The sequence below is a fragment of the Conger conger genome, chromosome 8, assembly GCF_963514075.1.
Source record: "Conger conger chromosome 8, fConCon1.1, whole genome shotgun sequence".
Lineage (NCBI taxonomy): Eukaryota > Metazoa > Chordata > Actinopteri > Anguilliformes > Congridae > Conger > Conger conger.
This window is the reverse complement of record NC_083767.1, coordinates 17,102,406-17,171,593: the sequence shown is the minus strand read 5'-3', so window position 1 is coordinate 17,171,593 and position 69,188 is coordinate 17,102,406. Positions and strand designations below refer to the sequence as shown.

At 40.5% G+C, this 69,188-nt stretch overlaps 5 protein-coding genes across 5 annotated transcripts; 3 read left to right on the top strand and 2 right to left on the bottom strand.

Moving 5' to 3' along the window:
• Positions 1 to 20,103: 20,103 nt before the first annotated feature.
• Positions 20,104 to 23,678, top strand: fgb (fibrinogen beta chain). Its single transcript, XM_061252197.1, has 8 exons — positions 20,104 to 20,245; positions 20,350 to 20,367; positions 20,591 to 20,800; positions 21,192 to 21,375; positions 21,635 to 21,976; positions 22,103 to 22,225; positions 22,543 to 22,828; positions 22,936 to 23,678. Exons 1-8 carry the CDS (start codon positions 20,162 to 20,164, stop codon positions 23,162 to 23,164), a joined length of 1,476 nt encoding a protein of 491 aa, XP_061108181.1. The 5' UTR covers positions 20,104 to 20,161; the 3' UTR covers positions 23,165 to 23,678.
• A 1,917-nt stretch (positions 23,679 to 25,595) lies between these two features.
• LOC133135791 (fibrinogen alpha chain) lies at positions 25,596 to 30,092 on the bottom strand. The gene is made up of 5 exons (XM_061253070.1): positions 30,013 to 30,092; positions 28,348 to 28,469; positions 27,293 to 27,476; positions 26,816 to 26,961; positions 25,596 to 26,587 (listed from the first exon to the last, which is right to left on the bottom strand). Exons 1-5 carry the CDS (start codon positions 30,020 to 30,022, stop codon positions 26,264 to 26,266), a joined length of 786 nt encoding a protein of 261 aa, XP_061109054.1. The 5' UTR covers positions 30,023 to 30,092; the 3' UTR covers positions 25,596 to 26,263.
• Positions 30,093 to 30,161: 69 nt separating this feature from the next.
• On the bottom strand, positions 30,162 to 34,644 carry fga (fibrinogen alpha chain). The gene is made up of 6 exons (XM_061253069.1): positions 34,491 to 34,644; positions 33,954 to 34,064; positions 33,327 to 33,510; positions 32,743 to 32,888; positions 31,314 to 32,097; positions 30,162 to 30,978 (listed from the first exon to the last, which is right to left on the bottom strand). Exons 1-6 carry the CDS (start codon positions 34,641 to 34,643, stop codon positions 30,272 to 30,274), a joined length of 2,085 nt encoding a protein of 694 aa, XP_061109053.1. The 5' UTR covers position 34,644; the 3' UTR covers positions 30,162 to 30,271.
• A 2,526-nt stretch (positions 34,645 to 37,170) lies between these two features.
• LOC133135358 (uncharacterized) lies at positions 37,171 to 58,471 on the top strand. Its single transcript, XM_061252290.1, has 20 exons — positions 37,171 to 37,578; positions 39,328 to 39,428; positions 39,667 to 39,736; positions 40,103 to 40,233; positions 40,377 to 40,465; positions 41,122 to 41,221; positions 41,538 to 41,581; positions 42,489 to 42,566; positions 43,253 to 43,449; positions 44,615 to 44,679; positions 44,761 to 44,867; positions 45,833 to 45,938; positions 47,350 to 47,449; positions 51,538 to 51,577; positions 52,066 to 52,117; positions 52,405 to 52,519; positions 55,210 to 55,293; positions 56,858 to 56,981; positions 57,384 to 57,474; positions 57,830 to 58,471. Exons 1-20 carry the CDS (start codon positions 37,299 to 37,301, stop codon positions 57,902 to 57,904), a joined length of 2,049 nt encoding a protein of 682 aa, XP_061108274.1. The 5' UTR covers positions 37,171 to 37,298; the 3' UTR covers positions 57,905 to 58,471.
• Positions 58,472 to 62,222: 3,751 nt separating this feature from the next.
• LOC133135759 (lecithin retinol acyltransferase-like) lies at positions 62,223 to 65,677 on the top strand. The gene is made up of 2 exons (XM_061253022.1): positions 62,223 to 62,753; positions 64,991 to 65,677. Exons 1-2 carry the CDS (start codon positions 62,229 to 62,231, stop codon positions 65,141 to 65,143), a joined length of 678 nt encoding a protein of 225 aa, XP_061109006.1. The 5' UTR covers positions 62,223 to 62,228; the 3' UTR covers positions 65,144 to 65,677.
• The last annotated feature ends 3,511 nt before the right edge of the window (positions 65,678 to 69,188 follow it).

The window sequence follows — 69,188 nt, the reverse complement described above, 5'->3', positions numbered from 1 at the left end:
CTACCACCGTAATATACGCTCACAAGCACTTTATTACTAGCATAGTTATTTACATAGTTTTACACCTGCTTATTCACGCAATTATCTAATCAGCCGATTGTGTAGCAGCAGTGCAATGCATACAACCATGTAGATACAGGTCAGGAGATTCAATTAATGTTCACATCAACCATCAGAATGGGGGAAAAAATGTGTTCGGAGTGACTTTGACCGTGGAATGATTGTTGGTGGCAGACTGGGTGGTTTGAGTATCTCAGATTTTCACTGACACTAGTCTCTAGAGTTTGCAAAGAATGGTGCAAAAAAACAAAAAAAAATCCAGTGAGCAGAAGTTCTGCAGACAGAAATGCCTTGTTAATGAGAGACGTCAGAGGTGAATGGCCAGACTGGTCAAAGCTGACAGGAAGGTGACAGTAATGTAAATAACCACACATTATAACAGTGGTAAGCAGAAGAGCATCTCTGAACACACAACACATCATGCAGTCAGGTCCATAAATATTGGGACATCAACACAATTCTCATACTGTTGGCTCTATACAGCACCACAATGGATTTCAAATGAAATGAACAAGATATGCTTTAACTCCAGATTTTCAGCTTTAATTTGAGGGTATTTACATCCAAATCAGGTGAACGGTGTAGGAATTACAACAGTTTGTATATGTGCCTCCCACTTTTTAAGGGACCAAAAGTAATGGGACAAACTAACAATCATAAATCAAATTTTCACTTTTTAATACTTGGTCGCAAATCCTTTGCAGTCAATTACAGCCTGAAGTCTGGAACGCATAGACAACACCAGACGTTGGGTTTCATCCCTGGTGATGCTCTGCCAGGCCTCTACTGCAACTGTCTTCAGTTCCTGCTTGTTCTTGTATGGGGGCTTGTATGGGGGCAGTAAGAGCAGTCGTCTGGCAGTCGGAGGGTTGCCGGTTCGATTCCCCGCCCGGGCTGTGTCGAAGTGTCCCTGAGCAAGACACCTAACCCCCAAATGCTCCTGACGAGCTGGTCGGGGCCTTGCATGGCAGCCAATCGCCGTGAGTGTGTGTAGGAATGGGTGAATGGAGAAGCATCAATTGTACGCTTTGGATAAAGGCGCTATATAAATGCCTGCCATTTACCATTTGTTATTGGGGCATTTTCGCTTCAGTTTTGTCTTCAGCAAGTGAAATGCATGTTCAATCGGATTCAGGTCAGATGATTGACTTGGCCATTACATAACATTCCACTTCTTTGCCTTAAAAAACTCTTTGGTTGCTTTCGCAGTATGCTTCGGGTCATTGTCCATGTGCACTGTGAAGCGCCGTCCAATGAGTTCTGAAGCATTTGGTTGAATATGAGCAGATAATATTGCCCAAAACACTTCAGAATTCATCCTGCTGCTTTTGTCAGCAGTCACATCATCAATAAATACAAGGGAACCAGTTCCATTGGCAGCCATACATGCTCACGCCATGACACTACCACCACCATGCTTCACTGATGAGGTGGTATGTTTTGGATCATGAGCAGTTCCTTTCCTTCTCCATACTCTTCTCTTCCCATAATTCTAGTACAAGTTGATCTTTGTCTCATCTGTCCATAGGATGTTGTTTTTTAGATGTTGTTTGGCAAACTCTAATCTGGTCTTCCTGTTTTTGAGGCTCCCCAATGGTTTACATCTTGTGGTGAACCCTCTGTATTCACTCTGGTGAAGTCTTCTCTTGATTGTTGACTTTGACACACATACACCTACCTCCTGGAGAGTGTTCTTGATCTGGCCAACTGTTGTGAAGGGGTTTTTCTTCACCAGGGAAATAATTCTTCTGTCATCCACCACAGTTGTTTTCCGTGGTCTTCCGGGTCTTTTGGTGTTGCTGAGCTCACAGGTGCGTTCTTTCTTTTTAAGAATGTTCCAAACAGTTGATTTGGCCACACCTAATGTTTTTGCTATCTCTCTGATGGGTTTGTTTTGATTTTTCAGCCTAATGATGGCTTGCTTCTGTCACGTTTCAGGTCTGTCTCGCCATGTTTTATGTTTATTCATGTGGTCTTAGTCACGTAGTGTCTTATCATGTTTTATGTTAGTCTAGGTTCGTCATGTTGTTTAGTTTATTTCTTGTTACGATTTATTTTCTCGTCATGTCTAGTTATGTTTCGTTACGATTATATTACCTTGTTATGTTGAATGGTTATCGTCTTAGTTTCGTTTTGTATTATGTTTTGATTTATGTTTATTGTTACGTTAACTGGTCGTTGTTTATGCATACACTTTTACATGTCTTTCCGCAAACCTTGCGTTCCGCCTTTTCTCTCTCGTTCCTTCGGTCATTCACTCCCTAATTATTTCCATTTGTCTATTTACTAAAACGACTAACGCTAGATCAGGATTGGGTAGAAACAAGACTAATCATGTGTTCATGTTACCTTACGTTTCTCGTGCATGTCATTTACTAATTTACTAATGCTAGGGCAGGATAGGTTTATTACTAACGATTACTAATCTCCTTGTTAAACTTGTCATCCATCGCACCTGTTTTCCATTTCCTTGCTACGCTCTAACTAATTGTCTACACCTGTCTACACCCGCATTTATAGCCCAGTCGCGCAACTGTTCTTCGCGAAATTGTCTGCCTCTGTTTACCACGCAACTCTTGAGCATTTACTACCATTGATTACACGTTACGATCCACGCCTGTTTACCGACCATTGTTTATTGATTTCTGTTTTGTGACCATCGTTTGTTTTTTGACTTCGTCCTCGCCTACCGTTTTTGTACTTTTGCTTCGCTGATTGTTTCATGGTTTCGACTCCCGCTTCGTCCACGACTACGCCTCTGCCTGCCGTCTGTTCATCTGCCCCGCTGACAGCTCTCCTGCTACCGGACCTCCCTGCACGTCTACCGACTACGAGTTTGCCTCTTCCCTCGGCACCGTGCTTTTTGTTTGTTTACCTTTTGTTTGGCTGGATCTACGTGTATGGACTTTGCTTGTGTTGACTACTCTCCTGGGATTCGTCCCGAATAAAGCCCTGAGGGGTCTTTATATTACTATTGTTTCTGAGTCGTGCATTTTGGGTCCAACCCCCACGCACCCGTCTCAGCTTCACTGATAGTGACAGCTCTTTGGATCTCATATTGAGAGTTGACAGCAACAGATTCCAAATGCAAATAGCACACTTGAAATGAACTCTAGACCTTTTATCTGCTCCTTGTAAATGAGAATGAGGGAATAACACACACCTGGCCATGGAACAGCTGAGCAGCCAATTGTCCCATTACTTTTGGTCCCATAAAAAGTGGGAGGCACATATAGAAACTGTTGTAATCGAGTCTGCAGTTAAAGTATATCTTGTTCATTTCAAATCCATTGTGGTGGTGTATAGAGCCAAAAATGAGAATTGTGTCTGTCCCAATAAAAAATAACACCTAAAAGTGCTCGGTGAGTGTATATAAATATATATAAACCTTTATTTGCCTAGGAAGTCACGTTGAGATTTAAACCTCTTTTGTTAGGGCAGGGCGGACAGAGGAAGCAGAAGCAGACACAGGGGTGTGGAAAATGGCAAGTTTACTCACAGGTGATGGGGCAGACAGAGCGTAGTCACAAAACAAGCCAAGGTCAAAATCCAGGGGGTCAGTCCAAACAGGCAGAGGTACAGAATTCCACAAAACACAAAGAATAGTCCAGGGAAGCAGGCAGGGGTCAAAACAGGAAAACCAGATAAGCAGATGGGCAAGGGCACAAGGAGGCTAGTACCTGGGGAAGGAATCAAGGGCTCGGGAACAGAAACAGGACAAGACGAACTAGCCGCGTGCAACTGAAAAGGACAGGTATAAATACACAGGGGAATGAGACAAACTAGGTGGGGCATGGGAGTGAGGGCGGTCTAACAAATAAACATCAGCTGAGACGCATGAAAGGGTAATGGGACAATAACGAGGGGGAAAACAAAAACGCGGACTGGATTCACAAAGACCCACATGTAAAACAAACGGCTCTGGACTAGAGAGTAGACAATGCATAGATTGAAGACGTAGTGATAGTTAAGAGACAGGTGCGAACACTTCGCTGAAACAAACGAGTAATAAGGGATAGCATAGGAAGGCGGAGTTATAGAACAGCGCAGAAATGCTAAGAGATGCGTTAGTGAGTTAGTAACGTGAATATTTCTAAACTACCCAATAAAAGTGATTGTTAGTTAGACAGACAGTAAGTGTATTAATCGGATTAGTACTGTACAAAACCTAGATTAGTAGTAGTTAGTAAGAATCGTGCTTTACAACATTTAACTATCAAGAAAAAGCAGGAAGAAAGAATCGTGAGTTTGGAAAAAATGTTGAACCCCGAAAACTACCGTAACCACCCGAATAGTGGGGCACGCAGACAGGGGAGTGACTAGACTGATAAACATTCAGACGTAGACATAACAGGGGAGGACGAGTGCAAAGACTAATGAAAATAAACAGAACCAGACATGAAATATGAAAAATAATAAATTACAAGAATAAATAATACTAAACAATGATACACTAACACACAGAACACAGGAACATAACATGTTTTGCAAATGAGACCTAGCCATGACGGGGTCAAATGGCAGCATAAAATTGCAAAATCACAATCACGGGACCATTACAATACAGTACCATACATAAGTATGTAAGTATATACAATTCAAAGTGCATTACAATACAGACAATATGACATAACATAACACATGACAACAGAGCAATAAACACATCAGTGTTACTTAAAACTGTAGCAGTGAGAACATCCATTATTCTCAATTTAAGAAGGCATTCATGCTTTAACTTTAATATATCTGGGTCACAATTGGTTTGTTTGCTGTTGAAGAAACGGGATCTATTCTTTCACACCAGTTCAGCAAATAAAAATATTGAACTGCTTAGCTAGGTCGGGCCATTCAAACTGCTGGCTGTCTAAATCATATGTATGGTTGTGCTGTCTGTCTGGTTGTGTTGTCTTGTCACATGTTGACAGAGAGCAACATATTTAAAGTTTAATGTCAGAATGTGTGAGTCTCAGCTACCCTATGTTATGAACTAACACTGACCCACAATCAGTATGTCGAAGAGTATTGGTTTGTTGGAAAGATTCAAAATTCAAAGTCAGAAGAGTTCCGGAACTCTGCTTTCAATTACCAGTATTGATCATAACAGCAACATTAGAAGGTTCAGTTAAGAGCATTCTAATTACTGTATCTGAGAGAAGTCTCCCTGCAGCGTATCCATTCTACTTCTTGATGGTCCAACATTTGGAAAGTTGGTTGTTGCTCCACTGGCTGCATGGATCATATTAAACCAATTCAATCCTTTGTCTTCCATCATTCATCCTTCTACCATGCAAATGAGGGGAAACCACCATCCATCCTGTTTGAGGAGGTCATGTGGGAAATAAGTTTATGGAAAAAATGTTTGATAAAACCACAGTTTTGAGAGTGAAATATTTTCACAATTCGCTGTTCAATCTGACATAGTTTTCTCTGGTTTGTGTCCAGTCCAGCCCCCTGCAGGGGAAAAAACACTTTATGAAAATGGTTACAAACTGCTTTCTTACTGTGAAGCTTGACGTGCATTTGGTATTAATATCAAGCATCAATAATCAGGTCATTTTATAAAGACATCAGGCCCCCATTAAAAGAAAACAACCCAGAACTTCTGTTACTCATATATAAGCTATAATAAAAGTAAAAAGTATTGTTTCTAAGTATGCACACAGCTCCACAATCGGTTATGAGTGGTGTATATATATTTTTTTTTACAAATTATGAAATAATTACTCTAAAATTACTCTATGTGGATTTCAACAGCAAAAAGGTATAAAATGTATAAAATACAACAGCTGTTGGAGCAGAATTCTGCATAATGTTGTTTTCCTGTCTTCAAATGATCTGCAAAAAGCGTACATTGTAACTACATACCCATAACTTTACACTGTCGCAAACTCCCATGCCAATCTTATCATTCAAGCACTGTCTTAGCATTCCGATAAGTAATATATACTTTTTGAATGGTTGCATAATACTAAAATGTAGTATGGTATAAAGACTTTCCTTTCATTACTTTTATTCCATTTTTATTTTAGGATAAAACAAAATCAAATATTGAAGATAATTACCCAATTTAATTAATTACAGCACTAATTTTATGTGTTAAAAGTGAATCTAACCACCCAACATGCTGTAAGAACCAATGAGAACTATTTTTAATACATGGAAACTATTTCTAAAATGTGACTGATGCAAATTCAAGTTTGCCCCATATTTGCCTCATGTCGCAAAATAAATAAATTCAGAAATTCTGCTGTTTGTTCTATACGGCTTTCATCAAATACATAATCTGTCATTTTACAGTACTCTACACTGTACACCTTCTTAAAATATGTTATCAATGGGGTCTTATCATCTCCTCGGTAGAAGATCAAATTTACCTACATACTAAAATGTGCAATTAAAAGTTATGGTAGAAATATTCTGAGATAATTTATACCACAATTCTAAACCAGCTAGTTGAATGCTCCAGGAATGCTGAACAACATTTCTTGAAAGTTAACATTAAACCCAGGTCTGTGCTATTGGACTTTGGATAGCATCAGGGCTCAGTTCTACCTGCTCAGATCTCTCATCGTCCATCCCAGAGATCCTATGAGAGAACTGCCTTGGCAGAGAGCAATGGTCTCTACTGACCATAAACAAACGGTTTCAATCAGGCTGAAAACAAAGGCATCCAAGTGGCCCCACTACGTAAATTACAAGTGAAAGAAAAAAAATATATATTGAAAAATGATCTGAGGAATGCAATAATTATGTGAATTTACATTGCCCCTGATAGCCGTTTGGAATGTTGGAGTGGACACGTACAGCTTGTGTCCTTGACTTTTGGAAAAGTCTTCACAGTTCCTGGGGAATGGCACCAATCATTAATGAAAGAATGTAGTGCAGCCATTGCCAGCTTGCACACTTCTAACAGGCTCTGTATCGGGCCAGTTTGAAGAGGTTTTATAATGTAAACAAAATGGCCTTTTGTTAAAAAATTTGGCTACTTGATACCCATGTCAATAGGCTTCATGGAGTGTGAATTTGTGATGCAACATGACCAAGGGGGTAACATCGCTCAGTTCTCAGTTTTACAGAATATTTAAAAAACTGAGTCAGAAGATTTTGGTCAAAAATGAGATAAACAGAGATTTGGAATCTTCAAATTCTCTATCATTCTGCTATAAATCCATTATGCTTCACAATGAGAAAATATGCCGAACACCAAGTTTTCATTGAAGGTGCTTTACTTGAGCGATCATGTTCATGAGCTATGACCCTGAAACAAAAAGTACAACATTTCCTGTTAAAGATGAAAGCGCCTTGACAGATCAAGACAGCATATTGATGAGTGACAATTGCCTTGTGTTTTAGAGATGTATGCATGCATGCTTTTGATTTCAGAATGTTAAATTTGTGTATAATGTTTTATAATTTTCTACATTACATTAGATTAATGGCATTTGGCAGACGCTCTTATCTAGAGTGACGTACAACAATAATTTTTTTTTAATTGTGATATTCTTTGGGGTAGTAACCTAGGAACTACCAATGACTCGATGAGTCACAGTTCAGCCTCTGGTTGGGTTGCAGACAGCCTCCACTTGCACTAAAGCAGTCACAGACTCCTTAATGAAGAAGAGTGAGCGTAGTTGATGACATCTTCATCACAACTCCAAATGTGTACCGTGTCTGGATCACTTCATCTCGAAGGCTAATGATCCTCAGCAGTTCAGGGGAGTCACCAACTATGGTGAATGCATCCAGTGAAGATTGGATTTTCATCCTGGAGTGGTCAACAGTGCCTCTGAACCCAGCTGGAGTTTGAGGCCTTACAAACCCCAACATACAGTGGGTAGCACTGGCACCTCACAGCAAGGAGGTTCTGGGTTTGAATCCCAGTAGGTCAGGGCCTCTCTGAGTTTGCATGTTCTCCCCGTGCTCACGTGGGTTTCCTCTGGGTACTCTGGTTTCCTCCCACAGTCCAAAGACATGCAGGTCAGGCTGACTGGAGAGTCTAAATTGCCCATGGGTATGAGTGTTTGAGTGAATGGTGTGTGTGCCCTGCGATGGACTGGTGAGCTGTCCACGGTGTATTCCTGCCTTTCGCCCAATGTATGCTGGGATAATGCTCCAGCCCCCCTGCGACCCTGTTCAGGATAAGCAGATTAAGACAATGGATGGATGGATGGATGTTTCTTCAGTTCTTCACCAGATTATTATGTGTCCCGACCCTCCAGTGGTTTTCTGCCCACGGTGTGTTCTGACCCAGTTGGTGTACTCCTACTTCTCTTTGTAGATTTGCCCTTTCACTTGTGTTTGGATTACCTGTTATCGGACTTCGCTCGACTTCTTGGATTACAGATTTTGGACTGTGTTTGGTACTGTTGTTGCTGTTGATTGCCTACCTGTGTATGATCCACTGCCTCCCTCTTTGATTACGAACTTGATTATCTTCATTGACTTTGTTCTCTGATATGCGACCGTTGCCTGTATCAACCCTGAACTGTTTATTAAAAACACCTCCTCTGGAAAGAACTGGGTTGCGATTGGTTCCTCTGTCCCTGTGCCTGACAGTTGGAAATGTAAACGTTGCCTTCACACTCGGTGCAGAGAGAGGTCTTACTTTCAGGTATCAGAAAAGAGACAATTCCATGTATTTGTGCTTTATAGTGATTAATTATTAAATTAGATAATATTACAGCAGTGAAGTGAGCAGAGAAATGTTCTCCTTATAATGACCAGGCATGACCAGGTATATCCAGGTATATGTAGATTTTTTTTCTGCAGAAAGAGTTCAATACCTACACACACAACGTGGTCAAGCATGACCTGAAGAAACGGAGGCAGTCTCTGCCATTTTATAATCAAAAAAATATTGGCTATGTCTTATCATATAAAATGCATAATGGATGAGCACACAGTGATCTCTAAATGTCAACATCACACAAACAGTTCTAAATCAGATATAATCTGGCTGAGCGAGAGATTGATAGGGAGGCCCTGTATTCCTGGCCTGGAAAGCCTGGGATCTATTGCCACACCTGCTTGTTGAGAAGCCTCACAACAGACTTGAGAATTTAGGGAATTTAGTGCGTTTATATAACTTTCCATGGAGAGTGCCCATTAATGTGATTGTGATACACTCAGTGACCACGTAATTAGGTGGACCTGTACACCAACTTGTTAATGCAAATATTTAATCATACAATCATGGGGCAGCAACTAAATTCAGAAAAGTATGCAGACGTGGTCAAGAGGTTCATCGGTTTTTCAGACAAAATGTCAGAATAGGGAAGAAATATGATGTAAGTGACTTTGACCGTGGGACGATTGTTGGTGCTAGACAGGGATTTTCACACATACTAGTCTCTAGAGTTTGCCGAGCAAAAAACAAAAAACATCCAGTGAGCAGCAGTTAAGCGGGCAAAAACGAGTTGTTAATGAGAGAGGTCAGAGGAGAAAGGCCAGACTGGTCGAAGGTGACAGTAACGCAAATAACCACGCATTACAACAGTGGTATGCAGAAGAGCATCTCTGAACACAGTGTGTCAAACCTCTAAGTGGATTGGCTACAGCAGCAGAAGACCAATAAATCTAAGAAATAAGTCTTATAAATACCCAATAAAGTGCTCACTGAGTGAATAATGAGTATACAATAAGAAAAAACACTTTTTTATACAATGAGAATACACGCTTCCCTTCAGTGACATAAGGCTAGTGTTGGAAAGGTTTACTGTGTGGGGTAAAAATGAAGCTGGAGTGGCTGTATGAATGCTGTGCAGTGCAGTGCAGAAGTGCCAGTTCAGTCAGGCAGATTGCCAGTACCATGTGAGAATCATTACAGCACAGGTCTAGTCAGCTTTGGCACACAGCAGCCCACACCACCGTCAGTAACTCATTCTAGAGAGTGTAACTGATGTTAACCAGTGCCTGCTTTTAGAGGGCTTTCCTTTCTGATGGTGCAATGGCAGCACCATGAAGCCATCCTAATGGAAACATTTCTTCACTGGGTATGCTGTTAATGTATACATATGTGTGTATAAACACAGCGACCCCCCCCCCCCCCCCCCTCACACACACACACACACACACATCCAGCTTGATGACCCTTCTTTCATACTGCAGCCCTCCTCACCAAGGTCACACATATTTTAAACCAGGCCTTTCAGAGAAATACCCTCCCTCCCCCATAGGCCTCCCCATGTGTTTTATATCATCTCATGCTTTCAGGTCCACCACGAAACAGAAGGCTTTCATTTTTCACTGTCAGGTACAAACAGAACTCAACTCCAACGCCAACTGAGAGCGTTTGCCCGGTTTAATTTGGCTGCTCAGTACTTGCAGCTGTGTTTGGGACGTGGTGTGTCATGGTGCCGGGACAAGAGACACAATGCGTGTCCACTGTGACAACTATGGAGGTGAAGGCCAGTCTCACCGGTGTCATTACTGGGAAAATGAAAACCAAATGTACAGTTCCATCCAACAAAGTCGCTCAATACAAGTCATTGGCTGCCAAGAGATGTGCTGAATCAGTTGTTAAAATGGAGAAAATCTATTCCTCTTCTCCAGTTTGAGATAATTCATTGTAATCAACAGAGGTGGGTATTGCATTACATTTACTCTGTTACATTTACTTTTTACACTTACTCAAGTATATTTGTAAAAGAAAGAGTATACTTGTAGTCATTCTGCTACATTTCTTGCACTACTTTTTTATGCAAGTTCTGTTTGATTTGATCTCACAGAATTTCCCTCAAATACAGACACAGACACTGGCATACATTCGCTTGCATGCAGGTACAAAGCTCTCCAGAAATCATTCCTGCTCACATCTTCTCAATGTCTTTGTGCATCTCTATTTGAGTTTCAAGCCTGAACTATAGAATAAAAAAAATAAACCTCCAAGCTTTAAACCAATTTCTGGAAGGATGGGTAAAGGAAGTGAAGGACAACATAGTTGCTGCTAGGGTATGCAGTTATTGCTATTAACGTTAGTTAACATGACTTAGCTATCACCATGAGAAGTTTTACCCCATATTTAGGAAACAGCTACACTGATGGTGATTTCATTTAAGCAATTTAAGCATTTAATTCAAATAATCTCAACTGAAAAAAGTGTGACAATGCTCCTTTAACCGCATTTTACCACTTAACCGTGACCATCCACCAGTCTTAGTAATGATTTCACGTCCAAACCAGCAGTTAGGATATAAACTACGTAATCATGGTGCCGCAACATTTAATAGCTAATGTTGGAAGTAACTAGTAGCTAACTAAGCCTTTAGTTTGGGCATTGGGCCATGGCATTCTTTAGCTCACTGGCACATGCTTGCTTGAATATGAGGAAGTAATATGAACGCTTTAAAAGCATAGGATTTTAAAAGGAGCCTAAACTTACCAGTGCCAAAGTGATCCAAACACTTGCCTGGCCCTTCTCCCTGATTGCTAATTATCTTTCATAAGACATAAAAATGACTTGTTTATACTTTTTTGTCAGATCAATTTGGGCAACTATGAACTACACAGAAATTAGCCATTATAAATCTGGATTATCACTGTATTTATAATCAGCATAGCTGACCTGAGATATAAATACAATATGTATTGAAGAAAAACATGGAGTTATATGGACAGGTTGTCCTCCCACTTGGCGGATGAGTAATGGTCACATGATTTGTGACATGTATTGAGAATGAAGAATATGCTGTCGTTGCATTTATCAAACCTTTGTGCTGCAGGCACTTCAATTTTGTAGCTTCAGACATTTTTACTACAGAGACCACTAGGAATTTGTTACAAAAGCTTAATATTAGGATAAAGAGTGATAAGCTATATTTTTTTTATTTAGTGTGTATGTATATCCAAAGTGATCAGGCTTTGATACTACAAAGTTGTCTGTTGAAGAACAATTTTGGGGATCTACGATAGTGTTTGCGGCTTATATTGCATAAAGATTTTATGTATTGTTGTCTATTATTTTAAAATAATGGTATTTGATTTAGGATCCCTTTTAATTTGTACAATTATATTTTGTTTATTACTACTTTATTGGAGGTGCATTTTTACATTTTATATTTTGGACATTTGAATGATGTTGATCTTGTTGTATGTACGCTATATCAGGCTGTGATTCTGCAGTTCTGTAGCCATTGCACAATGTTCTATTGAATATCAAATCAGATCCTATTAGCCTAAAGTATCTACTAGTAGATTTTTTCAGTCAGTACTTTCTTACTCTTACTTAAGTAGTTTTTTGGATGACTACTTATACTCTTACTTGAGTAATTATTATTTAGTAAGTAACAGGGGTTACTTGGGTACTCTTTTTGGCTACTCTACCCACCCAAGTATTCTGCTGGCAGATGGCTATCCTTGAACTGAAACTTGGAATGGGAATCAGTCCCTGGTAGCAAGCTCTGAAAACACTGGCTAGCAGCACTGCACTGTAACACTTTAAATGCTTCTTCATGTATCTTCCACAGGTTTTGTTGGCATTGTACTGACAAAATTAATATCCCTGTGGGGCCTGTAAAGTAAATATTGAAACATGTACCATTTACTGGAACCAAACATATATTTCATAAACTGCTTGTCCAGCTATTCATTACAGCTACTATCTTTGACGTAACAACTCTTAATGAGATCATGCAAAATATGATTTCCATGTTTTCATACTGTATATGTTACCGTGCCAATGACTGCTGCCTTCCCCCACTAACACAGGATGAATGTTCAAATATTTGCAAGTGAAAACCATAGTGCTGTCCACATCCAATAGAGTGGCAGAATTCTCCACCTGACAATAAGCAGGTATGTGTGTAAAGCAGTGTTGGGGATTGGGATCATGCCGTAGAGGCGAAAAGTGGATTTACGATGACAGATTAGTACAGGGGATTGTGGGCCAGGATGGTCTGGATGACTGAACAGATCATTCATCAGGTTCCACTGCTACTTTTGGAGAATTCATAGCTGAAGAATAGCAGGAGGCACTGTCAAATTTTAGTGATATACTGTAAGTTATTTAACAGGAATATACATGGGGATGGGTCGTCACAATTGTTGAGGTTTTAGAGATTGATATGGGGTCAGAGTTATGGCTAGGAGGAATTATGCTAAAACTATTGCCTTCAAACAGAAGGAAAAACATAAACAACAAATGTCAATGCTAATTCAGAGCTCTCATCAAGATGCTTTTATAACAAGGCAAATAAAGTATTTCTGACTGCAAAATATTGTGTAAATACATTTTTAATTCAGCCAACTTGTTTCTTACAATTTATAGCTATGGATTCCAAAATAAACTGAATATAAAAAATGACCTAACAGCACTGAACGATGCTTAGTCCGGCAGCTTAGTGTTGCCATCTTGAGGTCACACTGTGCTAAAGCACAATTTACAGTTCACTGTTTACAGCTCATGACTCATTTACAATTCATGAACACTCCAAGGATTATTCAAATTTAATAACAAAAGAGCGCACACACTCATGAGCAATTTTCAATTCATAAACACTCCAAGAATTATTCAAATTTAACAACAAAAGAGCACACAAACACAGCCTGCCAACTCAGCAACTTTTCCAATCAACAACACTAAATTATTAAAATACTATCCTTGCTTCTTATTTTAGAACACTGCTTTGGAAATATGGCCAAGATACACTCTTGAAGTATACATTTACTCACAACTCAATAGTATCACCCATGATCCCACCCCAGGATGCTTGCTGTGACTAATAGCACACTTTGAGGGGTTTAGGGAGCATGTGTTTGTAGTCGGGCTGCTAAGAATCCAAGCATTCAAAGGGAGGGGAAAAAAGTGATTGACTGGTTCTTACCCCAACAGCTTTGGTCCATAGTAAAAAGGCGGGATAAAAGGATGTTGTCCTGTGCTCTGGAGACTAATCTCCTTTAGCTTATTGGATCAAGGTTGGCAACAGAAATCAAAGCCATAGGTCAATGTTGTTTAAGGATCAAAGACACTCCAAAACCAAAATTCCTTGTATGCTAACCATTTCCATAAGGTTAATCACGTTTGAGGAATATAGTACACATCAGAAAATGTTTGCCATTACCAAGAAGAAAGGCTATCATAAAACCAGGAAAAAACATTGTGGAGTCAGCATGTCATCAAACATGACAACAGATATGTAGAAGGAAAAATATATCTTTGATGCTGTATATATTTGATTCAAAGCAGTCTTTATTGCAATCACTTGCAAATTCTTTGAAGATTCGAAATTGTTCACATTTTATGACATATAACCACTTCAGGTAAAAGCTAAAGACTCTTTATTGCATGCATAAATACATTTCATTAAAAAATTTAAATAAAACAATGAATAAATGATAAATCAATAAATAATTATAAATGCATTATTAATTCTAATCCTTTAAAGTACAGATGTTTCCTGGCCGCTGGGTGGCCCATCCTGTTAAGCCGCTGTTCTAGTGCATGGATGGGCTCCACGGTGAGGTATCCAATCTGGACGGAGCCAGCAGCAACTGTGGCTAGCAGCCCTGCAGAAAAACATGTGGTTCCAACAAGTGGCTCCAGCATTGCCCAATGATGGGAGGGTTTCAGCTGGGCAGTACAATTGAATAAAATAAGCATTCAAAATAAATGAATGGGAAAGAAATGAAACCTGGGCCCTGTACAGCAGAAGCATCCAGAATTTTTAGTCAAACAAAAACGAGGACAATTTCCAAAAAAATAAAAGCAAAGATACCAATAACAAACGTAAAAAGTAAAAAGCCACTTTATCTTTAGAGTCTCTTCCTCTTCACAATCTCAGGTTTCCAATTAACAGAATGGGTTTCTTCAGTCTGAAAGCAGTCAGTCAAAACATTAGTATTATGAATAAGAGCAATCAACAAAGGTCTTCATTGACGCATTTCACCATATAATGCATCTAGAGTCTGTGGCTTGTCAAGTGTTTCAATGGCTTACATTCCTCTCTTTTTTGCTAGGGCAAAACTTTCTTCTGAGTCATTTGTTCATCAGTAAATGTACCCTGAGTAGGCCTTGATGATACCAAATGCTAAATTCAGTACCAAAATATATTCAGCACTAATGTACACTCATTATTTGGAACACATACCCACCTAAAATGAGGGTGTGACCTAGCAAATGTCCAACTACCTCTCATTCAGAGGATTTTATGGTCTGCATTTATATAGCACCTTAATCCAAAATGCTGTGATGCTTCTCATTCACCAATTCATACACGCTCAAACGGCGATTGACAGCCATGCAAGGCATCAACCGGCTTGTCAGGAGCAATTGTGGGTTAGGTGTCTTGTTCAGGGACACTTTGACACGCCCAGGGTGGGATCGAACCAGCTCCCACTGCCTGAAACTGCTCTTACTGGCTGAGCCAATGTCGCTTTAAATGTCATTTTAAAACTATTGAAAAACTAAAAGTGGTTGAAAACATGCTTTGCCATCAATACGTTTAGGACTAAAATGCAGGACATTAACGGGGCAGGACTTTACCGCAGTGTCGTCTTCTCTGTACACTTTGACTGCATCTGCGGTGATCAGTTGGCTCCGATTGGTCGAAGGTGCAGGCGAAGATTTCCGATTCACTGCCCGGGGAGCCAGGCTGTGGTGTGCAATATTATGGTTCTAGTATTGGCCCCCAAAGTGCAGAACTACAGATACATGACATCCATGACTTACCAGAAATTTGCACAAAAGTGATACTAAATGGCTATAGCACTTGGGGTGACATTGGCTCAGGTGGTAAGAGCAGTTGTCTGGCAGTCGGAGGGTTGTCAGTTCAATTCCGCCCTGGATGTGTCGAAGTGACCCTGAGCAAGGCACCTAACTCCCAAATGACAAGCTGGTTGGTGCCTTGCATGGCAGCCAATCGATGTTGGTTTGTGAGTGTGTGTATGAATGGGTGAATGAGAAGCATCAATGCCTTGGACAGTGCTTTGGATAAAGACATTATATAAATTGCAACCATTTACTATCGAAAAATATGCACAGAAATATTACAAAATAATACAAATAAAATATAATTACATTATTACATTATTGGCATTTGGCAGACGCTCTTATCCAGAGCGACGTACAACAAATTGCATACCCATAACCAGGGATAAGTTCGCTGAAAGACCCTAGAGGGAAGTACAATTTCAACTGCTACCTGTACAACAAAGATAAGGACGAGGGCCAATTATTATTATTATTTATTTTTTTTATTTTTTTTGAGAACAAAGAAACAAACAAACAGAGCAAAAGTGACCAAGGTTAACTATCCAAACACTGCCTACCTAGCCAACTAAAAATACCGATACACAAAGCAAGTCACAGTGACAACAATTAAGGTTCACAGGGAGGTAGGGAGGGATGGGGAGAGGTGCTGCTTGAAGAGGTGTGTCTTCAGCTTGCGCTTGAAGGTGGGGAGAGATTCTACAGTTCTGACCTCAACGGGGAGTTCGTTCCATCACCGTGGAGCCAGAACAGACAGTAATCGTGAGCGTGAGGTGGAGGTTCGGAGAGGGGGAGGTGCCAAGCGGCCTGTGGAGGCTGAACGAAGAGGTCTGGCAGGGGTGTAGGGTCTGATGATTTTTTGTAGATAAGCTGGAGAAGACCCTTTAACTGCTTGGAAGGCTAGCACCAATGTTTTGAATTTGATGCGAGCCATGACAGGCAGCCAGACAGAACCATCGCTTGGACCAGGAGCTGGGTCGAGTAGGGGGTGAGAAAGGGGCGGATTCTCCGTATGTTGTATAAGAAGAACCTGCAAGACCGGGTCACCGCCGCAATGTTCTCGGAGAGGGACAGTCTGCTGTCCATCACCACGCCGAGGTTCCTTGCACTGGGTGACGGCGTGAGTGTGGTATCCCCGAGGGAAATGGAGAGATCCAGATGGGGAGAGGTTTTAGCAGGGATGAATATCATTTCAGTCTTGCCTGGGTTGAGCTTTAGATGGTGGTTGTCCATCCAGCTCTGGATGTCCCTCAGGCATGCAGAGATACGGGCTGAAACCTGCGTATCAGACGGCGGGAACGAGACAAAGAGTTGGGTATCGTCCACGTAGCAGTGGTAGGATAGCCCATGTGCAGTGATCACAGGGCCAAGGGAGCGAGTGTAAAGAGAAAAAAGAAGCGGGCCTAGGACTGAGCCTTGGGGAACTCCTTTGGCGAGGGGCCGAGGTGTCGATACCGAACCAGCCCAGGCAACCTGGAAGGAGCGACCAGAGAGGTAGGACTCAATCCAGTCCAGGGCTGTGCCACAGATGCCCGTTGCTGACAGGGCAGACAGGAGGATGGAGTGATCCACAGTGTCGAAGGCAGCAGAGAGATCTAGAAGAATGAGGACAGAGGAGAGGGAGGCTGCTCGTGCGGCATGGAGTGACTCACTGACAGAGAGGAGCGTGGTCTCTGTCGAGTGGCCCGATCTGAAGCCAGACTGATGGGGGTCTAGCAGGTTATTGTTAGAAAAGAAAGAAGAAAGTTGAGTAGAAGCGGCTCGTTCTATAGTTTTAGAAAGGAAAGGAAGAAGAGATACCGGGCGGTAGTTCTGGATGATGGAGGGATCCAGAGTAGGCTTTTTTAGCAGCGGAGTGATGTGGGCCCTCTTGGAGGATGCCGGAAAACAGCCGGAAGACAGGGAGGAGTTGACAAGGGAGGTGACAAATGGGAGAATGTCAGGTGTGATAGTTTGGAGAAGAGAAGAGGGGATAGGGTCAAGGGCACAGGTTGTAGGATGGTGGCAGAGCAGGAGTTGAGAGAGAGAATGCCGCCAGGAGAGACTGGTAAGTCGTGAGGTCTGAAGCGTCTCTGGATTTCCCCCACTTCCTCTCCGCTGCGCGGAGGCTGGCCCTGGAGGTATGGAGGGTGTCAGATATCCAAGGACTGGGAGGGGATGTGCAAGGTGGCTTTGAGACAGGCGGACAGAGAGAGTCAAAGGCGGAGGAGAGAGATGAAAGGAGGGTGGCAGATGCAGAGTTAGTTCGGAGTTTGAAAAAGGATTCAAGAGGGGGGAGTGAGGCGATGACGGTGCTGGCAAAGGAAGAGGGTGAGAGGGAGTGGAGGTTACGGCGGGCTGAGGAAGTATGGGTAGGAAGAGGGGGAGGAGGATGGGGAGGAAGAGGGAGGGAGAATGAGATGAAGTGGTGATCAGATGTATGCAGAGGGGTAACCGTGAAATCGAAGCAAAGCAAAGACAAGGTCTAGGACATTGCCCGCCTTGTGGGTTGGAGGAGAGTGTTGCAGGGAGAGGCCGAAGGAGTGGATTAGTGGTAGGAAGGCTGCAGCCTGGGAGGCTTCTAGGTGGATGTTGAAGTCTCCAAGGAGAATCAGTGGGGTGCCATCCTCAGGGAAGGAGCTGAGAAGGGTGTCTAGCTCATCAAGGAAGTTTCCCAGGGGCCCTGGAGGACGGTAGATAATTGCAATGAAAAGGTTAGTAGGGTAGGATACTGCAACAGAATGGAATTCAAAAGTGGATTTGGACAGGTCAGAGAGGGGGAGAACAGAGAATTTCCACAAGGGGGAAATTAAAAGACCAGTACCACCGCCACGGCCGGAAGGCCGGGGAGTGCGCGAGAAGGAGAAGGAGGATGAGAGGGCAGCGGGAGTGGCGGTGTTGTCAGGTGTGATCCAGGTCTCTGTGAGGGCAAGGAATTGTAGGGACTGGAGGGATATGAATATGAAATATGAAATGTGTAGTCAGCCACTGTTACATATTTCATTGGGATGATTGTACTGTTGGTGGCCCTAATGAAAGAAATAAAAACCATGTTTTGTAAATGTAAGAACATAACAAATCAGTGATTGATTGTATGCTCAAACATACCATGTGCAGGAGGATTGGTAAATATCCAGTTGTCATGCTGCCCTGAGATTCTGGTAACAATATTGCACAACATAAATGTCATGAGTCATATAACAAACATGTCTCGTTAAATCTAAGATTATCATTTAGACATAAAGGGAAATTAAATGAACAGTCTAATTTATCATATTATTATAGATTCTATGCTACTGGTTATTTTTAAATGACTGTCAACTCGCATTTTTAGCCCAAAAAATATATGTGAACTTTTCTTGGTTCAGCAAAGGAGTACAAAGTGTCTGTTTAAGGTTCATCCTGATATCTAGTCATGCAGCAAACAATCATGAGGGATGGAGGACAGTCAAGCAAGGTTGTCAAACAAAGTCACTTATTGCAGAATTCTGTAGTTCAAACAAATTCTCTTGCAAAAAAATGCTATTTTTCCTTTTACCTTTTCGGGTAGAGGAAGAAGTGTAGAAAGATAGGCTAAGTTTGAATGTGAATGCATCTTCTCTTAAAACAATGCATAATAATAATAATAATAATAATAATAATAATACATTATTATTATTATTATTATTATTATTATTATTATTATTATTATTATTATTATGCTTTTTTAATTATTATATCTTCCTGCATTGCAGTGGATCTGTATTGCATAAGGATTGTTAGGTATGCATCCTATTTGGTAATGTGGAAATCCACAGATGCACTGTAACAACAGACATTTTCTTATATTCATTGACATTAATAACAGCTGGTCTTCTGCAACAACCCCGCACCTGACAGTCTGTTGGCCCCAATTCTCATTATCTGAAACAGATGATTTTGCTGGTTGAACAAATACAGATTGTTAAACAAATCTGCACACCCATAGGGGCTGTATGTACTTTTTCATACTTAATACATATACTTAATTTTAACCATGGTGTACAAAGTGAATTGCAAGGCCATACACATTTTTAATTCTCATTTTTAGCAACTTCAGAGGAAGACCATTTTTATATGTCGATTATCAATTAAATACATTGAAACAATTGTAATTACAAGTTTGCACAACATATGATTTGAATTTGTATTTAACTGTCAGGTAACACCGCACTGTCATTTGATTGACAAATTCCAACTCAATTCCCAACAGTGTTAGTCAGTGTTGACAGAACATTTTGGGTTGAATATTGGTCAACATGTCGTACACTCCTACTTACTAAAAAAGCAGTAGCTTGAAGGGGGAGGAGTCCGCATGAATATATAAAAATTGTGCTTTGCCCCAAGGCACATGCATTGCGAAGAAACCATCATTGCAGAAACCAAGACACATTCACCAGCATGAAGCGACTTCTGCTTCTTTGTCTCTTTGTATATGGCACCCAGTGTACTGTCACAGACACATTCTATGACTATTCTTTCCAGGTAAGTTCTTTTAAAAAAATGTTTTGGTCATGATAATTATGTCAGCTATACTAAACAAAATATTATACTATTTTAACATTGGCTGTAATAATTATCTTTTGCAGGAAGAAACCTTGGGAACGGTATGTTTTTTATTTTTTTTCTCATGTTATACCAGAAATAATAACTACAATAGTAATAAAAATTGGATAGCTACTACTAAGAAAGATTTAACCAGTGTAGTGTAGTATGAGTTTTTGGAACTGTTTGACAGGCGATGCCTGCAGGCGGATCCATGCCTTGGTCACATGACAGTTCCGGTGTTCAAGAGAAGAAAAACCAACCTTCGCTACTGTTTTTATTCAGGCCCAACCTGTAGTTGACCCAAGGGGACACAGGCCTTTGTCGAAAGGCAGTGACCACTACTCTTCCTCCAATGCCGCCCCTCCACCTGTCAGCGGGCCCAATCGGTACCGAGGGCGGCCCTCTACGACCTCCACCGATGAAAGTACCCGGGAACAGCAGAAGGTGGTCCAGCCAGATGCAGGGGGCTGCACCCACCTCTCAGAGAAAATGGTGAGTCATCAGTTTAGTCTGACACTTAGGCCTCAGGCCCATAAGACTGCTGATCTTGGATCAGTTTTGTCTTTTAATTCCTATTGAAAAAGGTGAAGTTATGTGCCAATGGAAACTGATCCTAGATCACCATTCTTACAGGTGTGGTAGTAATACAATTAATTAATCTTATTATCTATTGTCATATACTATGTTATACTGTATGTCTGAATCAATTTTTAGAAGAAAATGATAAGCCACAAATGATGTTCCATGTAAAATTTTGGAAAAGTATTTCCTTTTCTGTTATGTCAGTTTTTCTCAGAAACCGTGTTGTATGGAATGATGGTTCAATATTATATGCATATGTGGGGGGTTGTTGCAGAAGACCAGCTGTTACTCTTTTTAACAGGGTGTCATGTGTCCAACTGGATGTGAACTGAAAACTAACATCTTGAAACAAGAGAGAACAGTGACAGCAGCAGTCAATAAGCTGAAGACAGATGTTAATGAACTGTCTAAATCCTCAAACACCATCTCCCACTACGTGGATGGCCTTTCCAATGCGCTCAGAGAGAGGCAGCGCATCAATCAGGGTAGGCTCTGCAGCTTCATTCCACTGCATGCGCAAGAATTCATACTGTACTCCAGCGACCATTTCACAAGATGGTTGGACCAGTTCGCTGGGACCTGTATTCCTTAATAGTACTATTCATGATAGTTTGCCGCCTACTGATAGTTCCATAATTAGGCAGTTGATAATTCAACACTTACAATGATAGGTTTAGCCAAATTCTGTTCAACCATCACTTTTGGTTTCCCCTTTGACTCACTTCCTCTTTCCTTGTGTTTCAGACAACGACAATGTGGTCGGGCAGTACACCAATGACCTGGAGGGCCAGCACGCCTTCGTGAAGACCACCGTCGACACCACGTTCCCGTCCAACATCAGGATCCTCCAGAAGGTCCTGGAGACTCTGCGGGACAAAATACAAAAGGTGGAGATGGCCATCATGAGCCAGAGGACAAGGTGCGAGAAGCCTTGCACCGTCTCTTGCCCCATCCCGGTGGTTTCTGGGAAAGAGTGCGAGGACATCTTCCGGAAGGGAGGGGACAGCTCGGAGATGTACATGATCCAGCCCGACTCCTTCTTCAATCCATACAAAGTGTACTGTGACATGACCACTCAGAAGGGAGGTAAGTGGCTCTGGTTCTAAAAGTCATTCTGTCCCTGCTCTCCTCATGTTGTGGTGAGTGTTCTAGCACAAACTGGCTGCCGTGCATCCCTCAGGTGAGAAAGTCTATATGGGTTCTTGTTTTCAGGCTGGACTCTGATTCAGAACAGGCAGGATGGCAGCGTGGACTTTGGCAGAAGGTGGGACGATTACCGGGCCGGATTCGGCAACATTGCATCCGACTCCGGAAAAGGTTTCTGCAACAATCCAGGTGAGGCAGTGGGAAAGAAAGGGGTGACTATAAAGTCCAGGGGTCAGAAAGTAAAAGTCCTTCCAGGGGTTTCTTCTACCCATTATCTGAGTTGACTTCACAAATGAGTTCTACCCCCTGGTTGTAATTAGCAAATCCAGGCGATTGGAACAAAATACTGGAGAGGACTGCAGAGTTGCAAAATGACCTGTTGCTCGTTCACGGCCACGTGATCCGTGTTTGCGGTCACATTTTATTCTCTGTTGTGTTGTGTTGCATAGTGAAATAACATAATAGCAGTGACGCAATGTGCTAAATTTGCACGTCTTGTGTGTTAGGGGAGTACTGGCTTGGGAATGAAAAAATCAGCACGCTGACCAAAATGGGCCCGACCGAGGTTCTGATCGAAATGGAGGACTGGAAAGGTGACACAGTGCAGGCCCAGTATGAGCAATTTACCATCGAGGGCCACTTGTCGGGTTACGTGCTGGCAACAGGCAAGTACTCGGGCACTGCGGGTGACTCCTTCCTGGAGGGGGCCAGTGAGCTGGTGGGAGAGAACCGGACCATGACCATCCACAACGGCATGATGTTCAGCACTTACGACAGAGACAACGACAAATGGTGAGTGTGGTCGCGTCGGGGGGCTGGGGCGGCCTTGTTCGACCGGGTCTGGGTCCTGTGGTGTTCTGCGCTGCGGTGTCTCACGGTTTCTTCGCTGCATTCATCAGGATTCCGGGAGACCCAACCAAACAGTGCGCCCGGGAGGATGGCGGAGGCTGGTGGTACAACCGCTGTCACTCGTCCAACCCCAACGGCAGGTACTACTGGGGCGGGGAGTACACCAAAGACATGGCCAAGCACGGCACAGACGATGGCATTGTGTGGATGAACTGGAAGGGATCCTGGTATTCCCTGAAGGCCATCAGTATGAAGATCAGGCCGTTCTTCGCCTCGTGATAGTGTTCGTCCGTGATGGTCAGACACTCCCCTTCAAGATCACCCAATAACCTTGCATCATCTCACGTAATCCCAGAGCTCCCAAAGTGTTAGAAACAGCACTCAGCAGCAATGCTGGTAACATTTAAAAGACTGTAAAATACCGTTGGCAGTGTTAACTTGGAAGATATTTAAAATGTTTAAAAACTATTTGTTTGCATGTATTAGAGAATGAGAAACAACTATAGATACATGGATCACAGAATGTGTACTGTATGAAGGCAACTCTTGATCTGAACAATGGAAGCAGAAAAAAAACTGACTGCATTATACGGTCCAAAGCTTCAAAACATACCTGTGATATTAGATAATCACTATTTCGCAAACTGGACATAAAGGAAGAGACAACGGGCACTAAAACTGTTATCTGGTCATTTGATTTGTTTCATGCAAAGACAAAGACATGGGAAGGTCTGAGTTGATGTGGCTTCTTGGTTTCTGTCCATCAATAAAATATGTTGACGAGCATCTTCAAGACTTGATTCATGATTTATTTTGTACAAACATGGAATAAACCACTATAGTGTGTTTGTGTTATATATGGCATGTGAGGAGGAGGGGTAGGACAACTTCATGGTCTCTGACAGACAAGGGCCTGCAAAAAAATATTAGAACAGCATTGGTAAATTGCTAATGAAATGTAAATGGATCATTTACTGAAATTGACGGTAATAGAATATTTTATATAAAATGTGTTAATAAAATGTTGGGGTCTGGGGTGTTTGGGAATTTGACCCCATTCAGCGTTTCACATCTCTTAAAAAGCAGTTAAAAACTTTTTTTTCATCTTGATACTGTATGATTTTTTAAATGTTCTATTTTGGTGGGATTAAATAGTAAACATGCAAAAAACATAATACTGTTTTCAGAAGTCCTATACCAACTTTGCATGCGTTGTATGGGCTTATTTTGACACTCTGTAACTATATACAACCATTTTTATTTTTATCTCGCATTTCTTTGTGGATGATTCTGGTAGCACTTTCCCATACAGGTTCCAAACTTTCACTTCCTGTACCTCAGGCTTTAAGATGAGTTTCTCATAGATTCTTCATATTTATGGCTAGTCATTTGGGACGGCACACAAAGTGTCAAATTTAATTTGGCGTTTATTTAAACTGTTGCCGTCAATCTGACATACAAAACATAAAAGCAGTCATAAACTCTTAGTAGGGTTAATTCGCGATCATCTGGCAATTCGCAGCAGAATAATGCGCATTACTAAACTTCACTTCTGCTTACCCTGCCGATTGGCAGGAGACGTCTACCCACTCTCCAGGGTAGGCAGACGACCCTTTTGGGTGCCCCCCACCCCACCCCTTTGAATCTAATAGCATCCTTTGAACTCTTTGGTTACTCTTTAATGATCGTTCATTTGCATTCTTAGCCCAGTAATATTTTTTCAGTTCTGTGAAACAGTACAAAGTGTCTGTTTAAGGTTCATCCCAGATATCCAGCCATGTTATTGCAGCAAACATACCTGGAGGAAGGAGGGAAATCAAACAGTGTTGTCAAACAAAGTACATTGATTACAGCAGGATAAGAAAATCTGCTTAACTACTCAAAAATGGCCAATTTATATGGTAGATACAAGCATAAACCCATCTCAAAAGGGGTTCCCAACATTTTTTACACATTTTAGGACATCCTACTAATAGCCTGATTCATACATAAAACATAACATAAAAGTGGTGACAACACGGAAAAGAGCTGCAAAATAACTAACAGTCCTAAATAGCCTACGTAGCATAGCGTACTGATCGGAGTCTTCTATCATCCTCTGTAGAATAGGAACAAACACGAAATTACTTAGCTAGCTAGCTCAATGTTTATGTAACTAGGTGATATAAAATGAATAGCCTTCATCATACATTTCAGCTATTGCAATTGCAAGTTGATATTGTATCGGGGGCAGCCAGTGTCTGAATTAATGGTATGCTATGCTGATAGCTATATAACATTACTGATGCACATGACATTATGAATCCAAGCATCTGATTCACCAACTATCGTCTGTAGAACAGGAATCAACTGCTTAAATGTCATCAGTCTTAATATTTACATCGCAAATAAAGCATGTTCTTGTCACTATTGTCAGGGGGTCAGGAGTCATGCTAGCTCCCCCTCATGTTACTTAGTAACACAGACAATTATTGCACTCCTAGCGTCAAAGCAAGCAATTTTATGAAGTTTGCTGTGTTTAAACTGCATTTTATCTTCAGCTCAATTTATATTCACAGCACAGTCAGGAATTGTCCCAGGATCTCATAATACTAGGATAGGCTAAAGGCTACTCTGCAGATAAATGCATTCACATTTTTCTATAGTGAAACATGTATGAATTTTATAGATTTTTTTAAACAGCTTTGGTTGATTATTGGGTTTGCTTTTATTCATTTTCATCCCTTGGTTATTATCACAAAAATAATGACGGTTCTAATGAAATTACACTACATAAGTACATTATTACATTACATTATTGGCATTTGGCATTTGGCAGACACTCTTATCCAGAGCGACGTACAGTTGATTAGCAGGAGACAATCCTCCCCTGGAGCAATGCAGGTTAAGGGCCTTGCTCAAGGGCCCAACAGCTGTGCTGCACCGGGATTCAAACCACCGACCTTGACTGTCATTTACCTTAACCACTACACTTTGTGGTATGTTTGTGAAATAAATGCATTTGTCCAGCAACATGAGCTCACACATTTTTACCATATGTAAAGTTTCCGATAACCTCTGGTCATAAATATCATAAACTTTCCAGCACTGTAAAATAAATAGTCTCTCATCTCCTTAATACAACATACAGAAATGTACAGAAATGTTATTTGAGCTAATGCTTACATTATTTCCGGCATTGTTTTTAATATATAAATGACATGAGTGGTGAAGCATCAGGAGTGTGACAGTCATATTAACTTAGCAAATCACTCAGCAGCCAGGAAAAACCAAACCAATGGCTTAAGCATCAACATCACCATAAAGTCAATCTGAGTTTGCAAATGATAGTAGTTGGAGTTTGGGAGACCACACAGTTTTTTATGCTAGTAGTCAGTCTCAATTAAATGATTTCTTATCACTCAAATCACATGTCATGTTTTCCACTTCCAGTTCATATTGTTCAATATCTTCATAATGTGTCAGAAATTCTTGCTCAGCAAAGGGCAGCCTTTTGAAAGAAAGCAATATTGGGGCATTATCGTTTAGTGGCTTCTTTTTCAGTCTCCTAGTATCTCCGGCCAGTTGCTCCCCCTGCTCAGAGATCTGATGAAATTCCTGCAGCTCTTTCCCCAGTAATCTGTAGCTCTCTTTGTCAATGTTATAGACCTCAGCGTTTTTACATGACCCCTGACAAGCTCTGATTCTGATGTCAATGTCCACCTACGAAAAATAAACATCATTTATCAGAGGACCAATTATATTTTAACAGTGAGCAAACAAAAATATCCTTGGTAAAAATATAAAGGTCATGCTTGTTTTCTTTCTTTTTTTTCATTCCTGATGTACTTTTGGTCTAAATCTATAAGTTTTTTATCTTAATTAACAGTAAGCATTTACATACAATCCCTTACTTCTTAGTGCTGTCTGCAGATTCTTCATTCTCCTTACCTCTGTGCGGTAAATGGCAGCTATCTGCTGCTTAATTCTCTCATATTGACTCTTCATTTTCATTGAGAGTTCAGTTGCATGACTCCTCAGAGATGTAAGGTTCTTTTGCAGTTTGTCCAGAATCTCCAGATATTTAGCCTCAGCAACTGTGGTGGAACACATGTAGCACACAAAAACCTTCATCTTCACAAAGTTTCGCATGCACAACACAATTTGAGTGAAATTCAATCTAATTGCCAAGCTCGTTCTCCTTTACATGCATTATAAATGTATAACTTTTGCCAATATCAGTGGCTCCCAACACAGTCATGCTATGTGGTTAGTACTCGATTAAGATCCATCACATAGATGTAAGGATGAACCACTTTGCAGCTTTTTCTATTCTTTGATTAACACAAACTGCCAAGAGTTATTAAGCTCACAAGTAAAAACCACAAGTAAATATAACCTTTGTTTTTTGAAATAGCTTTTGGTTACCATAATTTTCCACAATAGTTTTCCTGTTGGCTCCATAAATCTGCGTGGTCCACAGCATCGTCTTCTCTGCTTTATGTCTGTCTTCTTTTGCTCTGCCACATATTTGGCCAAAATGGTCAAGCAGGCTTTGTTCAGTTGTATCAATATGTCCTTGCAGCCTACATCCTGATGGGCATTTGATATCCTGCCAACAAAAGATCAGACATGTGACAGTGAGCATATGTAGAACAAAACTATTTCAAAATAATTTTTCATTCATTGTACAGAAGTACATTTTAAATAACTGTAGCTAATTATAAATCTGTTGTGAAAATTATGCTTATTGTAACAATCAGGTCTCAAGTAGAACTCACATCAGATTGTAACAAACTGACAAAAGTGATCATAATGCAATACCTTAGAAGTCTGAGCAGAGCAAAACCTTTGCCCATGGATTTCCGGATTTCTCTATGGACCATCTTTATCACAGTCTGTGATTTAAGTATTTTTTTAAGTGTGTTTAAAACTTGGACGCTCTTATCCGTACAGATTTCTGTCTCAAATGGCACTGGATCCACTGCATTTTGTCACTGATTTCCAAACAAAATAATGATTTTGGTAATACAAGCTAATACTGTTGCCGGTGAGTATATATATCACAGATAGTAGTTCCATGACAATGCTTTTCAAGCTAGTCAAAGCTAATGTTAGCCAATAGACATTTAAAGCAACTACTAGTCAACTAACCAAATTAAATTATTAACAAGAACAGAAACAATAACAGCAGCAGTAACAATGAAAATAAAATAAAAATGTATAATTTACTACACTATAACAGGTAACAGCAAATGGTTTATGTGCGTGAATGGCACTATGTGGTGGGAGGGGTCATCACAGGTGATGCCGATAGCAATTAGTTATTTTTTATTACTCCAAATGTCTTTTTATTATAATAAAAAATGTGTGAAAACCATGAACCGTGTGATATTTTGACCTGGAAGTCTTGAAGATGCTAACGAACTTTAAGGGAAATGATGAGACAAAAGATGTGCTTCTGTTGGAGCTGTATGACCCACCCAGTCCTCGTCCGTACACAGGGGGGGCTGTGAATCTGCAGGGCACCACGGGCCCCGTCCCCTGGGGTATCCCAGTCTTTCCCTCTGGAGTGGCTGAATGCTCTGTTTCCAGACTCCACACACTGCAGGACAGAAATACATATAAATGGTGGTTTGGCTGTCAGTGTGTGTGTGTGTGTGTATGTGTGTGTGCGCATGTGTGTGTGCACCTGCACTCGCATACGTGTGGGCTTATGTGTTTGTGTGCGTGTCTGTAAGCATTGATTATTATTTTTTAAATTCAATTTAACCTTTATTTATTTATACAGGGTAGGTTGACTGAGCACACATGTTCATTTAGGTAACCCACCCCCATTAGCCTAACCTGCTTGTCTTTGGATTGTGGGAGGAAACCTGAGTACCCAGTGGAAACCCACACAGGTACAAGGAGAACATGCAATCTCCACACAGAAAGGCCCCAATCAGATTTAAATAATCCAATAAAGTCTTTAAAGATTTAAATAAATCCTATGGTGGGACTTTTGCCATTTATGGACAGTACGACAGAAAATTCCGGTGCCGTCGAACTTAATCGAATGCTTTTATTTATATCGTTCGAATGACCAAGTGCCGTTAAAAAGCAAATTGTATGGCTTTGTGCTATTCGCGTATGCTAGCTACATCATGCTAACATCGTACCGGGACCAGTAAAGGCTTAGAACACACTAGCACTTAGTTATTGTAAGTTTGATCACCTCTACTGTGAAGTAAAAAAGTGGACAAATTACGTTTTGTGTGAGAAATCTATTGGCGAGCTCACGTGCACACACAGCGGTCTACATTCTAAAGCTGGGTCAATGACGAATAAAGCTTCTAAAAAGTTTTTTTTTTTTTTAAGTTTGTTCAAAATGGATGTAATGCATATTTTTGAATCTGGAACAATGTGTCTAAACAAGTCTCACTTGTTGTATAACATTTCAAAATGTTTAAATAAAACTGTATTTTTAACTTCACCGTCCAAAAAATGTCAGGTGGCGCAACCAAATATTTGTCAATATATTTTCCCACTATTTATTTTAAGTAAAACTTTGAGATTGTTTGAGATGCCAAAACATGAAAAAAATAAAATTATTTGAATGTACTCAATATGTATTCAGACTAAATATGTTTTATAGAAGGACGTGATATATGTCATGAATTTATCTAATTATTTTACAAGGAAATAATGCACTCGGACACAGAAATTTGCACGTCATGTCATTGACCCAGCTCCACTTTGCCCTCCCTACTGTTATGCTAAGCAAAGCTGTTATGCTTTGCTTTTATGTTTGTTATGTTTTGTTATGTTCAGTTATGTTCAGATTAAAATATTTTGCAAATAACAAGTCTGGAGTCACTGTCAATCTTTACATCAATGCAAAACTAGGGTATGCAACTATTCATCAAGGTCATTGATTAATACCATGCTGTACAAAGAAAAAAGGTGCGACCAAATCATATGCTGGTGCGACCAACTGAGAAAGTTGGTAGCACCAGTGCTACCAGTGGAAAAGTTAGTCTGGAACCCTGTAAATGATTTAACTATGTTCTGATTTCATGAGGTATTATGAATGAGGTATTATGAAAGAAAGACTTGGGAACCAGATCTATGAGAAACACTGCTCTAGAAAACCCAGATGGACTCACTGGACTGCATGGCCTGGGCTTTCCTTTCTGTCAATGTGGACACCCTGGGGAGGTACAGTCTAAAAAATATAGATAAATTCCTTTAAGTGCATGCCATTTACAGAACACCTGACATACAGTATTGGAAACAATGAGCACAACACAAAAGATTAAGTGAACACATGTTTTTATTGGCAAAACTTCTTGGAGTTACATTGGGTTTTTTATAAATTAAAATTCAGAGCATGTGATCTAGACAAATGTTGTTACACAGGTGATCTCACATAGTGGCGATGGGTCTGACTTTCATGCGGACGGTTTTCAGTGAATAGTCTGCTGGCTTCAATGTCAGCCAGACCACACCATTTTCAATCTCATAGGGAATGTTGCTACCTGGATCATATTGCCCCCCCTTGAAATAAATGCCGTTCAGATTAGCTGACTGGCAGTTGTTGTACCACCAGCCACCCCCATACATCTCGGCACAGTTCTCCTCCCATTTATCGCTATCCCTGTCATATGTGCTGAACTTCATGTTAGCGTGGGACAGGAATGCACCTAAATTGGGCTGCCCCTTTACAAGTGCGTCCCCGCAATCGCCCTGGTACCCAGAGACTTTCAGAGGATAGCCATCTGTCTCTGGTCCTACCCTAACTAAGTACTCAGCGTAGAACCATTGGCCTTCCCAGTCCTCCAGCTCTACCCTGAGCATGCTCTCTGCCTGAGTGAGGAGATGCAGGTACTTATTTCCCAGCCAAAGCTCCCCTCGGCCTTGCTGGTCTACACTGCCAAACCCGTTCCTGTAGTCCTTCCAGGTCTGGTTGAAGTTAACGGACCCGTCCATTCTCTGCTGCACCAGGACCCAGCCAGCGAGCATTGTGTCATGGTCACAGTAAACCTCTACTACATCCTGTGAGCTATCTGGCTTAATTTTGAACAGGCCACTTTTAGCTCCTGATGCATGCTTCTGGAGGATATCAACACAATCTGAAACAAGATTACACCTGCAAATTAGTGCTTAACTGCAGGGGCTCTGACGGTCCAAATAGAACATTTCCTTAACAAGCTTTTGCCCGCTGGGTAAATGGGGGCACAAGTTAGGACTCAATGGTTTATATCTTAATTCTTAAGCTACATTGTAGGTGCTAAAAAGAAACAGCCAAAAAAAAAGGTTCATTTTTGACTGGTCAAATACGCATTTTGTTAACATGGTAATTGAGAGAGAAGCTTGCTGGTACATTATCTGTGGTGGACATTTTTAGTCTCATTTCATTATTTCATGTTCATGGTTCACTGGTCTGAATATTGAGATTATGGTGTACCTTTTCCAACATAATCGCTCTGCATTGCCTCACTGGGGCTCTTCAGACTACGGGCATGGATGTTTGGACGGTCCTCTTCCACTGCTCCACCCGTGAAACCAGTAAAATCAGCGAAAATGTCCTTGGAGGACCCGCTCTTCGTGGTTTTGGTGGAGGAGCTGGAGGAGCTGGAGAACTTGAAGAAATCAGTGCCACCTCCGCCATGGTTCAAGGTTGTGATTGATGTGTCTTTACCCGGCTCATCAAAGAAGTTGCCAAAGTTGGGTATAAGGACAGTCCCAGCACCCTCTTTGTCACCAATACCCTCCAGACCCTCACACTCTGGACTCCGGACAACCTCCATCGTCTCCACAGGCCCATCTTTTGTCTGTACGATTTTCTTTTTCACGGTTTGGGTGCATGAAATTGTATGGGTGCTGGTGTGTACATTTGAGGTCGAACCACTGGACGTTTGATGCCCCGTACCTGTCTCCTTGCTAACGGTCGTAGTCGATGATGAGCCAGTTGCCGCGCCCTCCAGGGAAAACTGGTGCTGGTCCACACCATCAAAGTATTCTTTCTGCTCCTGCCCATCAACTGGGCCAGACTTATAGACGGTGACAGGCTTCACAGATGAGCTCTTCATCACCCGGATAGTGGTCATGGTCTCAGAGCTGTGCACAACCATGCCCTCCAACTGGGAAAGCTGTTTGTCCAGAGTGCTGTAGCTGTCCCGGTCCACAGAGTACTCTGTGTAACTGGAGCAGGAGCCCTTGCATGAACGCAGTTTGATGTCGATATCCACCTGAGGAAGAGAGAGGGTTAAGTTTTACTTTACAAGCTTTGAAGCCATATGATGCAATTTGCGTCACTCCCTTTAATCACCGTCAAATACTGTAACTCTCTTATTTCTGACCATAGGTTTTTTTTTTTTTTTGTCAATACAGTGCCTACTTTTGTTGGTTATTTGTCACCTGCATCAGCAGCTTGTTATTCAGTTCATGGTACCTATTTATTTTTTATTTTACATTTGATAATATAGTTAAGTACAATGTTCTGTTATTTTTATTTAGGTTGTATGTGGTTACTCCATTTTTTTATTTATGTCTCATATAATAGGGCTCACCAACTAAACCATATCATATCCAGGCCTACGCTTGACATTTTCTGATAGAGACAAGTCTTGTATCTGTTAGATAAACCTGTTTAATCTGTAAATTATTCTGAGAATTGTGAAAATACACCAACATCAAAATAATTCTAGGTTCAATTGTTAAATTGAGTTTGTCTTGTTTTTGTGACCCACCTTAGGATGTGGTATGGCAGCATAAAATAAGTAAATCAATCGGCTCAAACGTGGCAGCACAAGTCGCCATGTTTGAATTGCATTACAGATTTGTGATTTACACCAGGGGGCCTAACACCTTGGGCTGAACCAACAGGGAATTACCTCCAGCCTCTTCATTTCTGTTACTTGATCTCGAATCCGTCCCTTCAGGGCCTGAAGAAGTTTGAGTTGGGCCACAATTTTGACCTTAATGCTGACGATTCTCTGGCGGAGCTGTTCAGCCAGACCCATATACTTGTTGTCATTACCTGTGCAGGTAAGAAGATGGGTATGAGACAAAACCACAAACAAGGGGAAAGGGAGGTGACACACAGTTTAAAAAAACACCTCATTTCTATAAGTAAAAGCAAAAAAAAGTGCTGTGTTGAGGACATTGATTCACAATCCTGCCGTGACATGCCTTTTTTTTCCAACTGTAATACAGTTGAACACAGTGCTATAGGACAATCACTATCCAGTTATATTCATGCTTACTGAATGTAATCAAAGTGATCAGTATTAAGAAATGTTTATGATTATCTTTTAAACTGAACACAATAGTAACTGCTTTTCCCTTCCAATTATTAACCTTTTTTTTCAACTGCCAGTTTCAAAACAAATGTCTTTGCAGGTACAGTAGGTTCCAGAGACAACATGGTTGAGGCTTTCACAGAAAAAAAAGAGAAAACACACTTCCCACACCTCACCTGTGTCTGTGACCAGCTTATCTCGTAGGAAAGTGTAGGTTTGCTCTGTGTTTTGGTTAGTGGTGCGGTAATATTTGCGGTTCTCATCCAGAAACTTGCGAATCTTGTCGATCTTTGCAACGAGATGCTGGTCAGCCTGGTCCATAAGCCCCTGAATCCTGCAGCCGGAGGGACATTTAGGTCCCTGTGGGTCCAATCCAAGACAAAAACAAAAGAGAAGGCAGAGAAGGCTGTTTAAAAAAGCAAGGGATTAGGCCAATACCCCAGAAGCAGACCAGGAAAGAATCTTCATTTTCGTCTTCATCAGAGCCTCCCAACATCATATAGGCCTCAACACTATAAAATGTTCTGTGTTTATTACTTTAAATAGGATGTCATGTCAATTTATTCTATTTATTTAAATCTAACAGTGTGCTGTGTATGATGTTGCCTTGAGGCTGTGTCCCAATTATGTTGCCTTGAGGTTGTGTCCCCATTTTTCATAAAGCTAACAGCAACAATGGACAAACACGCCCAAATATAACACATTTGAAGCATAAAGTACAGTATTGATTTATGCCGTGTAAACTTGCATTTCCTTTACATGGTCGTAAAGAGTGGTTTTGTAAAAGATGCCCTCTGGCTTACCCATTCATCGTCAGTGCAGCCTGGCCATTCCTTCACAGTGGCACACTCTGAGGCCTTGTGACCATGTTCAACAGGCCTAGCTCCTCTTGGATTCAGCAATATAGCGTCCTCCTACAGCAAGATAAACCGGACAAAGAGGTCATTTTTTTTACTTATAGCAGTAGGGTTTCTTCTTAAATAAATAATTGAACTTACACTGTACAATAAGTGAAATGCTGAACATAATGTAAATATGAACATTTATGCATATGAATGTGTTTGCTGCAATCACTTACCGGACTTTTCCTGAGATTAAATTGGCATTCCTCCATTTTACTTTACTGTACTGGAGTACTGAAATTGCCACATTTTGCAATGCAAACATGTAAATTCAGTGCAATTAAATTTTTGATGATGACTGAACTTTTAAAAACATGGAAGACTAAAGATATGACACTTGAATGTTTTTCACGACACCTTGGGTATATTTTATTGAATGAGTTATGTGAGAAATTATAAACTTTTTAGTCTAGCTGCATGGTATAAAAGAAAACTCACCGAGAACGCTGAGGGGAGCAGTAGCAGGAAGCAGCAGAGAAGGTAAACGAGTCCCATCTTTCTTTTCTCTGTTGGAAGATGAGAGAAATGCAGGTCTTTCTTACTTCTGCGCTCAATTTGAATCCTTTGCATGACTAATTTGGGGTTAGTCATTGTTTATCTGCTGTTATCTTTGGGAGTTCACCACCCCCAGGTTTGGGAATGATTGACAGATGGACATTTAGTTCTGTTGCTCAAGCTGAACACTCAGACCTGCAGAGCCGGGAAGCTATTGATTTAAAAAATGACCTGCAACTATTGGGTAAACTTGTTTTTTCTGCAGTCAAACACACCATCGTACCTTTCAGATCTACAGCAGCTCACACCCACGCCTGTGTACTGCCATGGGTCTCATTCCTGTAAGAGACTAAATAAAACACTGTCCTAGAACATTTTATCACTGAACAGGATTACTTGGTCCATTATTCAGGCTTAATACAAATTACAGTTACAGTTTTGGTCCAATCATAATCACAATTGTGCTGTTATTATTATTATTATTATTATTATTATTATTATTATGATGATGATGATGATGATGATGATGATGATTATTATTATTATTATTATTATTATTATTATTATTATTATTATTTCACAGACCTTAATGCTACATTTGTAGGTATTTGTTCATGCTTTTGTACCACATTTAATAACTGAAATGTACGCATGAACACACACATACAGCAATTATTTGCTCTTAAGAAAACCAAATAAATGCAGTGCACAAGTATTTTTGACAGGAAAGCCCATTTCTAAACAGTACAACAAAATTGCACTGTTTTGTGAAACAGATATTGATACTTATAAAAATGTGGAAAATAACTATAAATGGTTCACATTTCACATTTTTAGTCCCATAAATATAGATTATGATGACAGCTTAATAAAGTGGAGTGCCACTATCCCACTGCACATGCTTAATCTTGTTTATGTTTACTTATTTAAGTAATAAAACACGATGTGATATTTGCAACAATTATGGAAAAATGTTTACTAGTAAAACAACCAAGACAGAGTTTTTCAGGGCCAAAAAGTGGAATGTTCTTGACCCGCCAAGTTAATCAACCATCCAGAATCAAAGACTCAAAGCAATATGAGTTGTGTTGCGAAATACACAATGTTGTGTATTGATCAGTCACTAGTCACAGTTGGTATTTGAATTCATATCAGCATATATAATGAAACCATATTTATCAACTTAGAAACATTTATTTCTGAAATGTACAAACAAACAAGAGACAAATACTGAGGTATTCAGAAACAAACATGGTGTATAATATAATAAACGTAATAGCATAATGCTTGTTCTCAGAAGTGCGTACACTCAGTGAGAACCTTATTAAGTCTTTATTGGACTTATTTTTTAGACTTATTCAGGCTTGTGCTGCTGTGGCCTATCCACTGAGAGGTTTGACATGTCATGTGTTCAGAGATGCTTTTCTGCATACCACTGTTGTAATGAATGGTAATTAGCATTACTATCACCTTCCTGGCAGTGTATGGCCTTTCTCCTCTGACCTCTCTCATTAACAAGGCGTTTCTGCCTGTAGAAATTCTGCTTGCTGGATGATTTTCACACCATTCTCTGCAAACTATAGAGACTGTTGGGTGTGAAAATCCCAGGGGATCTCAGGAGTTTCTGAGATACTCAAACCACCCTGTCTGGCACCAATAATCATTCCACAGTCAAACACACTTTTCTTCCCTGTTCTGAAATTTGGTCCCAACCTCTTGATCATATCACAGCTGAACCTCTTGACCACATCAGCATGCTTTTACGCATTTAGTTTCTGCCACAGGATTGGCTGATTAAATATTTGCATTAACAAGCTGGTGTACAGGTCTACCTAATAAAGTGATCACTGAGTGTAGGCTTGTCCTTTAGACCTCCAAACAGTTTTACAATAATGGTCATCCTGTTAATGGGAATAATCTTCATGAAGGTCTCTTTCCAGGAATACCAGCAGCTGTGCCATGCTGCCCAGATGCCATTATCGTAGCCATATTCACCCCCATCTTTTGCTGTATACTTTCCACCCGGGGCAAAAAAGAAGGCAAACAGCAATTATTTGATTTACTCTATAAAGCCACTAGATGCAACTGCACATGCTTGTCAGTGTAAGAGGGTGGCCTGTAGCGTAGTGGTTAAGGTGCATGACTGGGACCCGCAAGGCCGGTGGTTCAATCCCCGGTGTAGTCACAATAAAATGCACAGCCTTTATATTGCCTGCATTGCCTGCATTGCTCCAGGGGAGGATTGTCTCCTGCTTAGTCTAATCAACTGCCACATGCCATTAATGTAATGTAACCCTCAGAGTACTGACTCTCAGCTTGATCCACAGAAACATAGCCTATAGTTGACATTAAGAGCATACAAAATCATACAACTTTTTTGAATCAGACATTGTTTTCCCATTGTTTCAGGCTAGAACTGGACTGAATGGCCTTTTGAGATATTTGAGGTTTTTTTAGATATTTTTTTTTTGTATACCAAATGCTTGGTAATAATTTCTTGTTTGAGTGTTAAGATGAATATTTTTAGGCTGTCTGATGGTTTTCTACAACTGGGACTGTACTTATGTATTGCTTGTGCGCAGTGCCCCCTTGTGTGTGTTGCAGTACAGCAAACACCAACAACCAGGAACCATTGAACTGCTATTTTGACAGCACGGTTATTGTTTCTTGTAGCACAGAATCTGTACCTTGAACATTTACATTGGGGTTAAACTTACTTCGGATGAAATATAACGTTAGCTAAGTTAGATCATGTTTAAGACAGTTTTACGTCGTACCGTCCAAGGACCAGGGTGGATTACGTCGAATGGATATCATTCCCTTTCGTCTTTTAAGTTTACGTGCAGTAATACATTTATGAATTCAGACAGTGGTAATATCAATGATTTATCAACATACGCTCAGAAGACCTGCAGAAATTACATGCAATTGAAGACATATCGACATGAAAGCAGGAAATGTTACTCATCTGCCAAGACCACTGTTAGGATTGGATGTGCATCGGGTTTCTGGGGAGACACTGCAACCTCTGGTAGCTAACATTGCTTTCCTCGTCAGTCATGACACAAGAAAAGTTTATAAATGCTCATTAACATTATCTAGGTAGCGACCTAGTGGATGGAATTGAATGGACTTGCGAGCAAGCTACATTGCTATCAATATATCATTCTCTTAACCCTTGTGTACTTTTTGCACCCGGTGGTGCTGTTCGCTGGGTCAGATTTACCCGGGACCCATGATTTTAAAGCAATACGTAAATAAAAGTTGTGTCTTTATGTCATTCCCAAACAATATAGATAAATAAGATGCTTAATGCCTGCTAATACTCTGCTAGATCACATTGAACAATTATAGTGGCATTCGTTTTTGTGAAAAGGTTGTAATTCCTGGAAGAAATCTACGATAATGTTCATGTTCATTGATGTTTATTGTTTTGAGCTGAAACAAAACAAGAACCAAATGTTACAGTTTTTATCACTCACTATGAAATAAATCTCAAAAATGCTAAATGTCAAATCTAAAATAATTCTGAAATGACACTGGACATAACTAGATGCTGCTCTGGATAAAACAGAACACTGTGTGTGCATCTGTGTGTGCATGCCAGTCTACACACCACATGATGCACAGAATTTCAGTATGTGTCTTACTTGCTGCATGTGGACTGTGTTTTTGTGTCCTCTCATAGTCTTCTGATCATATGGCTGGATTATGGAAATGATCCACAGACTGTGATGCAAGGCAAAATGTATCTTGTCCCAAACATGTGTGTGTGTGCCTGCATGTGTCTGTATGTGAAGTTGTGTGTGTGTGTGCTTGCATTCGTCTGTGTGTGAATTTGTGTCAGTGTGTGTGCTTGTCCACAGAGTAACTAAGATGTGATTTATGATTGAAAATAGATATGTTGAGGGAATCCTTATGGATCAGGAGTAAGGGGGTGGGTGTTGTGCATATGGGGGTCGAGTTGAGTCACTAGGCTTGGGACATTTTCTTTTAGCAATATGTCTATAACATCGTGGAGAGGGCTGTGTGTCCAATCCATGAAATATGCTGCAAATATGATTAATAGAAAGGCAACAAGAATATTTGTGCATAGGTGTGAGTATATATGTACATGTACAGTGACCACCCTAATTCACTGGACAGTGACACATCTTTTGTCATTTTGGTTCTGTACTCTAGCACTTTGAGTTTGGAAAGATACAATGACAATGAGGTGGAAGTGCAGACTGTCTGCTCTCAACAGATCAAAAGCACTATCCTCGATGCAGGAGTAGATGTGTCAAAGTCTACAATACGTAGATGACAACACCAGCAGGACAGTGGTTGCATTACAAGATGAAACCACTGATATCCCTGAAGAACAGAAAGGTCTGTCCTATATTTTTTGTGCGTGAAAATGGGGGGGACTATGTACAAAAGATTCTATAATTTCTAAAAGGTACATCCGATATGGATGAAAATACCCTTAAATGAAAGCTGTCAGTCTGCACTTCAACTTAATTTGCCATCCTTTGTTATTTCCTTTCAAACTCTAGTGCTAGAGTACAGAACCAAAATAATCAATACATGTGTCACCATCCATAAACTTTAAGGGGGGGGGGATATTTCCAGTATCACTTTTCTTTTAGTAGAAATTTTAAACGGGGAAACCGCATGAGGGTTAGGCTAATCTGTCACTCTGGCTAAAATTGGCTAGGTAGCTGTAGTATAATTCACCAAGATGTATGTTTGTGGTTATGAGACGCCAATGTGAAAATATTTCTTCTTTACATCACAGTACCACAACTAATCTATGGAGGCAAGCTGGACTTCTTGGTTTTCGATTACCTCTCTGAAATTACCATGTCCTTGCTCACTGCTGCCAAAGCCAAGGTTCCAGTAAGTGACACATTTCATTTTCTTTTGAAAGCTAATGAATGGATAAATGGATACATATACATGGTAATTATATTTTTCTATCATGCATAAAAGCAAACAAAAAACACTAGTTGGAGAATTTTGCTGAAATCATGCTAGTAGCCACAACTGCCAAAATCAAGTGTATGAAAGTACAGTGTATCCCTTTGAAATCACTGAGAAATCTACATTTATTTTTCGTAACCGTTTCCTCTTAAAGAACATGGGATACGCTCCTGATTTTGTGCAAGCTGCCATGTCTCCATTCATCAAGGACATTCATACAAAAGGTAAGATAATGGAGATTCAAGTCCAGTACAGGCACTTAAGGGAGGACAACCCTCAATCTGCTGCATTTCTCCTAAGAAACCACTAGAGGTTGTTGAAAAACCATTTAAAGCTCCATTTAAAGCAATAGCCGCTTGGTGGGAAACGATCAGCTCTGAAGCTAAATTAACTACATGCATTTAATAAACCTATTAATAAATACATGTTGACTGACAGTGATGTGGGAAAATGGTTGGATTTGCTGAGCATGCACACTGGTTTAATCCTGGTTGATTTATAGCAGATACAAAAAGTCAGGTGCTGTATATATTCAGTGTTGTGCTTTGACCTTTGGTCATGTGACTGCACCTATACTTGTCTCCTTACAGGGATCCGTGTGATCAGCAATGCGGGGGGCGTGAACCCCCTGGCGTGCGCAGCGGCCCTGCAGGAAGTGGTGCGCAAAGCTGACCTCGACCTTAAAATCGCCGTGGTAACGGGGGACGACCTTATGCCGCAGGTAAAGAAACTTCTCGCCAATATTAAGTTAGGATCGATCACTGCTTTTTCCAAACGATTTTGAGCCAAGAGACAATACATTGTCTGTTTTAAATCTGTTGATATTGGTGCATGTTAAAACCTTCCATTTATTTTGCTTTGCAGAAGGACACATTGACAGATCTTAGGATGGCAGATGATGGAAGTACAAAACCACTTCCCAAAGGTATTCACAGCATGAATGCATATCTTGGGTAAGTCTGTACAGTGCTCTTAAAGATTTTCTACCTTGCCATTAGCTGCAGAAGAATTTAAGATTAAACTCTTAATTGCGGTATCTTAGCTGCTAGTCAGACCATTTCATTTTGACTGCCCAAACGACCACAAGCATTAGCATTTGTCGAGCTGTTGAGGGGCTATAGTTAGCACCCTTCCAGCTGAAAATCTTGACACATCACATTGTGTGCTCGCAATACAATTAATTCCTTTTCAAAAATACATATATGCTTCACATTAAGATTCTAGTGTCCATCTTGAACTTGCTTATCAGAATGTATAAAGGTGATACCTGTAATAAGAAGCCCCACCCAATTGTAATACGGGTAGCACCCAGACAAGCTATTCATTTGGTGTGGAAAGGAAAAAAAGAGTAAAGAAATGTATAGCAGCTTTTTAAGTCAGGTTGTGCCTTCAGAAACAGCACAGAGTTAAACACGCCCCATCTGTGCGGATATTCATTGTCAAACATGAGTTCTTGTTTTATATATTTATATAAAATTGTTTTGTTTTTTTATATATTGTTAAATTATTATGCACAAATAAATTATGTTTATGTAATGTGTCGCTGTACTGATGGTCTTTAACATAGCAGAACAAGGCGAGGAGTTAACTGCATACCGGTCTTTTTCAGTGCCTTACCCATCAAGAGGTGTTTGGACCTGGGTGCAGACATAGTCGTGACCGGCCGCTGTGTGGACAGTGCGGTAGCGCTGGGCCCTCTCATGCATTCGGTGCGGCATTTCATCATGCTAACGTACTCAAAACCATGACTGCCATATAAGCACTGCAGTGGATGATAACCTGAAAAAGCCCTCAACTGTTTTCATTTAAATAACAGCAGCGTGTTTTTGTTTAGAATTGTTGATTATATACATCTTAAAGACATTGCAGATATTGTCATCATCCTTTTTTTGAACCTCTGATTAATTTCTGACCCCCCAAGCTATCGTTACTTCTTAAGCTAACAACTCAGAAATGCCAAAGAGATAATGTCCCATTAAGCAGCCACTTTTGGATTTTAATGCCTCTGATACATTTTTTTGGCAGTTCGGGTGGAAACAGAACAGCTATGACTTGCTGGCTGCCGGAAGGTAAACACTGCCTCCTTGTCCTCAGATGCAGGGGCACCAAAACAATTTTGGGGTAGATTTAAGTTCACAAATGGTGAGGTTGAGTTCATTGGGTTCAATATCTGTCTTGAAAACCAGCAGACAATGCAAACATTCATAATTGTATTAAGCAAATAATTCGTAGTGCCTTGAAAAATGTTTATTTTCAGATATTATGTATTTCTGGGGTTCATGTGAAATGTTTACCTCAACAGGAACAGAAGATAAAAACCAGGGTTCAACTGCTAATGACTTTTAAAATTAACAAACTGGAATTAATAAATGTAATAAATGTGATAGGGTAAATAGAGGTTTGCAAGGAAAAAAATTAGAATAGGTATTGTAAAAACATCTCAGCATTAGCCCAGTGGCAATAATTATAATTGAGCTGCACCATTACTGGTTATAAAAATAATGCTCAATTTAGATCTATTATGATTTTTTTGGCATTCTGAGAACACACCATTATCACATGTTTATTGATCTTCTCTGAAAAGAATTGTAAGCTGTTTTCATTCACTAGTGTGCAATTCTCCACTTATAAGAATACTAGCAATTAACACCAGGTATTTCGCAGGAACCAAATTTAATAACACCAGTGCAAGCAGACCTTGAGTGTCATAGGCAGACATTTCTCATGATTTGCAAAGAACTTCTGTGAATTTCAGATGTTTTCTGGGAATTCACAGTCACTAAACTAAAATTGATATGAATGTGCTTATGTATGTATATACCAGGAATATAGCCACCCCACCCCCAACCCAATAATGGATTTGAAATGATTTCATCATTCTGTTATAATGTGCTGTAGATATACTGAACATTGTATGTTGGACTGTGCTATCTCTGTGGTGATGCAGGATGGTCTCACAAGCTCTGTGGCTCTCAGCCTTGCAGGTCACCTGATCGAGTGTGGCGCTCAGTGTACCGGAGGGATATTCACGGACTGGCACAAGGTTCCAGACTGGTGAGACTGCGCCCTTCAGGCTGCCCCCTTGTGGATATTTCGTCACAGAGTAGGTAGCCCTGTCTAGCGATGAAAGAGTGAGGCATCACCAGCCCAAAATTGGTTCATGTTATCGGTGCCTCATTGTTTCAAACCAGTCGTTTTTCTGTGTAGTACAAAGGCTCGGATTGGCCCATACGAGTTAGTAAAGGCTTGGATTGGTTCGTACGACGCTGTGTTGCTGCCTCGCCCACAATGGAGCTCATACCTCAATCTCATTACTAGCCCATTTCATGGAGTGTTTGTTCCCTGGGAGCTGTGGATTGTGGGTACAGAGCGCTTATGGCACGGCTCCACTGCAGCCGTCAACATCAGCCATCGCCATCAGCCATTATTTTCACATTCTACCAGCTCCACTGCAGCCATCGGACATCAGCCATGACCATCAATAAATCTGACAGCCTACTGCTAGCTCACGTTACATTGGATGTTGACAGCTATGATGTTTTCATTCATTAGATTAATCAACAATGCTCTGGTTCAGTTGTAACCAGCTCATTTCGCTAGCTAGCTATTTAGCCGCTGGCTGCAGTGGAGCTGTGTCGTTACCGTGTCACATCATGAGTGGCCTTCACAGATGTGCGGTCGTAGGTGGCTTTGTTCCCATAGATCAGTGTAACTGGTGTTCCCTCCCCGCACGGGCCCAGGGATAACATGGGCTTCCCCGTGGTGGAATGCTCCGCCGACGGCACGTTCGCCCTCTCCAAGCCTCCAAAGACGGGAGGCCTGGTGTCCTTCGGCACGGTGGCGGAGCAGCTGGTGTACGAGATCGGGGACCCTCAGAAGTACCTCCTGCCCGATGTCACCTGTGATTTCTCTCAGGTCACCATCACCGAAGTCCCAGGTATCCTCGTCCTTTGGGTAATGCCCATTCTCTCTGGATGGCTTACAGTGAAAATTATGCTGGTGCCACAAGTAGCCCTTCCTCAATTAGTGGGTTGGGGTGCTGGTCCCTGGGGTCTATTAATATAAAGATATAGAGTGGTCCGCAACTCCCACAGTGATAATTACGGACCCTTTTTAAAAAGTGTGTTCCTCAGGACTTTGAATGCCTCCATGTTATTTCAAAAGTGAGAATAAGCATGAAGTTGTCACTGTTTACTTTTGAATCAATATATATTTTTTTTTACTTAATTTTATTTATTACTGTCCTTTTTTTAAAACTTATTTTTCATGCTTAATGGTTTTTGTTATACCAAAATTCACTGAAACATTTTGGCTGTTTTTTGTACTGCTATAAATACATAATCAAAGTTTAGAGCCTGCAAACGCTTGGCTAATGTTACTGAAAAGGCCTGAACTGACTGTTAGTCATGACCTTATTTCACATTTGGTGAATTGTGCCAAGACATGAGAGGAGACAGATGGATCCCTCCTGACTGTGAACTGAACCCTGCCTTGCTGGTGAACTCAAACAGACATGTTTCTTCAACTTTTCCTGCACTGAGCCCTGACCCTGAACTTGGTGTCCGTGCATTTCCCAGTCAGCTAGCTGCCGATGTTCTTCAACCACTGTATGAAGAATTAATCTGTTTCTCTAGTGTTCTTGTTACCATTAGCACATTCAGGGCAGGTGGTGAATGGCGGGCTTTTACAAAATGCAAAACCTTTTATTTGAAAAGTACACCATCCTAATGCCCCGGTGACCTAATTTCCCTCACATTCTCCAGGGCTTGGCGCCTCCAGTGACCTGGTTGTGCCAATAAACTTGCGATAGGCCTTGTGTGGGGCAGCCTGTAGCATAGTGCTTAAGGTACATGACTGGGACCCGCAAGCCTGGCACTTCAATCCCACAATAAGATCCGCACAGCTGTTGGGCCCTTGAGCAAGACCCTTAACCCCTCATAGTTTCATGAGGGATTGTCCCCTTCTTAGTCTAATCAACTGTAAGTCGCTTTCGATAAAAGCATCTGCTAAGAAAATGTAATGTAATGATAGGCTTGGTAGTAGGATTATCTGAAAGATGTATTCATGTACTTGCTTACTTACTTGTTTATGTGTCCTGAAAGGCGTGGATGGCGGAGCAGTGAAGGTGAAGGGTGCTAGAGGGACACCACCGTCTGGTGACTACAAGGTGACACCCCCCCACCCCCCTTCACAATCTGTAAGCTATTTGAGAGCGCTTCAGTGACTGATAGTTTTGATGTTCCCCTAGGTCTGTGCCACATACATGGATGGGTTCAGGGCCACCGCTGTGTGCCCTGTGGGAGGTCCGAGAGCCGCAGAGAAGGCCAGACGAACAGCGGAGAGCATCATTAAGAGGTGAGCGGCCTTGTAGCAACAAGGGTTGTGGTCTGTTCCGTTACCCCAGATGGTCCTGGAAACCACCCAGTGCTCGGTGTGATGGAAGCAGTAACATTATATGGGGCCCAGAATACACTTTTGTGAAAATATGAAAATAAAATGCATTGCTGATATCACCTGGGAGTGAGGTTTAGTTGATATACTACACATGGGGGGTCTGCCAAATGACTAAAATGTAAATGTAAATGGGGGGTTTGAATGTAGGGTAGGCTTCCAGCACACAGGCTCTGTTTCCTCCAGACTGGATGTCGACCAGAATATTTCCACTCTTATCATTAACCTGATGTATACATCCGTCTAGACATGCCCCGCAACCCTAAAATGGTGAAGACTAGCACTAGCCTCCTCCCATGCTAGTGAAGCCAGTCATTGCTTTTTCCCCCACCACCTTGTGTAACTAGGCTAGGTGACACACTTGGAAGAGAGTGCTATTTCACCCGTTGCGGGGAACAACACTACCAGTACATTCCCTGAGAAGTGTCCCTGAGCAAGACACCTAACCCCCAATTGCTCCTGATGAGCACATTGTTGTGTTGTGCATGGCAGCCAATCACCGTTGGTGTGTGATTGTCTGTGGGTGAATGAGAAGCATCAGTTGTACAGCACTTTGGACAACAATACCATCCACCACCCTATCTACAGGGAGCAACATACATCTCCCCTACTCAACAGGGGAGTACCAGAACCAGTATCTAGAAGCAGATCCAAACAACAGGTGATAGCAGGGGTGGTGGTGGAGGATGCTCATTTGAATCGAAGATGGAGCAGCCGGCTTTGCACCAAATCTTGGTGCCTTCACTAGCTCCATCACCACTGGGGCTCCCTATTTAAGGCCTGTTTGCCCCAAATCAGGGCAGCATTGGTTACAGTTTCACTATTCACTGAGGCTTTCTTGTGCTACTCCTGTTTCTCTGTGCTCTTAGGACACAGAAAATCTTCCAGAAGCTTGGCCTGGAGGACTACAGTGCTGTCAACGTCCAGGTTCTGGGTGCTGAGGACACCTATGGACCTCATGCCAGAAAAAACACTGTACGTCTCTCTTGTTATTTACTTTTACAGGTTTTGCTGAACACAATATACCATAAAAGGAAGGGCTAAGTTTGCATTCAAAATTTTGTAAAACTTATTGTAGGTTATCCTTTTCAAACTGATAAAAAAACATTGTTCAATATTTCATCAAAAGTAAGGGCGAATGTGAATGTGCACTTTCTAAGAATTGTTAACCAATATTTAAAAATCATAATGTAACAGATTAGGCCTGACACTGATTTCAAAAGTGATGAGGAGATTTGGGGTGTAGTATTTTTCCTAAAACTGGATTGGATAGTGAAGGCCCGTCAATACTCGTGGGACCAGCCAAGCTGATGGATATTTATTTCTGGGAAACAACTGCTAACCTACATTGCTGATTATGTAATGTTAACTAAAAGGATAGACTCTGTCGTGATAATGCCTTGGGTTTAGTCTGTGTATAGATGGTGCTGGGGGATGACAAAGCGTGATGGTCATTTGCATGCCACTCTTGAGGGGATTAGATTAACAGGATTTTTATGGTCATTATTTCACTCTGAATTCGCATCTATTCAGTGCATGTTCTGAGTCAGCGTGGTCACTACCTTCACACAAAGAGTCTTGGAACACCCATGACCCTCTTCGAATGTAGGTCAAGAAAACAAACAGTTTCACACGTCCTAAATCTGTTCCCTGAGAAGTGTATGCAGAGCACGTATGATACATTGCATTCTCCTTTTGCTTGGGGGTCCGGGTAATTAGAAACAACTTGAACAGCCATTAGGTTGTTGAGGGCAACTAGTGCACACTGAAATGTAACGTTTGAAAAGATTAGAATGTAATGTAAATGGTGATTATTTACTCAAAGTGGATTGACAGGCAGCATTCCAAACTTCTTCTTCAGTATTTGAAAAGATACATGTCAACCCATATGCGTTATAATGGAGCCAAGATGGCGGAGTGCAGTTGTTCCTAACCACTTCTTTTCTCTCATTTGGAATCCCTGATTATGCCGGTGAAGTTGTGTCACCTGCACCCACTACAGCTGGCGACTGCAATGGCTTGCAGGCAGTTGTGGTCCCACCCCCACTCACCCAACTGAAGACACCTAGTCATTGACTGCTAATGACATAGCCTGTGTGACGTGTTCATCGTGCGCATGTTAATGTCTCAGCCATTAGGGACCTTAGTTTTAGCTTTAATTTCCCATCATCTATAAATGAATTGTGTCAGTGTAGCATTCTCCTGTCTGTCTGTCTGTCTGTCTGTATCCTTCATTTTCTATCAATTGACAACATGTTTTAGTTTCATAATATTTGTTGTAGATTGCTTTTGTATAATTTTGATCTGAATATTGTCAGCAAACTGAGTGGAATAGGAAAGAAATAAGCTTTAAAAGTCCTTCTTTCCCCCCATCGTATTCTCTTAGGGGCCACGTGAGGCAGTTCTATGGATGGCTTTGCAACACAAGATGAAGAAAGCCTTGGAGTTTTTCTCCAGAGAAGTCGCTTCTGCGGGCACAGGCATGGGTAAGTCAATGTAGTGGGCCTTTTTACCTGTGTGTTTTTATCGTGTGTATAATGGTGACATTGTATTGCTATGCAGCTGATACACATGGGAGGCGGTATAAGTAAGATCAATGAAACACTCTTTGATATTGTGAGATAAATAGTTCATATCTTTCATTCAGTATTTTATTATTATCATGGTTGATATGTTGAAACATACACAATCGTTTTTTCTTCTCAAATTCAGTGATTCATCATTTTTGATGATTCAGCTTGACGCCCCAGTATTGACTCCATTACGCCCTTAAATGAACTGCTTTTCATATTTCAATCTCTCCCTGTGGCCTCTGTTTAAGGGAATTGTTTTGCTCTTAAAGGAAAGGTCAACGTCTGGGATATTTAGTTTTTGTGCAATGTTGAGTTCATGCCTCGGTCACAGACAGTAAGCTCTCAGCTGAATGGTCTATGACCTCTGTACTGAGCAGTATTTGACAGTCTGTTTTTTTATTTACAAGATTTGGTAAATTGCACTTGCTGTGTGTATTGCAGATGTCGTGTTGTCTCACTACTCTAGTGACACCTCTTATTTGTTTTCAGTTTTTCAATGAACATTGTGTCTTTGCAGGCTGTATGAAAAAGTAAATGTAGCGGCAAAGGTCTATCTTTGTGAACTGTCCTCTGCATTGCACTGGACCTCTGATAAGCTGACAGACGTTTAATCCAAACATTTATCCTTGTGGTTGAATGCAGCCGTGTTTGTGTTTGTGTTGTGTGGTGTAGATGCATTGAGCAGTCTGAAATGGCTTTGATTCCATTTAATTAGGCCTGGGATTTAACTACAGGGGTGGCCTAGAAAGGAAAGCCCCACATTTTAAAAACAATTCATTTTAATTAATTTTTTCCCTTGGAAACATTTTGCGCTGCATGTTTATGCTGATTGCACAGAAATGCTCTGGCAATAATATTGCCTGATTCAATTTATTTCGGTTAATTTTATCCCTTAAATAATTTGGGTGATCTTAGTAAATCCCCTGGGTCATTGTACTTCTTAATCAGTAGATTTGTGGGATTCAAGAAACTACAATACAATTGCAGAATTTTGTGCTCCATGCTGGCATTGTAGCTGAATTTAGAACATTCAAAGCCAAAAAGGTTTTCTTCAGTCTGAGATTATCAACACATCAAGTTCATCAAGATAATATGACAGCGTTCGTCATATTAATATGATAATATATCTGTTGATTTTTAAAGACAAAGTCTTCTGATCTGAAACTTTTTGAAACGCTTTTGCCAACAAACTGAAATTGCAAGATATTTGTGGTTTTGTCAGGGGGCAATAAAAGGTCAGCTCACTCGACTCACAGCTGCAGAGTTATTCCCAAAGGGACAGAAGAGCTAGAAGAAGAGCTTAATCAGACGATATGTATGATAAACAAATAGACTCACCAGGCTTCTATATTCCTATCATGATGACCCCATCATATTTTATTGCTGTCTTTTTCTTACATCTGTAATCCTGTAGATTTTTGCTTGGAGATTTTGTTTATTTTACATACAGTAAGTAATCAAACTTGGTTGCCTTTGCAGTGTGTCATGGGCATTTGTCAACAGTGAGAGCCAATGAAGGCATTACAAGGCTAATTTTGAGGAAATAAGAAGAAAATAAAACAGTTGGTGACATAGGCCAAACCTCAGGCTTACATAAAAATCAACTGTTTAAAAGATTATTAAGACACGAGAGCACTGGTAGGAAGGAGAAAGAGACAGTTGATGACTAAAGAATTGCCATCTTAATTAAGACAAAACCCCAAATACCTCTCTGATAGATCAGACACATACTTCAGAAGGCAGATGTGGATGTGTTAGTCACTACAGAGGACTTCACAAACAGAACTACAGTGACTTCACTGTAAGATGCAACTCACTAGTTAGTTCCAAAAACAGGATGGTCAGGTTACAGTTTGCTAAGAACTATCTAAAACAACCTGCAGCCTCCTGGATAAAGGTCTTGTGGACAGATGAGATGAAGATTCAGAGTGATGGCAATAGGCAAAAAGGAACTGCTTGAAACCCCCCCCCCCCCCCCCCCCCATTCTGACCCAGTTCTGAAGACAGGAGCATCTTATTGTATACAGTGCATCCGGAAAGTATTCACAGCGCTTCACTTTTTCCACATTTTGTTATGTTACAGTCTTATTCCAAAATTGATTAAATTCTTTTTTTCCCTCCAAATTCTACACACAATACCCCATAATGACAAAGTGAAAAAAGTTTTTTTGAGATTTTGGCAAATTTATTAAAAATAAAAAACTAAGAAATCACATGTACATAAGTATTCACAGCCTTTGCCATGAAGCTCAAAATTGAGCTCAGGTGCATCCTGTTTCCACTGATCAACCTTGAGATGTTTCTACAGCTTAATTGGAGTCCACCTGTGGTAAATTCAGTTGATTGGACATGATTTGGAAAGGCACACACCTGTCTATATAAGGTCCCACAGTTGACAGTGCATGTTGGAGCACAAACCAAGCATGAAGTCAAAAGAATTGTCTGTAGACCTCCGAGACAGGATTGTCTCGAGGCACAAATCTGGGGAAGGGTACAGAAAGATTTCTGCTGCTTTGAAGGTCCCAATGAGCACAGTGGCCTCCATCATCCGTAAATGGAAGAAGTTCAGAACCACCAGCACTCTTCCTAGAGCTGGCCGCCCGTCTAAACTGAGCAATCGGGGGAGAAGGGCCTTAGTCAGGGAGGTGACCAAGAACCCGAAGGTCACTCTGTCAGAGCTCCAGCATTCCTCTGTGGAGAGAGGAGAACTTTCCAGAAGGACAACCATCTCTGCAGCAATCCACCAAGTGGCCAGACGGAAGCCACTCCTTAGTAAAAGGCACATGGCAGCCCGCCTGGAGTTTGCCAAAAGGCACCTGAAGGACTCTCAGACAATGATAAACAAAATTCTCTGGTCTGATGAGACAAAGATTGAACTCTTTGGCGTGAAGGCCAGGCGTCATGTTTGGAGGAAGCCAGGCACCGCTCATCACCTGGCCAATACCATCCCTACAGTGAAGCATGGTGGTGGCAGCATCATGCTGAGGGGATCTTTTTCAGCGGCAGGAACTGGGAGACTAGTCAGGAATGAGGGAAAGATAAACGCAGCAATGTAGAGAGACATCCTGGATGAAAACCTGCTCCAGAGCGCTCTTGACCTCAGACTGGGGCGACGGTTCATCTTTCAGCAGGACAACGACCCTAAGCACACAGCCAAGATATCAAAGGAGTGGCTTCAGGACAACTCTGTGAATGTCCTTGAGTGGCCCAGCCAGAGCCCAGACTTGAATCCGATTGAACATCTCTGGAGAGATCTGAAAATGGCTGTGCACCGACGCTCTCCATCCAACCTGATGGAGCTTGAGAGGTGCTGCAAAGTGGAATGGGCGAAACTGCCCAAAGATAGGTGTGCCAAGCTTGTGGCATCATATTCAAAAAGACTTCAGGCTGTAATTGCTGCCAAAGGTGCATCACCAAAGTATTGAGCAAAGGCTGTGAATACTTATGTACTTATGTAGTTTTTTATTTTGAATAAATTTGCAAAAATTTCAACTTCTTTCAACTTTTTCAAAATGTGGGAAAAGTGAAGCGCTGTGAATACTTTCTGGATGCACTGTATATCAAATGCCGCCAAACTTAGCATTTCATCCTACAGCAGGACAATAATCCCAAACAAACTGCTAAAACAACAAACAAGTTTTTCAAAGCCAAAAGTGGAAAGATTATTGATTAGCCAGGTCATTCACCAAATCCATGAATCCAATTTAATCCAATTGAACATGCATTTCATATGCTGAAGAGAAATATCAAGGAAACTAGAACCCCCAAAACAAGCAGGAGAAGATACTAGAGAAGATACTATTCTAGCATCCAGTTATGTCTAGGAGTCACAGACTTGAAGCAGTCATTGCATGCAAAGTATTCAACATGATTACTTTTATTTCCATAACATGAATTGGTCCCAAACATTATGGAGCTCACTGTATATCCAAAAGAGCAACTAGATTGATGTTTAATTAGAGGTATTTGTGAATAATTGGTATTTGTTTTCTTTGCTACAGCCCCTGGACTTACAGGAATAGTGGGGGGTCGGCCAAGAGTGTAAGTTCACTTGCCATACTGCAGCTCATTTCCTTTCAGAAAACGAAATGTATAGAGCTGCTGGGTGGCTCATCCTGTTGAAGGCACTGCTCGAGACTAGTGCATGGATGGGCCCTAAAGTCTGGTTTTGAGTGAGAGCTTTGCTCCTGCATCACCCAGGGAAGGGCTTGTCTGCGGTCTCCCTTATCTATAGCGGATGTTGCAGCATTGAGTGCTGATAAATACAACTGCCCGTTCCAAAGTTGGGAGAAAATGGGAAGAAGCTTTACAAAACTTAAAAACATCTATTCACTAGAAGCATTTTAATGTGTGGTTATTCAAAACTGGTCAGGGGAAATGCTAGTGTTATTTCAAGGCCTGTGTCATTGGAAGAATAGCACCAAATCAAAATGTATTTATATACATTATCGTGAAACAACTTATATACAATTGTTTGCATTCATTTCTTTCTGAACCTATATTTAATAACTCTTTTCTACCTCTCATAGGTCCCCTGTGCTGAAACCGTTCTTTTTCCTCTATCCTAAAATGGAGATGAAGGTATAGTCATTGTGCATTTTGTAGTATGCATTGTTCATCCGGCACACTTTTTACAATTATTATACAATAACTATTTTACAATTGAGACATTACATTACTGCCTTTTATCTGGCTTGCACAACTTTTTAGCATTTTTATAAACGGTACCCATTTATACAGCTGGATATATGAATACTGAGGCAATTCAGGGTAAGTGCCTTACTCAAGGTACTTAAATTAAGTGTTCAGCCTTCACTGATGGATTGATTGATTTGTGTGTATCTATTACGATCAACTATGTATTTCAGGTAGATATTCATCTCAATGGAGAGTTTGTAGAGACGTATGAAGAGACGGGTCTGTTCCTACGTGAAGGCCAAGTTACCCCCGACAGCCAAGAGGAAGAGTGCATCGCGCCTCCAGGTGCTATGTTTGAGCTTTTTCTATGATGTACATATTGGGTTTTTTTGTGCTTTACTTGTCCTATCTCTCTACCTATCTCCTACTACCTGGTACCAGGTTGGCCCTTCCCCTAATCTGCCATTGGAGGATTTGAGCTTGGTAGCGGAGGAGGCAAATTTTACATAGAAGTCTTCCAGTTGTAATTCCTCTTCTTTACTGACAGGGGGCAGAATTTGACCAAATTCATTATTCTAGACAGTCATGGTCAACAGAGGAGTTGTCATTGCCTGTTTCATTTGTTGACCCTAGCAAGGTAATGTGTAATGAGCAGCACTTTAACATGCATTGATATGTTTTATCAAATTTAATCTGTTATCCCCTATTTTCTATCTTTCCTCAGTTGTGTAATCCAGCTGTGTTCTTAAGCTCATCCCATTGCTGAAATGTTCTCCATCAGTTTATGATAGCAGGGGAAAAAATACATGCTTGGCACAAAATGCACTCTGCTAGCTGCCTCATTGTGCAAGGAAATACCCTTGCACAATCAGAGAATTCTGAACCAATGAGCCTAACTTTAAGCTGGATGAGATCAAATATGTGCAGACCTTATTTACTTTTATAGTAACTACATTTAGGGTCAAGTTAGATGTTACTAATTGTGTTGAATTGAATTGGCTGTTTTTTCACTTTCAGTGTTTTGGCCAAGTTTGCTTTTTTTGAAAAACAGTGTAAATCTTATGCAATATTGCACAGCACCATTCATGAATGAATGAGAAATGTGTACAAAATACAAAAGTGAGACTTTGTTTCAAACCACTGCCCTGAGTGAGTATACTGCAGTTTGATGAATTATTCCCTCACTGTTGTAATATTAAGCACACTTTTACCAAGGCACTGAAAGACAACTTAGGGCAAGAACAGCATTCTGATTGGCTGAGACGTGTGCATTAATTTTGTATAACCTTGCTAACGAGAACAGATCCAACAGGTGTAGGAATTTTTCACAGCTAAAATATCCAACTAATATCAATGTGCGCAACACCATGCACAATGCCTTTCTAACTCATCCAAGTAGTCTGGTTATAGCCGATCTGGTGACAAAAATATGTTATTGTAGGCAGCATTGCATTGAGTTACACTTTACATTTTTGCAAGGATGGGAGAGGTTTCAAGCATAATCTAGCTCAGTGTTTTAACTTAGGCAGTAATAATAACATAATTTACAACATACAAGTGAGTGAAGAGAGAATGAGAAACTTTTTTCTATAGTTCACTCCATAAAACAACAGTGACACAAATGTAGTTTTGCGGGACTGCCTCCAAGAATTAGACATGCCAAATGATTTTGACAGCTGTGCTGTAAAACTCGACAGAATATTGAGGTCTTTCTATGCTTCCATTCAGAATGGGAAGGGCTTTGTTCAGTTACAGTCACTGAAGTCATACATACAAGGAATGCAGTGTCAAATTTCTATAAATTGCTGACTATTATTTTGTAATGTGCGAAGCGATTTTTATCAGAAACTGACTATTTTTTTCTCCCGATACTATTGTGTTTCAATTAATACATTTGTTTCTAAACTTTAAATAACTTGTCGATAGCTACAATACTTGGAAATTTAGCCGTGGTATAAGTGAGATAATACCCTCTGAACGAGTCAATTATGAGGAAATAACTGTCCTTCAGGGTGGTAAATGGCACCACCCTGTCGGGCCGTTATTTCCTCATAACTGACTCGTTCAGAGGGTATTATCCCTTACAATTTCCCTTGCATATCCATGGTATTGTCCTCCCCTCAATATTCAGTTTTCAGTCTCTTTAGTCTTATTGCCACAGGGTACCAGAGCACTGACCAAGGATGTTCTTTCAGTGAAACATAATTACCGTTTTATCACAGTTTTGGTCTCAGTGGCCAGTGTGTAATGTTTGGCCTCAAGTGGATGGTCTTATTCAGGTGATTGCACTGTAATTAAAAACTAATTAACTGGACTGAGGGCATGTTCTTTCAGTGCTTTACTTGATGTGTGTATATTCTCTCTGTCTTGGACCAGCTTATAGGTGTACGTATTAAGTATTTCCTTTGACCTAAATCCTTGGTGCCTATAGTATCGTTGTCAGCCTCATACATTAATCTATGTAAATGAGGGTCTTTTGGCCTTTTCAGAACGATGATATAAAAGTCTGTTTACAGGTAATCTACTCCCTGGAAAGTATTTGAATGTAGTGTCAGCCTATTGGGTCACTGAAAACAGAATTACTATTCATCTTTGAATTGGCCCGGTGCTGTATGGGAACAAAACAGTGCTCCGGATGGAACCTCCACATCCTTCACTAGCAAATCAGTTCCTTGCAGTAATTAGGGTTTCACGTTTCGCCCAACAAGAAGCCCAGAACTGCCGCTGCTAGACGCCCACTGAAAAGCAGTTTTGTAAACATGCATTCTTCTCCTTTTTTGTAGCGAGGTAGGAGAGATAGAAGGCCACAGAAAAAAGTAAAGGATTTCCACAAAGCAAAAGTAAACAATGCCTCCATGCAGTGGGAGCTGAGGCTGCTATCTCAGTTGATTTCGGTGAAAGTAGCAAAAGATTGATTCCAGCAGAAGTAATGTTTTGGTGAAAGTAACTCATTCACAAAAAAATGGATTCCACCAGAACCCTTGTCACTTTTTCTATTGTTTGACAAATCCATGCGTCTGTTTCTGCCCTGATAGATTTGCCCATTGGCCCACACACTTACAGACTGGAAGAACTAGCCTACACCCGGAGCGGAGACAAGGGTGACTCTGCCAATATCGGTAAGACTTATTCTTCTGCTAGAGTTTCATGGTCCAGTCAGTATAGTGGGACTAATATTATTTGTTAATGATTCTAAATCCTGACAGAAATGTGAGTAATGTGTACCTGAGTTAGCTCAATAGAATAATTCTGGTTTCTGGGTTCCACGGCTGCCTGGTTCTATGCCTGGACACTGCATGCATTCTGCTTCCTGCTGCCCAGTACCCAGGAATTCTAACAAGGGCATCCATTCACTGAACTTGGCACACCAGTCGTGCCCAGAATATTGTGTATTTTCCAAATTGTCATTGGCTGTATTATATTAGATATGCAGCAATACAAGTAATCATAATCTGTTTGAATGATTTGTTTTCTCTTCTGCGGTATAAATCATTTTATAACATGGGCAGGACAAATGTCACAACCTGGTTGGTAAATAGCAATATGCAAATTAAATAATGATATACCACTACTATGACTTCTAATCCCTGGTGTAAAATCCAGCTTTACCACCTTGAAATGACCAGCTATCAGCTGTTTCAAAACCTAGCTTGAGCAGTCTTTTTCAGCTGGGATACTTGCAGTTACAGTTCTGTTTCAAATATCACTCTGCATGATTTAGAAACTACAGGTCTTGATTTGCGAGAGATTTGTGTGAGAGAAGCGGGCAGAAGTTCGAGAGCTCTCAAGTGACTGAAACTTTTGGACTGGAGAAAGCAGAGCAGCAATTGCCACGCTGAGCAATGTGCCTTCTCCAAATAATAATAAATGAGTAGACCCACGCAACGTGATCCTGCTGATGTTGGGCAGTTTTTCAGTGCTTGCACAATGGGGATGTACAAATAAACATCAAAAAGGCATAAACTCTCACTTTGTTTGCTCACTCACGGTAACTTCCAAGCTAACTAGCTAGCGAGTTTGGCAGAACAATGTTAGAGTTTACTACCTTTACATAGCAACCGCCTGGCAATCTCCCAGCAGCAGGGAACTCTTTTATTGTAAATTATTCTCATAATGATACAGTTAAAGGCCTACATACATTAGCATTCCCTTCCTAGTTTTAATATCTAAAACGCCCACAAAATATTCGCAAAGAGCAGTGTTGTAGTGTTGTAAGTCCCTTACCCCTACCCCTCCTGTGGTCAGCTCTCTGTGTTAACGTGGACAGTGGTGAAAGTCTATCTTAAGTGGGGAGATTTCATTACTGATCAAGGAGCAAAATAACTGGTAAATAACTAACAACTAACTAAGATGAACAGGGTTCTCAAAAGGCAGATTACGTGGGCTCAGAGGTTTACATTTCGCAACATCATCGGATAATTATGCAAAAACATACGTCATACATCAAAATATGTATGTGGGCCTTTAATTAAAAAAAAAAAATGTAATTGGATTGTGTCTATAATATCTATATCATCATATTTGGTAACAGGACCAGGACAGTATATTGTAATTTGATCACAGCTACGGGGTTCACGACCCTCTGCTCCACTGAACGCCCCTTAGCTGTGATGAAATTACAAAAAACCACTGCCTGTCATGAGTTATTGCTTGATTTCTCTCGCTCACAAATATCTCTTTCAGGTGTGGTAGCACGACACCCCCTCTACTACCCGTACCTGAAGAAAATACTGACAGCCAAAGTCGTGGAGGAGTACTTTCAGCACCTCATACAGAATTCTGACAGCCACATGTCCTCAGTCTCCCGGTAAGCCAGGACTGTGTCATTATTGACAGTAATCTAAAACATATTCAGTGACTGATTACACTGTGTAGCTAATGAAGTGTTTGATTATTTCTCTTCACATAAATACTGCATATGAAAGTACTACTCAAAAGGACTGGCGTCTGTCTGAAACTGTAGTTTTGGATACATTTTTACTTAGTTCGTGCTCCAGCTTTTATTGCCCTGCTGTCAGACGGTCTTTGGGCGTGAGAGGCAGACACACGTAGAGCTCCGCTGCTTCCGCTCGTAAAGGGCCCCTGGGGCCAGGGGCTGCTTTTACGGCCCCCGAGGTGCCGGCAGGGCGGGTTTTACGAGCAGAAGCAGCGGAGCCGTGGGGCGTGATGCTGCCTCCCCCCGTCTGACCTGCTGATGGCGCTCTTTCAGCTACGACCTGCCCGGCATCTACGGCCTGAACTTCGTCCTGAAGAACTCTCTGGGCGGGGGAGGGGTGGCGTCTCTTCGCAGTGACCCTCAGGTGAGCACCGCCCACCTCTGCCCCCTAACCCCTCCACCTCCAAGCAGAACTATGAAACTCTTGGCCCGGTTGAGGTTTAAACTCCTCGTAAAAAAACTAAAGCTGATGAAAGCAACTCCGCAAGTCGACCCATTTCTGTTCTCGTATTGTTAGTGTAGTCTCCCTCATAATTAAAGATACCATCCAGAATGAATGAGTACATAAGTACATAAATAAATGTAGCTAATAATGCGAATTATGATCATAACATAATATTTATGTGTAAAATGATATGGAGCTCGGACACAAATTTGGCAGCTTTATATGTTGCATGCAATCTGATGCCCTTTATTGACGCCCTTTTCTGTGTCTGTAGGGCAAGGCATATGGACAGATGCTGCTGGACTATAAAGTGAAAGGCTTACCCGATCTAAAGTCACTGGTGGACTGAACTGGAAGCGATGGCTGTCGGTAGAGTCACGATGTGAACTAGCTGCTGAATAATAGTACCAGACAGAGTCCTCACAATTGTGCCTTTTCACAAAAAATGGCCTTGGCTGTGTTGCTGTTTTTTCCTATAATCACAAACCTCTGGCTGAAATTCTGTCAGATGCAGTGGCACGTTGTCATTGAAATGAAATTCAGTATGCACTACAGAACTTTCAGTTCTTCTTTGTTACTGCATCCGTGTCCATCTCCTGTAAGTATTTACAATCGAGTGATTTAAATTTTAACTTGTTCAAGTAAGACTTGACACGTGTTTGTTTTAATTGTGCGCAGGAATTTAAGTGACAGCCTTTGTGACAGCCATCTGTAAAAAGCGCTCTACAAACACAAAGCACAATACAAATAGCATTGAATAGAATTTAAGATTTAACCGTTTTTATAGAAGAGAAACATCCTGTGCTTCCAAGGAGGGTGAAGAGGATGTATGATTTAGAAGAGATTTTCTAAATACAGCAAAGGGAAATTGCCACTTCTCTTGTAAAATAATAAAGAAATTTAGAAATTTAGAAAATGTTGTTGACTGCCATTGACTGACAATCTCATTTTGTATGACAGTGTTTACAGGTGAGTAGTCTTAATGAGGGGCTCTACACCCATTCCCCCCATTCCATGATGGTGCCTCAATTACACAGCTATCATTAATCAGTTTGAGATTTTGATTGATGGTTTATTCTTCAATTCATCATCAGTCTGAATTCTGAAATAAACAAGAAAAAGTTTTCCACTACACTAGTATGTCCAACAGTACAATTAAATAGGGCTGCATGTAGCCTAGTTGCTAAGATACATGGCTGGGACCCGGAAGGCTGGTGGTTCAAGCCCCCGGTGTAGCCACGATAAGATCGGCACGGGGGGATTGTCGCCTGCCTAGTCTAATGAACTGTAAGTCGATAAAAAGCGTCAGGTAAATAACAAATTATTATTATTATTATTATTATTATTATTATTATTACAAATACTAAATACTAAATAAAAAGTATTCTTGTGCCAGTATACATTTTCTGACAGAAAATAAAATCATTGAAAAGAAGAATGAAATTCAACACGTTATTTAACATATTGATACTCGTTCATAGGGTATTATCCCATACGTATTTGTTTTGGCTCACTTTGTCTTCACTTAACCTAAACTTGATTTGTTTTCTAAACATCAAACATGGTTGCCTAAACATGCAGTTTATCTGTAAGAATTTCTATGTGGAATAGCTTACGCCTTCTGGGTAGACAGTTGTTTACTTGACCTGCTGTTCACACTGGCCAAATGAGCAGTGATAGCATCTTCAGAAGAAGCTCGGTATGAAAGCGAGGATGATTAGCACATTGTCCGCATCACACCCGCGGCTACTGTCAGGAATGGTTGAGATGGTGTCATTCTCGTGTCACTGTCGGACTTGAGTCCATCGGAAGAATCAGTCCTTAGTATCCTTCGTATTGCTGTTCCATGTTGTTACAAGAAACTTTTCTGTATCCTAATGGAATGGTTAGATGAAGAAAACCTCGTTTATTCATTTATTAAAGTGGCGTGAAGAAGCACGCTGCTGCTAACCAGGAGTTGACAAATGTACTGGCTTTGATATAGGCTATTATTTATTATTTGTATTGAGTTTTTGTCATCCTCTACGACAAAGCCATGTCATAATTTAAATGAAAATGAAAAACCACTCTTGAAGTAACAGTTTCATATTGTAACCGTTTTATCCATGACAAATGATAATTCAATTTCGATTTTCATTTTGGAGCGCATATGCTTCCATAGATGCGTGGCTGCCCTGCCCATTGTCGGCCAGCAGTTCAACCCCATATGCAAACTGGGATGTATTGACCAATGAGTCCACCCCCAAATAATCTGGCAACCATGGAAAATGAATTTCTTGAATCCTAATGTCTCTCAGTTTCATATTTCAAGTATTTTTTGCTCTCTTTTATGACCCGCTGATACAGGACAAGAATAAAATTCCAATATAAGAGATACATTTAGTCAATGCAGAAATCAGTGCAAACATGAATTAATAATAGTTGCGTGAAAGATGCGTACAAGTAAAAATTGCATCATTTTGTGCATGTTTTTTGTAGTTCTCACATCCTTTTGTAATTTATTTACATCTTTTTTTGTAGTTCTAAGCCATAATACAGAAACAAACATGCTGTTAAAAAGAAATGATTGTGTCGTCATGAGAGCACTACAAGGACATGATTTGGAGTGTGTGTTGTCCCTGGTAAGACAAAAAAGGCCGAGTGAAATTCTGAGCTGAGGCATGTTGTAAAAGTGGAGACAAAAGATTTTCAGTAAGTTGTGCTACGGTTTTTATTGAGTCTCATTAAAAGTGCTTGCTTTTTGCAAACATTACCATAAACCCTTGAAGTCAGCTGCTGTCTCCAGACTTTGCCTGCAGTTGGGTTCACACAGGAAGCAAGAGAGCAAAAGGTTGAACAATGCGAAATGTGGAGTTGGCAGAGCTGTGAGAGTGACCACATCATGGTGGCTTCTGGAAGAATATCTCCAGTTGCTCTCAGAGTTTGGAGATTGCGATTATCAAGTGATTTATGCTGTCTACACTGGATTTGTGTCCATGGTCGATTCCTTGTGAAAAGCTTAAGAATCTGTCATAATTGGAAATTAATGAGATCAAATAGGATTTATATTTGATTTTGTATTTTAGGCATTTTCACAAATTCTCCCTCCAGCAAATCAAAATATAATAATTGTTGTTAGATTATATTTTATTTGGCTAAAGTAACTCTAACTCTAACTCTAACTTGAATGCAGTTTTATTTATAAAATCCACTTCATTAGTAGGTAGTGCAGCGATTACAAAAGTAGATTTTCTATTACATATAGTGCTGATAAGTACAAAACAAGTCAAGTGTCAGTGTTTCTTTGTACAAAACCACAAAACCAGCTGTTAAACATCCTCTGAGCATTTCCACGGTCATAACATTAACAGGTCAAGATAGATTTGTGAAAGGGGCTTCAGAAAGTCTTTGGATGGGAGGGTAAATACAGAAGCATTTGGCATGTCTTTTGCCTACTTATCAAAACTCCCACTTCTGCAGTCAGGCATAGGTCACACGAGGACTCCCAAGACAGGTTACTTTCTTTCGGAAAGGGCAGAGGCAGAGACTTTTGAAACGCGTCAGTGTCCATCACTGACCTGGGGGTCTTCACCAAGTCACAGCCGGCAGGTCACTAGGTAATCCCCTGCCCAGCAGCTGGAGGGCATTAACCCCATGCTGAGCTCCATTGTTGGGCTGGGCAGACTGATCTTTTCTCGTCATCACTCTGGTCAAATCCAAACTGTAATGGAACATAGAGGTAGATACATTTTCTCTAAGCTCTTAATCTCTTCTTTCTGCATTTAACTAAGGAGCAGGACCCTCAGGGTCTCAACTGCTTAGGCAAATGTCAGTCAAGGTGAAAAGCCCCCTGGCATCCTACAGGGCTCAATGTTTTTTTTGTTTTTTTCCCCCCCTTCCTCCAGTCTCTCGTTTCCATTGCTGCACACAGCCCACCGGGACCAGATCAGCAGTCAGACCAGCTTGCTTCTCCTTTTCTCCTTTAAAACGTTTGCAGTGTTATGTATTTGACCAACTTCTGCATTTTAAGGTGACGATAATATTTTCCATCTTTCGTTTTAAAGTTCAGTTGTGTAGCAAAAAGGTTTACTTTGAAGATTCCTAAGATCAAATTCCTCCGTACAGGTCTGAATGGGGTAGTTGTGCTCTGCTTCCAGTTAATTATTGCCGTATGGTAAGGACTCCCCCTTCTTCTCTTGAACCTCCGTAATGAAAGCAGTTTGCCCTCAGACTTTACTCCTCTCTGTCTGCGCCAAACACCTCCAAGTTTGGGGAAAGAAAAGTTCATTTCCAACAAGGCTTTAGCCTTTATTGATTATCTATGATATACAATGTATTCTTGTTCGGAGAAAAGCGCATACAATAAGTGTATATGTTCGTTCTCAGCAGTGCATTCACTTTATCTTATGAATTTGCTGAATGATAGTGGTTTGCAGGCTAAACAATATTATTCATGCATGTACCTATTTAAGCGAGCTTCACGTGCAAGATGCACATTTTGGCTAAAGGTGAATGGAATTAAATCGATTTAACAGAAAGTTCTCCCCGTCTTCTCAAGATTGTTTTAAGTCGACAAGATGTTGAGCCAATAGTGTTTCAAGCAACAACATGATGTCATCCGGTCCCCTCCTCGCGCACATTGTGATAAAAGCTCTGAAATAAGTTGAGGCTTCTGCAACGCAGAGGATTTCAAAATGCTGGATTCACTGACCTATCTTTTAGAGAAAATCTTTCTCCTTGCTAATTTCAGTCTGTTTAATATTATTTCTTCAGAGGAAGACAAGTGCACAGATTATTGTGAGGGACTTTCTTTACAAAGAGGAGATTTACTAGAGGTCCCGCGCACTCTTTTTATACACTTTGGTATCTACCTAGGTGAAAACAAAGTGGCTCATTTGATGCCTGATATTATGCCTGTGATCACTAATGACAAGTGTCAAATTCAGAAAATGGTCACTAATAAAAGACTTATCCTTGGTGTGCTTTCCAAGAACGCCACCATAAGAGTTGATACAGTTGAAGATTTTGCTTTTGGATCGAAAATTATATTGAATATCATGGACAACACGTTAAAGATGCAGCCATTACCAAACGAAGAAATTGCAAGAAGAGCCGAAAAACTTATCGGTGTTATACCCTACAGCCTACTTTGGAATAACTGCGAGCATTTTGTTACCTACTGCAGATACGGCTCACCCGTGAGTTTACAAACAGACAAGGTAACTGCTATTGTTTTCATTTTTCCTGCACTAAAGATAAAATAAACAATGGAATCAATTCTTAACTTTGCAAATGTATGCTATTGTAGTATTGAAAATGTAGAGAATAATCTGCAATTAATTAATGCAAATGAGCAACACAAATTGGACATGAGCATTTCTTATTGTAGTTTGCGAATATCTATATTGAAATAGCATATGATTCCACGTATGAACTCACTAACCTGGATGTAAAAAAAAAAGGGGTACTAAGAATGCGCTACTGTTCTACTTACAGGTTATATGTTTAGTGGACAAATATCAGCTTGTCTCATTACTTAACACTGTTTTTGTTCTGTAGAATTCTTACTTTAGATAAACACGTTTAGATGCGGTGCCTTGCCTTGCAATTTTTGAATAGTAGTTGAATCAGTTGAACCGCGCCAGCCTGCTGACAGTCGAGAAATTTGACATCCCTTAGAGGGTTCAGTGGATTGTGTTATAATGAATCCATGTAACATGAAACTGATCGCGTAAATCTTACCTTTTGCATTCTAAGGTCTTGCATTTTTGCACTTGTGTCACAAACAGGCTGTGAGCTAATGTACATTATTTACACTCTCATAAAGGTACAAAAAGTTCCTAAAAGGTAGGCCTACAAATACTTCTTGCTGGGCGGTACATAGTATTGTACCCGTAGCCAGCAATATAATTTTTTTTTTTCCTTTGGACAACATACTCATTTGTACCCAAAGAGAACATTATTGTACTTTCAGGGTACTTTTTGGAAATTCTGTCCTTGAAGAACAAAAATGTGCCTCCACTGTATTTCTGATAGCATACTTATCTATAAAAGTTTTCAGAAGCTGTCAAATCTGTGTAATGGTGGTCTATTATGCATTGAACTGTGTAATAGCTCCAGTTATGTTTTCTCTATTCAATTGAAATATGTATACTTTGATTCATGTCAAATAGTATGCTAATGAGTTTTGCCTTCTTGTTAAGAATGAAAGCCTACAAAATATTTCAATGAGGAAAAGTGGCCCACAAACTGTAAATGTTTGTGAATAAAATAAGGTTATTAATTTCCTAGGTAAGAAAGTCACGACTCTAGCATAGGCATTTAGGAGTGCCATAGAACAATTTGCTAGGAAACAACCTCATTAAAAGCAGTTTCCATTTCTGCCTTGTTTTTCTCTGATATGTTTATATACAGAACTGAATCGAAAGAGAAAAAAATTTGTGCATTTTTCTGTAGCATTGCTCTGTCCATGGTATTGACATTTAAAATTGTAATGTAATTTTTTTTTTTTTTAAGTTTTCCTGTTACATTATCTGTAAAAACAGTCTTTTTGACTGGATGTTTACAGTTATATCTGTATAAAAACACATTAATTGATTCAATATTTTTTCCATTCTGGGTCAGTCTCTTCTAGAATAAGCACTGTGATGTACATATAGAGATGTATGGAGCAATTGAATGAGTGGGAGTTGCTTGCTACAGGTGCAAACCATAGGCAGTCATGTGACCTCCACAAACAGTATTAATACATGCAGATGTAAATACACCATCTTCTTCAGTTATCGGTGCTGCTATCTACACAGCATACAACTGTACCTCCATGTGCACACAGATTACACATAAATAATGGGGTCAATATGGATCCTCACTGAAAATGAAAGCAGTAGTTTGCTACCCCTGTCCCATGGAAATACATTTGAAATACAGTCACAAAGTGAATTTGCATGGTTATTATGTCTCTTTTTTTCTTTTTTTTTAATCCAATTTTTTTCCTTTTTTTCCCCAATTTGGTAGCCAATTGGACCCCGTCTGATTCAATTAGAGCTAGTATTAGATACACCGCCCACACCCCATTCCTCAGCAGTCGACGGGAGAGCGACACGCCTTCTTCAAGCCGTCTCGCCTCCCAAGTCCTGACCGTGATTCCGAGGCGCTCGAGGTGCTTGTTTTGTGCCGCGATCTACTAACCGTGCCAAGTCCCTCCCTCTGGAGCAGCGAGCCAATTTTTGCTGCTCCACACGAGCCAGCCAAACTTGGCTTTTGGCAGGACCGAGAATCGAACCCCGGTCCCTGGTGTGCAACTGCAGCAAACTGCAACCGCAAGTTTGCTGCGTCTTAGCCTGTTGCGCCACCACGGCTCGTTATTATGTCTCTTAATTGAATCAGCTGCAAAGTTTATAATGTAATCTTTGTTTTATTGGACTGAAGTACTGAGTGCCTTTGCTTCCCCTTTCAGTTCTGTGAAACACTGAAATCAGTGATACGGGACCAGAGGAGTATCCTGCTCACAGGTTTTTTGGGAATGCTGTCCATCGCCTACCTGGGCATGGCCCCCTGCACTGCAATACCCACAGTCTTCATCCCTTTCGTCCTGTGGATGGTTGGCTGACTGATCCAGGACCATAAACCATGTTATTTAAAAAAAGATATGTGTTTCCCAATACATACGTAATGTGTACATTTCCCCCACAATTTAACTTACTGTGTAAGTCCAAAAGCTATGCTCACAATTTTATACCTAAATTAAGGATATTTGTATATCTAATTTGATGAGATTTACAAGGATTGTATTGTATTAATTCTTTAGCTTTTTTTATGAAAAGTCACATTTTTGTAGTGTTCATTTTCTATGTAAATGCCATATAGTTATGAAATATTCAGTATTTTTTTTAATTCTGTGTTGTGCGTTTGTTTGTAAATTTAAAAAGCTTCATATCCATACACTAATTCAGAGTTTATTATCACTGTAAAATTAATTATATGCACTATGACTAACTAATACAACTTGATACAGTTGGCTTATATTGTTAATATTTTACCCCATATAGCAGTTACTGTTGGAACTACATTTATTACTGTTGTCAATAAGGTCAAAATTGTTTTTTTATTTTTTATTTTAAATAAAGAAAATATAATGTTAAAATGTTACCCATCCGTTTCTTCTAAATGTACATTTTTGTTTAAAGTTGCCTTTTTTGGTTGTTTGATATTTAAAAAATGTGTTCATCTCTGTACTTGAAACTACCTGAAACATAATCTGTACTATTCTGTAGGAATGCTTATGTGGCATTTACTTTGTTAGACTTCCAGGAACTCATAACTATTCCTGCAACAACTTGTAGTACAAAGCTAAGCACTGAACTAAAATACTTCCTGGTCTGACCAGCCATCACCTGAGGTCACCTTCATAGAGTAAGAGAACGGATAGACAAGGTAAAAGTAGTGCACATACAGTGGGGTCCAAAAGTCTGGGATCACTAGTGAAAATGCTTAATTTACTAATTATATTATCAGCATAATTTGAAGTAGAAGGAATGAAATTCATAGTGTGCAGCTCTGGCCTGAGGTCAACCCCATTACATACTCTGTTGCCTCTGTGACACTGACCCGTGCTCATGAGCAGATCTGCGGGCTCTGACCTTCTTCCTGGTGGTGTGATCTGATGACAGCTCTCCACTACTACTTTACTACTACCCTACTTTTAAGAAAGCACACACTCTGTAATGGCCCAAGACTCATTTTCATTTCGCCATGAGATGAAAAGTAAAACCCTGCCATTTCTACGCTTTTTCTTACTTACTACAAGAAGTACACCACAGTTGATGACCGATTCTATTTTTGCTCCCAATTTTAAAAAGCCAATGACAAACAATGGGAGAAATGGCTGTCTTGCATATTCCCAAACATCACTGTGCCATAGTTCATAAATGACAGAACTAATGCCTCAGAAACATCATTCATTGATGAGAATGAAATAAAACTCGAATTGCTTTTTTATCAGCGAAATAAGATTTCACCAATATGGCATAGTCTGTCTGGATTGCATCATGAGCAGTGTGAATGAGGCATGACACTATTATGATTTACCGTCACTTACAGCTAACTCCATGCAGAGTGCTACATTGCAACATTCTTCTCTGACAAGCCAGCAGTTGCTTTTTTGTGACTCAGATTCTATCAGAACAATTATCTATGGGTATTCATTCTATGATTTAGGGCTACTCCCTAGCCAATGGGCAGAATGAATGGGCAGAATTCAATAATATTATAAAAGTACCCCTCTACCAATCTTGGTAATGTTTACGTGACAAATATTTGTTCAAACATGACTAAATGTATTACCCTTTTCATCTAATTTTTTTGAAAACTCATAGCTAGAGTTAATTGGGTCCAAGGATGTTGTGTGTGTCGCCTTCTTATTGTCTCCAAAATTACTAGCCTTTTATCCATAAATATGAAAAATCTGTGAGAAACATCTCATTTTAGAGCCTGTGATAAGTGAAAGTTTGACACCTGTATGGCAAAGTGCCACCCGAATCACACACAAGAAATTTTAAAAATATGAATGCTTGTATATGTCCTTCCATTTCATACCGCTACAGAGGTTGCAAAGTTTGTACAGGATTTTTGAAAACACAGAATAAAGTTTATTTCATGTTTAATGTTTAATCCCAGCAAATTAGAAAAAAATAAAAATCATACAACATCAAGTGTAAAAAATGGTTAACTGGTAGATGTTGTGATACCAAATGTTGAATGGGGTCACATAGACTCCAAACATAATATGGAGGTTAAATATACACTCATTATATACACTCACTGAGCACTTTGCTAGAAACACTATATTAATACTGGGTAGGGCCTCCCATTGCTCTCAAAACAGGCTCAATTCTTTATGGCATTGATTCCACAATATAACATAACATATAACACAATGAGATTCATGTGTTATATATTGACATGATTGCATCCCACAATTTCTGCAGATTTGTCAGCTGCACATTCAGGAAGGGATGCACATGGTCAGCAACAGTACTCAAATAGGCTGTGGCATTCAAGTAATGATTGATTGGTATTAACAGGCCCAAAGTGTGCCAAGAAAACACCATTACACCACCACCATCAGCCTGGACTGTTGACACAAGGCAGGTTGGGTCCATGGATTCATGCTGTTGGCACCAAATTCTGACCCTCAGAAATTGAGATTCATCAGACCAGGTTAGGTTTTCAACTGTCCAGTGTTGGTGAGCCTGTGCAGAACCCGACATGATATACATGATATTCACAGAACAGCTTTCTGTTCTTGGCTCACAGAAGTGGAACCCAACATGGTATTCTGCTGTTGTAGCCCATCCGCCAGTTCGGCATTCTGAGATACACAATTGTACAGAGTGGTTATCTGAGTTATCATACCCTTTCTGTTAGCTCGAACCGGTCTGGCCATTCCCCGTTGACCTCTCTTATCAACAATGTGTGAATGTCTGCAGAACTGCTGCTCACTGGATGTTTTTTGTTTTTCACACCATTCTGAGTAAACTCTAGACCCTACATGAACAAATCCAGGAAATTAGCAGTTACAGAAATACTGAAACCAGCCTCTGGCACCAACAATCATGCCACAGTCGAAATCACTGAGATCACATTTTTAGCCCATTCTGATGGTTGATATGAACATTAACTGAAGCACAATTGGCTAATAATCGCATGAATAAGTAGGTGACCAGGTGTTCCTAATAGTGCTCAGTGAGTGTATATAACCTGCCTTTCACAAATACAGTATATGGACTTTTCTACTCATTGTGGATGAAGAGATGTGATCTTAACAAAATTATGTCACATTAAATGGATATTGCAAAATTTATGATCAGGAGTAAAAAGTGTGAGGTAGAAAATTACAAATATTTTATATCAGCCTAACATTAAAGGAGGCTATGCTTATTATAATGCCTCTTTGTGATAGAGGAATGTAACAAATAATTCCAGCTTCCTCTACTGTAAACAAAGACAGTGGAGCTACTGTACCACCAGCCTTCATAAGCACAGCCTTCATACTTTCCATATAAATCAAATAGTCTTGTCAGTTTGTCCCAGGAATGCTTTCTGTGATCAAATGTTTATTTTATGTTGTTCAATGATGACAAAGATCACTGTTAACAATATCCACATTTTCACATTTCATATGTCATAAATCTGGATATCAGAATGTGATCCCATGTGTTTTTCTTGTGTTTCCGCACATAAGTGTATAATTAAAGTCATTGACTGGCTAAATAATCAAGAGTTGATTGAAAAGAAACCATGAAAACCTAGACACATTGACCATTCTGGACTTAAAATCGCTGTCTTCAATGAACTACAATTTTACTGGTAAACAGTGCCCTCTAGTGTTTGTACTAGACATTCAATCTTGCCTCACACTCATTTCTCAGTCTGCAGGCCTGGTCCCAGAGGTGCCCAGCTGGGGTGAGATAAATGTAATGAACAGCTTGGTCAATTCAGCGTTGCATAACAATGAAGAGGACCCTGCAGCTCTCCAAGAGTTTCAAACCCCTGTTCTACCTCAGTTCACCAACTTTATTGGGATGGGATAAGCTTTACTTCACACTTTTAAAGACAAAGATAATGAGTGCCTCTCTCGATTCAACCCTTTAGCC

Coding starts and splice junctions, on each gene's coding strand:
- fgb (XM_061252197.1), top strand. CDS start 20,162: ATGAAGCGACTTCTGCTTCTTTGTCTCTTTGTATATGGCACCCAGTGT. Junction 20,801..21,191: donor CCCACCTCTCAGAGAAAATG/GTGAGTCATCAG, acceptor TCTTTTTAACAG/GGTGTCATGTGTCCAACTGG. Junction 22,829..22,935: donor GACAGAGACAACGACAAATG/GTGAGTGTGGTC, acceptor TGCATTCATCAG/GATTCCGGGAGACCCAACCA.
- LOC133135791 (XM_061253070.1), bottom strand. Junction 27,477..28,347: donor TGTGTACGGACGAGGACTGG/GTGGGTCATACA, acceptor TTTTGTTGGCAG/GATATCAAATGCCCATCAGG. Junction 26,962..27,292: donor AACTATTGTGGAAAATTATG/GTAACCAAAAGC, acceptor GTTCCACCACAG/TTGCTGAGGCTAAATATCTG.
- fga (XM_061253069.1), bottom strand. CDS start 34,643: ATGACTAACCCCAAATTAGTCATGCAAAGGATTCAAATTGAGCGCAGA. Junction 33,511..33,953: donor GCTGCACTGACGATGAATGG/GTAAGCCAGAGG, acceptor TTGGACCCACAG/GGACCTAAATGTCCCTCCGG. Junction 30,979..31,313: donor GAGCGATTATGTTGGAAAAG/GTACACCATAAT, acceptor ATCTTGTTTCAG/ATTGTGTTGATATCCTCCAG.
- LOC133135358 (XM_061252290.1), top strand. CDS start 37,299: ATGTTTAAGACAGTTTTACGTCGTACCGTCCAAGGACCAGGGTGGATT. Junction 41,582..42,488: donor GACTTGCTGGCTGCCGGAAG/GTAAACACTGCC, acceptor TGTGGCTCTCAG/CCTTGCAGGTCACCTGATCG. Junction 43,450..44,614: donor CACCATCACCGAAGTCCCAG/GTATCCTCGTCC, acceptor GTGTCCTGAAAG/GCGTGGATGGCGGAGCAGTG.
- LOC133135759 (XM_061253022.1), top strand. CDS start 62,229: ATGCTGGATTCACTGACCTATCTTTTAGAGAAAATCTTTCTCCTTGCT. Junction 62,754..64,990: donor TGAGTTTACAAACAGACAAG/GTAACTGCTATT, acceptor TTCCCCTTTCAG/TTCTGTGAAACACTGAAATC.